This window comes from Apodemus sylvaticus, chromosome X (genome assembly GCF_947179515.1).
Source record: "Apodemus sylvaticus chromosome X, mApoSyl1.1, whole genome shotgun sequence".
Classification (NCBI taxonomy): Eukaryota; Metazoa; Chordata; class Mammalia; order Rodentia; family Muridae; genus Apodemus; species Apodemus sylvaticus.
In genome coordinates this window covers 146283792-146355880 of record NC_067495.1, presented here as the reverse complement: position 1 = coordinate 146355880, position 72089 = coordinate 146283792, and positions in this window count along the sequence as shown.

Here is a 72089-nt window from a genome sequence, read left to right as displayed (position 1 = left end):
AACATGTATCCTTATTACATGATGGGGAGTCTTCTGGTTATATGCCCAGGAGTGGTATAGCAGGATCTTCTGGAAGTGAGGTGCCCAATTTTCAGAGGAACCGCCAGACTGCTTTCCAGAGTGGTTGTACCAATTTGCAACCCCACCAGCAGTGGAGGAGTGTTCCTCTTTCTCCACACCCTCTCCAACACCTGCTATTCTGACTGGTGTAAGATGAAATCTTAGGGTTGTTTTGATTTGCATTTCCCTAATGACTAATGAAGTTGAGCATTTTTTAAGATGCTTCTCCGCCATCCGAAGTTCTTCAGGTGAGAATTCTTTGTTTAACTCTGTACCCCATTTTTAATAGGGTTGTTTGGTTTTCTGGAGTCTAACTTCTTGAGTTCTTTATATATATTGGATATTAGACCTCTATCTGATGTAGGATTGGTGAAGATCTTTTCCCAATTTGTTGGTTGCCGATTTGTCCTCTTGATGGTGTCCTTTGCCTTACAGAAACTTTGTAATTTTATGAGGTCCCATTTGTCAATTCTTGCTCTTAGAGCATACACTATTGGTGTTCTGTTCAGAAACTTTCTCCCTGTACCGATGTCCTCAAGGGTCTTCCCCAGTTTCTTTTCTATTAGCTTCAGAGTGTCTGGCTTTATGTGGAGGTCCTTGATCCATTTGGATTTGAGCTTAGTACAAGGAGACAAGGATGAATCAATTCGCATTCTTCTGCATGCTGACCTCCAGTTGAAACAGCACCATTTGTTGAAAAGGCTATCTTTTTTCCATTGGATGTTTTCAGCCTCTTTGTCGAGGATCAAGTGGCCATAGGTGTGTGGGTTCATTTCTGGATCTTCAATCCTGTTCCATTGATCCTCCTGCCTGTCACTGTACCAATACCATGCAGTTTTTAACACTATTGCTCTGTAGTATTGCTTGAGGTCAGGGATACTGATTCCCCCAGATTTTCTGTTGTTGCTGAGAATAGTTTTAGCTATCCTGGGTTTTTTGTTGTTCCAGATGAATTTGATAATTGCTCTTTCTAACTCTGTGAAGAATTGAGTTGGGATTTTGATGGGTATTGCATTGAATCTGTATAGTGCTTTAGGCAAAATGGCCATTTTAACTATATTGAATCTACCGATCCATGAGCATGGGAGGTTTTCCCATTTTTTGAGGTCTTCTTCCATTTCCTTCTTCAGAGTCTTGAAGTTCTTGTCATACAGATCTTTCACATGTTTGGTAAGAGTCACCCCAAGATACTTTATACTGTTTGTGGCTATTGTGAAGGGGGTCATTTCCCTAATTTCTTTCTCAGCCTGCTTATCCTTTGAGTATAGGAAAGCCACTGATTTGCTGGAGTTGATTTTATAACCGGCCACTTTGCTGAAGTTGTTTATCAGCTGTAGGAGTTCTCTAGTGGAGTTCTTTGGGTCACTTAGGTAGACGATCATGTCGTCTGCAAATAATGATAGTTTGACTTCTTCCTTTCCAATTTGTATCCCTTTGACCACCTTATGTTGTCGAATTGCCCGAGCTAGTACCTCAAGTACAATATTGAAAAGATAAGGAGAAAGGGGGCAGCCTTGTCTGGTCCCTGATTTCAGTGGGATTGCTTCAAGTTTCTCTCCATTTAGTTTGATGCTGGCTACCGGTTTGCTGTATATTGCTTTTACTATGTTTAGGTATGGGCCTTGAATTCCTGTTCTCTCCAAGACTTTAAGCATGAAGGGATGCTGAATTTTGTCAAATGCTTTTTCAGCATCCAATGAAATGACCATGTGGTTTTGTTCTTTGAGTTTGTTTATGTAGTGGATTGTATTGATGGATTTCCGTATATTGAACGAACCCTGCATTCCCGGGATAAAGCCTACTTGATCGTTGTGGATGATCGTTTTGATGTGTTCTTGGATTCGGTTGGCAAGAATTTTATTGAGTATTTTTGCATCGATGTTCATAAGGGAAATTGGTCTGAAGTTCTCTTTCTTTGTTGGATCTTTTTGTGGCTTTGGTATCAGCGTAATTGTGGCTTCGTAGAAGGAATTGGGTAGTGTTCCTTCTGTTGCTATTTTGTGGATTAGTTTGAAGAGTATTGGTGTTAACTCTTCTTTGAAGGTCTGGTAGAATTCAGCACTGAAGCCATCTGGTCCTGTGCTTTTTTTGGTTGGAAGACTTTCTATGACTCCTTCTATTTCTTTAGGCATTATGGGACTGTTTAGATGGTCTAGTTGGTCCTGATTTAATTTTGGTATTTGGTATCTGTCAAGGAAATTGTCCATTTCCTCCAGATTCTCCAGTTGTGTTGAGTACAGGCTCTTGTAGTAGGATCTGATGATTTTTTGGATTTCCTCAGTTTCCGTTGTTATATCTCCCTTTTCATTTCTAAGTTTGTTAATTTGGATACTTTCTCTGTGTCCTTTCGTCAGTCTGGCTAAGGGTTTATCTATCTTGTTGATTTTCTCAAAGAACCAGCTCCTGGTTTTGTTGATTTTTTTGTATGGTTCTCTTTGTTTCTACTTGATTGATTTCGGCCCTGAGTTTGATGATTTCCTGCCTTCTACTCCTCCTGGGCGAAATAGCTTCTTTTTGTTCTAGGGCTTTCAGGTGTGTCATTAAGCTGGTAATGTATGCTCTCTCCATTTTCTTTTTGGAGGCACTCAGGGCTATGAGTTTTCCTCTTAGCACTGCTTTCATTGTGTCCCATAGATTTGGGTATGTTGTGTTTTCATTTTCATTATGTTCTAAAAAGTCTTTAATATCTTTCTTTATTTCTTCCTTGACCAAGGTATCATTGAGTAGAGTATTGTTCAGTTTCCACGTGTATGTGGGTTTTCTGTTGTTTCTGTTGCTATTGAAGACCACTTTTACTCCATAGTGATCAGATAGGAGGCATGGGATTAGTTCGATCTTCTTATATTTGTTTAGGTCTGTCTTGTGACCAATTATATGGTCAATTTTGGAGAAGGTACCATGAGGTGCTGAGAAAAAGGTATATTCTTTTGTTTTAGGATAGAATGTTCTATATATATCTGTTAAATCTAATTGGTCCAAAGCTTCAATTAGTTTCATTGTGTCCCTGTTTAGTTTCTGTTTTCCTGATCGGTCCATTGAGGAAAGTGCAGTGTTGAAGTCACCCACAATTATTGTGTTAGGTGCAATGTGTGCTTTTAGTTTTAATAAAGTTTCTTTTACGAAAGAGGGTGCCCTTGCATTTGGGGCATAGATGTTCAGGATTGACAGTTCTTCTTTTTGTATTTTTCCTTTGACCAGCAAGAAGTGTCCCTCAGGGTCCCTTTTGATGACTTTGGGTTGAAAGTCAATTTTATCTGATATTAAGATGGCTACTCCAGCTTGTTTCCTGAGACCATTTGCTTGTAAAATTGTCTTCCAGCCTTTTACTCTGAGGTAGTGTTTGTCTTTGACCCTGAGGTGTGTTTCCTGTAAGCAGCAAAATGTAGTGTCCTGTTTACGTATCCAGTCAGTTGGTCTGTGTCTTTTTATTGGGGCATTAAGTCCATTGATGTTAAGAGATATTAAGGAATAGTGATTGTTACTTCCTATCATTTTTGACGTTATTTTTTAAATTTGATTGCTTAACTTCTTTTGGGTTTGATGAAAGGTTACTATCTTGCTTTTTGCAGGGTGAAGTTTCCCTCCTTGTATTGGTGTTGTTCTCCTATTATCCTTTTTAGGGCTGGGTTTGTGGATAGATATTGGGTAAACTTGGTTTTGTCATGAAATATCTTAGTTTCTCCATCTATGGTGATTGAGAGTTTTGCTGGATATAGTAGTTTTGGTTGGCATTTGTGTTCTCTTAGAGTCTGCATGAGATCAGCCCAGGATCTTCTAGCCTTCATAGTCTCAGGTGAAAAGTCTGCTGTGATTCTGATAGGTCTTCCTTTATATCTTACTTGGCCTTTTTCTCTTACTGCCTTTAGTATTCTTTCTTTGTTTAGAACACTTGGTGTTTTGATTATTATGTGACGGGAAGGACTGTTATGGTCCAGTCTGTTTGGAGTTCTGTAGGCTTCTTGTATATTCATGGGCATCTCTCTCTTTAGGTTAGGGAAGTTTTCTTCCATAATTTTATTGAAGATATTTGCTGGCCCTTTAAGTTGTAAATCTTCACTCTCATCTATGCCTATAATCCTTAGGTTTGGTCTTCTCATTGTGTCCTGGATTTCCTGGATATTTTGGGTTACAAGCTTTTTGCATTTTGCATTTTCTTTAACTGTTGAGTCCATGGTTTCTATGGAATCTTCAGCATCTGAGATTCTTTCTTCTATCTCTTGTATTCTGTTGTTGATATTTGCATCTCTGTCCCCCGATTTCTTCCCAAGGCTTTCTATCTCCAAAGTTGTCTCACTTTGAGTTTTCTTAGTTGTTTCTACTTCTGATTTTAGATCCTGGATGGTTTTGCTTAGCTCCTTCACTTGCATGTTTGTGTTTTCCTGGAATTCTTTAAGAGATTTTTGTGTTTCCTTTTTCATGACCTCAGCCTGTTGACCAAAGTTCTCCTGTATTTCTTTAAGAGATTTTTGTGTTTCGTCTTTCATGACCTCAGCCTGTTGACCAAAGTTCTCCCCTATTTCTTTAAGTGTTTTTTGCATTTCCTCCTTGTTGGCTTTTGTATTCTCCTGGATTTTTTTCAATGATTTTTGTGTTTCCCTTGCAAGGGCTTCTAACTTTTGATCCATTTTCTCCTGAATTTCTTTAAGTATGTCCTTCATGTGTTCCTGTACCAGCATCATGACCAGTGATTTTAAATCCAAATCTTGTTTTACTGGTGTGATGGGGTATCCAGGACATGTTGGTAGAGGAGAATTGGGTTCAGATGTTGCCATATTGCCTTGATTTCTGTTAGTGATGTTCCTGCGTTTGCCTTTTGCCATCTAGTTCTCACTGGTGTTAGTTGGTCTTGTCAGTGCTGAACTCACCAGTGCAAGCTGGCCCTTCCCAGTTGGCCTCTGGTGCACAGCTTACCTCCTGCACTGCTTATAGACAGGGTGCTGCTGCCCAGGCTGTTCAGATCCCAAAGCAGGCACCCGAAGGCTCCCGCTGGGGCCCGCTGGATTCACTGGAGCACACTGACTTCTCCCAGCTGGCCTCCCGGAAGCCCAGCTAGCCACTTGCAGGACTTGGAGATGTGGTGCTGCCGCCCAGGCTGATCTGGATCAGGAAGCGGAGGGAGTAGAGCTGAGGGCTTCTGCCTGAGGCCTTGCCCCAGATTGTGTCTGTGGAGCAGATGGAGCCTGTGTGCACCCCCAGGGAGTGCGGATGGTGTATGCTGCTGTGACCTCCCCTGTGGTCTGATCACTCCGCTGGGCAGCCGATCCGCCAACCGGGCTGTCGCACACAAGGTTAGCCTGGCCGCCCAGTCCCTGACTCTAGGCAAAAGCCTGGGAGGCCAAGGTCCGAGCAAAGTTCCCCTAGAGCTATGACTGTTAATTGGGTCCGCCAGGTGACTAGGATGGAGGGCGTGCGTGCCCGCGCTCCCTGAAAGTGCTGGGAGAGTCTGCTGTGCTAACAATCCCCTGGGCGGGTTGACTCACAGATGGCCCACCAAGCCGCCCAGTCCTTGGGGTCAGTCCTGTGCCTTTTGGGGCCTGGACCTCCGCTTTGTTAGCCTTAGGCTATGCCTGTTACAGGTCTGCCTGCCAGAGCTCTCTGTCGTGCTGCAGACAAAATGGCGGCGGCGCGCGCGCAGGCCTGGGCAAAAAAACCCCTGGCTGGGTTGGCACCCCGGTGGTCCCCCTACCAGCCCAGGGCCTGGGTGCAGGCCAACGCCCGTCGGGCTCAGACCACCGCGGTGTTGGCCTCGGATTATGTTTGTGTACCTCAGTCTGTCTGATCCCTGGAGTCCGGAACCAAGATGGATGCACCTCTCCTGACTGGTGGGAGGCCGAGTTCTGAAGTGGCCTCCTTGCAGGAAAGGTGCTGCACAACTGCAGCTGCTTGCCACCCGGCTGGTCAGCGAAGGTCAGTGGTCGTGGGCGCAGGGCCTAACTGGTCCCTGTGTCACCCTGGCTCCACTGCTGATGGCCCTTCAGCTGGATCAGCTACTGCTGCGCTGCCGCTGCTGCTGCCGCCGCCGCAGGAAGTCATCAAGATGTAACACTTAATAAGGATGGAAGTAAAATATTTTATGATGGCCCTTTTAATATTTGAAATATTTTACAATATGAATTTTCAATAGAAATTTCCACACACAACTATGATTATAAAAATAATGTGGATTAGTGCTAACTAGAGTTAACAATAATGCCAATAATTGTAATAATATTTATACAATGTCCAGAAGTATTCCTATTTCCTCAACAAATATGGACTAACAAATATAAAGTTACAAGGTTAACAGCACTTCAGTGAAGTGATTTTCTTACCTTCATTTAATATATGATAAAAATTAGAGACAAGAAGTGGTAACTTACTCCAAAATACAAATTGTGAGTGAATAGAAGTTATAATTTGACTTAGCTTGTCTGATTCTCCACTCCAGGAGTTAAACTTACCACCACTACACTGCTCTAAAGGAACATCATTACAATTTATAACAAAAGCTTTATTATATAGAAGCTGACTTCTCTCCATTTTACTGTAACCTGGTAATGAATTTATTAATGCATATCTCCTTTTTATTTCCAAAACTATTATTTATTAAACATACTTTTGATTTAACTATAATTTTCACAGGTTTCTTTTCCTGATTCTAATGTATTTCCTTATATTTATTGCCATATATTTATTATTCACTTTGATGAAATGCAGCATTAAGAAAGCCCAAAGTAACTGCCATATAAACTTTTAGATTCCAAGAAAGCATACCTAAAAATTATTTTCTTTTACCTCTATTCACAGAAGCTTGTTTGACTGAGGATAAATAATTATTTCATTATTTAGATCTTCTAATATTTAATATTATTTATATAAAGTCTTGTATAAATCCACATATTAAATGATGCTTAAGAAGAACGGAGGAGTGGCCCCTGGTTCTAGAAAGACTCAGTGCAGCAGTATATGGCAATACCAGAACAGGGAAGTGGGAAGGGGTGGGTGGGGGAACTGGGGAAGTGAAGAGGGCTTATAAGACTTTTGGGGAGTGGGGAGCCAGAAAAGGGGAAATCATTTGAAATGTAAATAAAGAATATACCGAATTTTTAAAAAGTCTTGTATGAATCTAGTTGTTGTTATATATGTAATTTATGATAGCATTTAATACTTTTTATTAGCAGAGTATGAACTTGGAAACAATGGTGTGTGTGTGTGTGCGCTCGCGCGTGCATCTTTTGCATTTCTTTTCATGTTTGGCAACCTGCTATAACCAAAGTTTCATGTTTCCTTGATCCTAGAATTGTATTCGATCATTTTAAATTATTGTTACCAATGCATTATCTTTCTCATCTCCTCTTCTAGAACTTTTACTGGAGGCAGAGCCACAGTTAATTACCCAACATTCATTCTGGAATCTCTGTCGCTACTTGTATCTATTGCTCATAAGCTTGAAGAGATTCACATTGTGTTTTTTCCCCAGTTTTAGTTCATTGTTTTTATTTTCTAGGAATTTCATAGCACTTTGTTCTACTTATAGTAATCGTCCTTTGCTTTTTTATTAGCAATGCTTTACATTTTTTATTTTCCTTTAAAACATGTTTTCTGTGTTTTTAGTGATGTGGAGAAAGAGTTAAATATGTCTTAATTTTATTTAATTAAGACATTTAAAAGAGCAAAGTGTAGACACATTCATTAGCCTAGCCTCACATATTGAAAGATCCAATAATGTTTGCTTCACCTATGAATTTTGTCCTGCTAAAAGTTTGCCAAAAACCCCACAAAGCTGTCATCTTTTGGATTATAAAACCTTCATAAGCAAGCCATGTGGGCCATGTCTGAGGCTCTTCGTCTAGGATGGTCACCATTTTGCAAAACATGACTATGTGCTTTGCTTGTGTTTTTATCTCAACACACACACACACACACACACACACAGAGAGAGAGAGAGAGAGAGAGAGAGAGAGAGAGAGAGAGAGAGATGAGACTCTCTTATCTCAATCAAATTTTATCAGATTTCACATCCAGATATATTGTCATTTTAAGGGACTTTCTACCATTTTAAAAGGCTTTCTGTAAAACTTTTTCTGGATAATTTTCTTAGAGTCACTTATTACTCTTTTCCTATAGTTTCCCTTCATCTGTCATCTTTCCATCCTTTCTATTCTGGCTTATTAATTCTCCTTATTCATTTATTAAGGACCTGTTATCTTGAGTCAGAACTCCACATATACTTTGGTCTTTCAGTAGAGTCTATCATTTATACTGTATTGTAATCACCAGGGGATTCCTAGGCATATTAAATATAAGAAACACATACAAATAAAGATGTTATTAAGTTGCTATCCATGTATTTTCACACAATTTGAAATTCTGAAAGCAGTTTGGGATGTGTTGTTATGCAGACAGTTTGGGGGACTTATATCCTACACTGTAAGAGCTCCAGAGGCAGCAATATGAAGTGTGTAGATAGTGGGGAAAGTTTATTCTAGGTCTCTCAGACACTCTATTGGAAGGAAGACATAGACTAGAGGCTATACTGCTCCAGATACCATATTAATTTGTATTATTGCTCTCTTTCTTTGTGCCTTAGCCATACTATGCTTGTTAACGAATAATGATATATGAAATTTTAAACAAAGGCACCTTGTGGATTGCAGAGGAATTTCAGTCCATCAACATGCCTATTCTGGCAAGGGATCAAATCCAAAGAATTTCTAGGTCTGTGTGATATGGCTGGAATTCAGACACATCTTTAAAACCAGGAGGCAGAGGCAAGCAGATCTGAGTTTAAGGCCAACCTAGTATAAAAAAAGTTCCAGGGGCTGAGCCCCCACGGTCTGAGGTCACCAACCACCATCTTGGCTCCAGCAGCTCAGCCAGGGAAGCACCTGACCTGCAGGGAGTCCAAGGTTGCCAGCCACCATCTTGGCATAGGCAGCTCAACCAGGCACGCAGAAGGTACCAGCGTGAGGGATTGCCCAGGACACATCTTGCCTGAGTTCCTTCCCCACCAGGGAGCCGGGCAGCTCTACAGCTGCCTGGGCATGCATCCTGCAGGAGAGCATCTGACCTGCAGGATGTCCCGTGGTTACACTGAGCCCCGCTGTCCGAAGTCACCAGCCACCACCTTGGCTCCAGCAACTCACCCAGGGAAGCACCTGACCTGCAGGGACTCCCGCAGTTAGAGAGAGCCCTGGTCCAAGGTCACCAGCCACTATCTTGGCTCCAGAAGCTCAGCCAGGGAAGAGCCTGACCTGCAGGGAGTCCCACAGTTAGACAGAGCCCTGTGGTCTGAGGTCTTCAGCCACCAGCTTGGTGCAAGCAGCTCAACCAGGCCCACAGGAGATTCAAGCATCAGCCAGTGACAACAGGACTAACTAATGCCAGAGATAACCAGATGGCAAAAGGCAAATGCAAGAACGTTTCTAACAGAAATCAAGGCAATATGGCAGCATCTGAACCCAAGTCTCCAACAACAGCAAGTCCTGGATACCCCAACACACCAGAAAAACAAGATTTGGATTTAAAATCACTGGTCATGATGCTGTTAGAGGAACACAAGAAGGACATAAATAAATCTCTTAAGGAAATACAGTGGAACATTAATCATTTAGAAACGCTTATAATGGAAACACAAATCACTTAAAGAAATTCAGGAGACTATGGCTCAACAGATAGAAGCCAATAAAGAGGAAATGCAAAAATCACTGAAAGAAATGAAGGAGAAATTGAGTCAACAGGCAGAAGTCATGAAAGAGGAAACACAAAAATATACTAAAGAAATACAAGAAAATACAAACAAACAAGTGAAGGAACTGAGCAAAACAATCCAGGATCAAAAAAGAGAAGTAGAAACAACTAAGAAATCACAAAGAGAGACAACGTTGGAGACAGAAAACCTTGGGAAGAAATCAGGGGCCATAGACACAAATATCAACAACAGAATACAAGAGATGGAAGAAAGAATCTCAGATGCTGAAGATACCATAGAAACCATTGAATCAACAGTCAAAGAAAATGCAAAAAGCAAAAAGCTTGTAACCCAAAACATCCAGGAAATCCAGGACACAATTAAAAGACCAAACCTATGGATTATAGTTATAGATGAGAGTGAAGATTTACAACTTAAAGGGCCAGCAAATATCTTCAACAAAATAATGGAAGAAAACTTCCCTAACCTAAAGAAAGAGTTGCTCATGAATATACAAGAAGCCTACAGAACTCCAAACAGACTGGACCAAGACAGAAATACCTCCTGTCACATAATAATCAAAACCCCAAATGTACTAAGCAAAGAGTGAATATTAAGAGCAGTAAGAGTAAAAGGGCAAGTAACATATAAAGGAAGACCTATCAGAATTATACCAGACTTCTCACCAGAGACCATGAAAGCTAGAAGGTCCTGGGCAGATCTCATGCAGACTCTAAGAGAACACAAATGCCAGCCAAGATTACTATACCCAGTAAAACTCTCAATCCCCATATATGGAGCAAACAAGATATTTCATGATAAAAACCAAATTTATACAATATCTTTCCTCAAACCGAGCCCAACAAAGGATAGTAGGTGAAAAACACCATTACAACGAGGGAAACTACACACTGGAAAAAACAAGATAGTAAACTTCTTTCATCAAGCCCAAAAGAAGATAACCACTCAAATATAAAAATAACATCAAAAATAGCAGGAAGTAATAATCACTTCTCCTTAATATCTCTTAACATCAATGGACTCAGTTCCCCAATAAAAAGACATAGACTAACAGACTGGAAACATAAACAGGACCCAACATTTTGCTGCTTAGAGGAAGCACACCTCAGGGTCAAAGACAAACACTACCTCAGAGTAAAAGGCTGGAAAACAGTTTTACAAGAAAATGGTCTTAGGAAACAAGACAGAGTAGCCATTCTAATATCAGATAAAATTGACTTTCAACCTAAAGTCATCAAAAGAGACATGGAAGGACACTTCTTGCTGGTCAAAGGAAAAATCCACCAAGAAGAACTCTCCATTCTGAATATCTATGCTCCAAATCCAAGATCACCCTCATAAATGAAACTTTACTAAAGCTCAAAGTACACATTGCACATAGTACAATAATTGTCGGTGTCTTCAATACTCCACTCTCCTCAATGGACAGATCAAGAAAACAGAAACTAAACAGGGACACAGTGAAACTAATTGAAGCTTTGGACCAATTGGATTTAACAGATATATACAGAGAGAAGAAGGTTTATGGGACATATGGGAAGGGGGGATCCAGGAAAGGGGAAATCATTTGGAATGTAAACAAAGAATATAGAAAATAAAAATATTTTTTAAAAAAGAACATTTCATCCTAAAGCAAAAGAATATAACTTTTTCTCAGGACCTCATGTTATCTTCTCCAAAATCGACCATATAATTGGTCACAAGACAGACCTCAACAAATATAAGAAGATCAAAATAATCCCATGCCTCCTATCAGACCACTAAAGAGTGGTCTTCAATAGCAACAAAAACAACATGGGACACAATGAAAGCCCTGAGGAAAACTCATAGCCCTGAGTGCCTCCAAAAAGAAAATGGAGAGAGCATACACTAGCAGCATAAGGCATGCCTGAAAGCCCTGGAGCAAAAAGAAGCTAATTCACCCAGGAGGAATTGGAGACAGGAAATCATCAATCTCATGGCTGAAATCAATCAAGTAGAAACAAAGAGAACCATACAAAGAATCAACAAAACCAGGAGCTGGTTCTTTGAAAAAATCAACAAGATAGATAAACCCTTAGCCAGACTAACCAAAGGGCACAGAGACAGTATCCAAATTAACAAAATTAGAAATGAAAAGGGTGATATGACAACAGAAACTGAGGAAATTAAAAAAAAATCATCAGATCCTATTACAAAAGTCTTTATGCAACAGAACTTGAAAATCTTGAGGAAATGGACAAATTCCTATACAGATACCAAATACCAAAATTAAATCAGTATCAAATAGATCATCTAAACAGTCCCATAACCCCTAAAGAAATAACAGGGGTCATAGAAAGTCTTCCAACCAAAAAAAGCACAGGACCAGATGGTTTTAGTGCAGAACTCTATCAGACCTTCAAAGAAGACCTAACACCAATACTCTTCAAATTATTCCACAAAATAGAAACAGAAGGAACACTACCCAATTCCTTCTATGAAGCCACAATTACTCTGATAACAAAACCACACAAAGATCCAACAAAGTAGGAGAACTACAGGTCAATATCCCTTATGAATATTGATGCAAAAATACTCAATAAAATTCTGGCCAATCAAATCCAAGAACACATCAAAATGATTATTCACAATGATCAATTAGGTGTCATCACAGGGATGCAGGGATGGTTCAATATATGGAAATCTGTCAATGCGATTCACTACATAAACAAACTGAAAGAAAAAAACCACATGGTCATTTCATTAGATGCTGAAAAAGCATTTGACAAAATCCAGCATCCTTTCATGCTAAAAGTCTTGGAAAGAACAGGAATTCAAGGCCCATAACTAAACATAATAAAAGCAATATACAGCAAACTGGTAGCCAACCTCAAACTAAATGAAGAGAAACTTGAAGCAATCCTACTAAAATCAGGGACTAAACAAGACTTCCCCCTCTCTCCATATCATTTTAAATATAGTACTTGAAGTAGCTAGAGCAATTAGACAACATAAGGAAGTCAAAGGGATACAAATTGGAAAGGAAGAAGTCAAACTATCACTCTTTGCAGATATGATAGCATACTTAAGTGACCCATAAAACTCTACCAGAGAACTACTACAGTTGATAAACAACTTCAGCAGCAAAGTGGCAGGTTATAAAATCAACTCAAGCAAATCTGTAGCCTTCCTATATTCAAAGGATAAGCAGGCTCAGAAAGAAATATAAATGACACCTTTCACAATAGCCACAAACAATATAAAGTATTTTGGGGTGACTCTAACCAAAGAAGTGAAAAATCTTTATGAGAAGAACTTCAGGTCTCTGAAGAAGGAAATCGTAGAAGACCTCAGAAAATGGAAAAATCTTCCATGTTCATGGATCGGCAGGATTAATATAGTAATAATGGCCATCTTACCAAAAGCAATCTACAGATTCAATGCAATCCCTATCAAAATCCTAACTCAGTTCTTCATAGAGTTAGCAAGAGCAATTCTCAAATTCATCTGGAATAACAAAAAACCCAGGATAGCTAAAACTATTCTCAACAGTAAAAGAACTTCTGGGGGAATCAGTGTACCAGACCTCAAGCAGTACTACAGAGCAATAGTGTTAAAAACTACATGGTATTCTTACAGTTAGTTGACAGGCAGGTAGATCAATGGAATAGAACTGAAGACACAGAAATGAACCCACACACCTATGGTCACTTGATCTTTGACAAAGGAGTTGAAACCATCCAGAGGAAAAAACATGGCCTTTTCAACAAATGGTGCTGGCTCAACTGGAGGTCAGCTTGCAGAAGAATTCGAATTGATCCATTTTTATCTCCTTCTATTAAGTTCAACTCCAAGTGGATCAAGGACCTCCACATAAAACCTGACACACTGAAACTAATAGAAAAAAAACTGGGGAAGACCCTTGAGGACATGGGCACAGGCAAAAAGTTCCTGAATAGAACACCAATAGCTTATGCTCTAAGATCAAGAATTGACAAATGGGACCTCATAAAATTACAAAGCTTCTGTAAGGCAAAGGACACTCTCCAATGGATAAAACAGCAAGAAACAAACTTGGAAAATTTCTTCACCAACCCTACATCCGACAGAGGGCTAATATCCAATATATATAAAGAACTGAAGAAGTTAGATGCCAGAGAGGCAAATAACCTTATTAAAAAATGGGGTTCAGAGCTAAACAAAGAATTTTCACCTGAAGAAATTCAGATGGCTGAGAAGCACCTTAAAAATTTTTCAACATCATTAGTCATTAGGGAAATGCAAATCAAAACAACCCTGAGATTTCACCTTATACCAGTTAGAATGGCTAAGATTAAAAGTTCAGGAGAGAGTAGGTGTTGGCGAGGATGTGGAGAAAGAGGCACACTCCTCTACTGCTGGTGGGAATGCAAGTTGGTACAAACACTCTGGAAATCAGTCTGGTTGTTCCTCAGAAAACTGGCCATAACACTTCTGGAGGACCTTGCAATACCACTCCTGACCATATACCCAGAGGATTACCTGGCATGCAATAAGGACACATGCTCCACTATTTTCATAGCAGCCTTATTTATAATAGCCAGAAGCTGGAAGAACCCAGATGTCCTTCAATGGAGGAATGGATACAGAAAATGTGGCATATTTACATTATGGAATACTACTCAGCAATTAAAAACAATGAATTCATGAAATTCTTAGGCAAATGGTTGGATCTGGAAAATATCATCCTAAGTGAGGTAACCCAATCACAAAAGAACACACATGGAATACAGTCACTGATAAGTGGATGCTAGCTCAGAAACTCTGAATACCCAAGACACAATTCACATATCAAATCACTCCCAAGAAGAAGGAAGGAGAGGGCCTTGGTCCTGGAAAGGCTTGGTGCAGCAATGTAGGGGATTACCAGGACAGAGAAAGAGGAGGGGGTTGACAGGAGAATGGGCAGAGGGAAGAGGGATTAGGGAACTTATGGGGAGGGGGGAACCAGGAAAGGGAAAATCATTTGGAATGTAAACAAAGAATATAGAAAGTAAAGAAATGTAATAATAATAATAATAATAATAATAAAAACAAGTTCCAGGTAACGAAAAGCTTAAGTCCAGGTACGGCCATACTGCCTTTAATCCCAGCACTCAGGAGACAGAGACTTGGAGGTCTCTGGGTTCCCTTTAGTCAGTTGAGTTCAGTGAGAGGAGTATAGTCACTTCTATTCAGTTCATGGAATTCAGAGGAAGGTTGTAGAAAGAGAGTAATTTGTGATAAGCTGAGATAAACCAGATTGAATCAATCAGTTTGGAGAGGAGTTTAGGCCAGAAGAGCTGATTTGAACCAGCCAGCCTGAGTTCAGATAGAACTAGAAACAGTGAGCTTATTTATTCAGCAGCAAGCAACCAAGATGGCAATTACATCTGGCCAATAAAGCATAGTTTTATAGTAGATACAAGCTGAAAGTCAGCCACATACATGAATTCTTTCTTCAGTAATAGTTGAAAATACTTTTTTTTATTCGATATATTTTTTATTTACATTTCAAATGATTTCCCCCTTTCTAGCCCCCCACTCCCCGAAAGTCCCATAAGCCCCCTTCTCTTCCCCTGTCCTCCCACCCACCACCCCTTCCCACTTCCCTGTTCTGGTTTTGCCGAATACTGCTTCACTGAGTCTTTCCAGAACAAGGGGCCACTCCTCCTTTCTTCTTGTACCTCATTTGATGTGTGGATTATGTTTTGGGTATTCCAGTTTTGTAGGTTAATATCCACTTATTAGTGACTGCATACCATGATTCACCTTTTGAGTCTGGGTTACCTCACTTAGTATGATGTTCTCTAGCTCTATCCATTTGCCTAAGAATTTCATGAATTCATTGTTTCTAATGGCTGAATAGTACTCCATCTACTAGTAAAAACCAGATGATAACCTACTCAGTGCTTGTTTGGTCAATCTTCTAAGTGTTTGCATTTTATAATCTTTCATTTCGCATATAACCTGCTATGATGTTCATTGTAGATGAGGAAACTGAAGCTCAGGGTCATTAAGTTGTTGTATTCCTATAGATGGTGGCATCAGTGCTTGAAATCTTGGATCCAGACAGTTGGATTCAACTAAGTCCTGATGGCACACAACCTCCTTGTTGTGGTCTTACTCTCTATCACCTTTCACATGCCCTGGAGCCTTGGTCTGGAGCACTTTCAGTTGAATCCAGTGTGTCTGGAAACATGGCTTATAAATGCTCACCCTTGTCTCCCATGTCAAAACACTAGTCAGATGTGGACCAATGCAGCCTGGTTCAGTGGAATGTTTACTGCAATAAAGATGTCTTATATGAAATATTGTATGGATTTAGTTATAAATTCTCCTCATAAAAGTCTGTAATGGTTAGAAACAATTTCTGAATTTAATATCATTAGTAAGGAAATAGTCATTTAACCAATGCTATACTGTCATTTAGAAAAGATTTGACTACCTTTATCTATTGATTTATGGACCATACATTCATGTATGCACTACTTTTTAACTCTGTCACACACCTCATAAAGTGAGCAGGGCCAATTCCCAAATGATGAAGCAGTTTGCTCCCTTCCCAGAGGGACTGTCTCTTTCCTGCTGAACAGATGGAGTGTTTTAAACCTCATACCCCATCTCATATGAATTCACTTTTGGCTGGGGTCATATTTTCCAGGTTCTATTCAAAATTTTAGTTGTGTTTTTAAAGAGTGACCTATTATATTAACAAAGGGGTGAAGCTGTTCTTAAAATAAAAACATGACTTTTGGCTCAATTCTGCCATATCTAAGCCAAATACACATGTATCTGGAGAACAAGATTTAATTTTCCTGTATTTTATAGTTATTTTTCATCAATTCATTTCTCTTCTATATGACTTCTAATTTCAAATCTCTCATATTTGAGAATACAATAATATATGTTCTGAAGAGTAACAAATAATCATACAGATAATACATCTGGTCTTACTGAGGGACCAAATGTGTGGGAATATGATGTGTTTGTGTGTGTGTGTGTGTGTGTGTGTGTGTGTGTGTGTTGAATAAGATGGTTTCCTGTAAATAAATTCTGGCCAATATTGAATGGAAAAACAACAAACTTTGTGCTTTAATTATCTGGAAAAGACTGTCACTATGCATCAGTCATATTTATAGATTAGAAACTAGGGAGGAAAAGGTTCACAGACTGAAAAAGGTTAAAATAGAATGTAACCAAAAGAATATGGATAAGGGAGAGATTTTTTTTTCCCCTTTGAGACTTAAATAAACTGAAAAAACCTGCCCTTCACTTAGATGGATTGAATCCAGGTTTTCCTTTAAAAAAAAAAAAAAGACATTGGAGACCTTCACCTCAAATAGCAAAGGTCTCTTATATTGAGCCTTGTGTAGGTGGGATCAGGTTTCCCTACTTGCAAACAAGATTGAATTGGAAACCAGCCTGAACTCCTATCCCCATTCCACTTCCCACCCCCACCTGGAACTGAACCCAAGCAATAATGTCAAAGTTTCAAATCTTAAGTACAACTAAGATATCATAGCCTTCCCCCAGTCAGAGAAAATGAAGTGCTCCCAATCATTTTTTAAAAATAGAGCCAGTTAAAATCTTCTTGAACTTGAATTTTCAACACTCTAAGTAGATAGAGTATTGTGTCAGTTTTGAGTTCACTGGGCACATGGTTTTTATCTGTATTGATCTGAATAGAAAGAATTCAGATTTGGAAATGAGGGAGCTTTATTTAATAGGGTTGGGGAAGGGAAGTCCTACTTTCAGTATGTGTGTGTGTGTGTGTGTGTGTGTGTGTGTGTGTGTGTGTGTGTGTGTGTGTTAGTACAGACAGTGTGTACAGATCAGGGTCAATGTGATACTCATTAAATCACCTACAGTCGAGTTAAAATTGACAACAAAATAACTTGCCACTTAGCCTTTAATTTTAGCAGAAGCTAATTATACAGTTGAGGGGTACTCTCTCTTACGTGTTTACTATGCAAGCACTTTGTTTTAATGCCTTCCCAAGCAACACAAAATGTTCATTTATCTAGCACTCAAATGCCACTGCAAAAACCACTTTGGTACGAAATTTCCTGAGGGACACTCCCTACAACAAACATCATGGTGATTACCTCATGTTTTGAGCATCTGGAAAGCACATGAAAAGTTTCCAAAACGAAATAAGCCTTGGGACTTGGATACAATAAGTGACTTGCTAAGTGAGTTTAACTGTTCAATCTAAGTGACTACAGTGTTGGTACAATTGTGTGCCACGTTAGACTTTTCTTTTTCCTACCCACTGCTCTTGGTGAACTCCATGTAGCTATATGTGTTCTCAAGAAATCTGTTATCTCTGATTTGTATTAATCTGCTTTCAAAAGCTTGAATTTCTTTCATGAAGGCTGAAAGTCTTAACAAGCAGAGCACAAAGCCAGTGGAAATAGAAACATACAGAACAGAAGGATTGAGGCTGAAAATGAGCAAAAATTGAATCCCACTTTAAAGCGGAATTTGAAATATGAAGTGTCATTTGCTTGTGGATGTTGGTGGGAGATTAATCTTTTCCAAGTTTCAAATTAAAAGGGTTTCTAGCAGGAAAGAATAGTTCAAGGAAAACAAACTCAAACTGCCATAAATGTGAGGCAAAATTATTCTGAGTAGTAATGAGAGACATTTGGAAGTAATAGTGTTGTATGCTTCCCGAGCCCTTGCTGGATTCTACAACAGCAACCCTTTCTTCTTTTTCTAAGAGAAAACCTTTTGAACTTTCCTAACTCTATTCATTTGTGTTGATGCAGTTTTTCAAGGCTAAAAAGGCTGTCTGGATGTAACTGACACTCCTTTCTAGGCATAGATTATGTTTCCTAAGCAGATTACTGTTTTCCTGATTCCTCTCCACTGTTCTTCCTCACTGATGAGTCATTACATTGTGGGTTACCACTTTAGGTCATCTAAGAAGATCTCTATACATTACCATGACGGGAATCTGTCACGTTCGAATGGCCCTTATTTTGAAGCTTGTGATCTGTTGTTGGGATAGTCAGCACCCTTTGACCTTTATGGTGTAACTCCTTTTTAGACTGCATATGTCCCTTTAGACTCTTGATTAGACAGAGTGATTAAATTTCCCGGATATGTTCACTTACATTTAATGTTTTTGGACATTAATTTTAACGCTCACTTTCCTTGAAAAGGTGTTAAGTGACCTAAACAGATAGAAAAGAGCCCAGGGACATAAAGCAGTCCGTGTGTGTGTGTGTGTGTGTGTGTGTGTGTGTGTGTGTGTGTGTGTGAGGGGGTGTCGCTGCTACATTTTCCATCTATTTTCACTTGAGGAGCTCCTGACTTTTCTTGGTTTCTGGAAAGGTTGTGAGTGAGTGGCAACATAATGTGAAAGGGAAAGTGACGACCAAATGGGCGAGCATCATCACAGTGCAGACCTCGGAAATTATTGGGAGAAACATTTCATTTCTGAAAATAAATCTGGTTTGCTACTAAAATAACAAAAGCAATTCCCCCCAAAGCAAAGCAATTCCATACATGATTATTTCTTTTCATGGCCAATGCCAAAGAAAGCAATAGACCATTTTTAATCTCCAAAATTGGCATGGTTTCTGTGACTTGCTTTTCAGAGACAAGGATTTCACATTCAGCTCATGACTGGTACCTGAAAATCACATCTCAAGATGAAAATGTCAATTGACCCTCAATAACCAGTGCTAGGAAAAAAATAAATTTTAATCTGTGATAGCTCTGCTTCCTGAAATCATTATGGTGCCCTCAATATATATTAAAATGCATGTTAAAATAAAGATCACCAAGAAAATATTTTAATTCCTATTTAGCAAGAGCATAATCAATCATGTAAGAACCAATAATGAGCTTGATGTGATCTAACTAATGAAATTTTTACTAAGTTGACAAATACTAGGAAAGGACACTCAGCTAATTACTATGAACTTGTTTCACATCATAAACTTCTTTCAGAAGAAAAACAGGTAATAAGGCATTCCCTTTTCCAATTTATAATAGGTTTTACAGTTATCTAAACATAGCTTAAGTTTTCTAAATATATGATAATAGTATATGAAGAGTAGATCATGGGCCTGTTTGGTACTCATTTGGGGAGTAGGATCTAATGACACCAACATGGAAAAGGCAGGATAATTACAGAAGGTAGTATATAAAACACGTATGATAACTAAAAATAATGTCTAAAGGATAAATGTGATCTCTTTCTCTGTGACACACACACACACACACACACAGACAGAGAGAGAGAGAGAGAGAGAGAAGAGAGAGAAGAGAGAGAGGAGAGAGGGGGAGTCAACTAATTATATGGTAGCGTTAACATTAGAATTTGGTGTGAATTCAATTGTCATGAAGCCAAAATGAAGGAAAAGAGAGTTAACAGAATTACCAACTTTGAGCAAAGGCATGAAGGAAAGGAGGTTGATGGTATATGGAACAGATGGAGATGAATAGTGTAACCTATTCATCAAAGGACTTGTGTAATGTAAGACTGGAAGGGTAATTTGAAGGCTAGTCATAGAATAACCTTGAAAGGTCTAGCTAAAGCAAAAGTCAGTTGTAACTTTCCCAGTCATTTTCCTCCTCCAAATTATGGTCACATTCAGTCATCTAAAATAAGAGTATAAAATTGGCAAGACATAAGGTAGCCTTTTAGAGTAATATGGTTTTAATTTAGTAGTTATTATTAATAAGAAGAAATGTACCCTAAAACAAGTTTCTACTCTGCTATATATTTTACTTTAGCAGAGATTTAAATTAGTATCAGTTTATGACTGCTCTGTAAAAAAATGTTGACAAAACAAACTGCTAACTAAAGTTTTTTCACAGTTGTGTAGTCAAACAAATATTCATTCAGCATGCCCTCATTTCATGTGGCATGCACACTCATTTGCCAGGTCTTGGGATTAAAAATAGCTAAAGTTGTGGAGAATAACAAAAATAAATAAAGACATGCCCTTTGATCTCAAGGAGATCACCTAATATGTGGGCAGGAAGTGGAACATTCATTCCTACATGGAAGTCAGTGTGTATGCTGGGGGAGGGATTTCCAGGTCATCATAAGTGTGGCAGCAAGGTAGAAAAGAATGACATATGTTTGAGTAGGGTGAAGATTCTCATATGGAGGAAAACATGATCTGGATCTTATCCCTGTGAGAATAGTGCTTAGACATGAGTAAAAACATTGATGAAGAGAGAGCTTAAAGATGCCATAGCCAGAAGGCACCAAATGAATGTTCAGCTCTGAGCCAAGACCTGTGTAGTTTGGAGAGGTCATAGATGATACTTATGGGATCTTTGAGGTTGGATGAGAGTAAAGGTAAGGCAGAATTGGGTGAAATGAAACCCAGAATTATAAAAAGCAAAGAACATAGTTTTACTTTTATCTGGAAGCATGATTCATCCTTCCATGCATTATCAGGTATCCAAGAAGGGCTTGGAACACAGTCTTATAGAAGACATAGTTACTGATGCCAATTTCATAGTGGGTTGAATCAATCACCGACTTCTACTTAGTGTTAAGTATTCTGTAGACCACCTCCTTCACATACACATGGCCACAGAGTAATGATTAACAGGAGACCCGAATAACGGTCAGATATGCTGTGAAGAGGGGGTCGTGAACTTGGTGCTTTTTCTCTTTTCTAGTTTACTCATCGCATACCTCAGCTGTGTTCTGTTTCCCCAACCCTGCTCCCTCAGCCACCACAGGGGAACTGATGCCAATCTCTGCTCAGTGTTTGGTTGCAGTTCTAACTAATTGCAAGTGGCAGAGCTGAGATTGAGCCTTGATTGCTCAGAAACACATCAGTTATTTGATGAAGGAGGTAGAATTAAGTGTTGGGCATCTGTGGCCTGGTCTGCAAAGAAATTTGTAAAAACAGGCCTTGTAGCTGTTGGTGAGAGTGGCCACAAAGATTTTTTTTTCTTGCTGCAAATGCTCTTGACCTAGATGAAAAGTTGGACAGCAATTAAAAATATTTACATTCCTAGCCAAGTGGATTTTCTGAGGTTTGGCCTGAGGCCTGTTGATATAGAGGGGTAATCTCCAAGATTTAAATAATACCAACACGTATAGAAGGGTCATTGTGCTATTTTTCCCAGGTGTCACCTTGAAATCACACTGATCAAATGACAACTTCTAGAATTAAAACATTTTCTTGCTGATTTATTAAGGATAATTGTTACATAAAATAACAAATCAGTTGTTATAGGCTTCTAGTACAGCATCAATTTCTGAACTGAAACAGGTATTCATTATCACTCAAACAATTTCCCATGATCCACTTAAACAGTGAAGAAGCAGGTTGTCCACATCTCCTGTTTGTAGGAGATGAGAAATGGGCAGTCCTTGACTTTGCAATTCTTACTCACAGAGCACCTGTGAACGTTACATAGTTATGCACAGGATTTATTGATCAAAACAGCATTTTGAGGCAAGCATTTTTCGATTTACAGTGAAGAAATATGAAAAAGCTTCAAAGAAGCAACTGTTTTGTAATCATATTCCCATTATATCAAGTTCATGTATTAAATTACTATTTTAGTTTAATAATTTAAAAAGCTTAAAATATCTTTGTCTACTCATGTCATGATATTTAATTTGCATTCTTGCTATGTTGTGGCTAGAGAAATGGACTACATAACCATCTAAAATGCATGGATTGCCATCGCCTTCATTGTTTTGTCTTGCCTCCGAAACTGATTGAGTTTCTTGTCCTCCTTAACTGGCTTATTTGTAAGACTAATACTGTCCTGAGGAGAAAGGAGAATAGTGAAAAGGGGCCATGAGGAAGAACTTTGGAAACCAGGTAATTTTGGAGCTCTTGCTCTGGCTAAAGGGATTTTATGGAGAGGAGAAGGTGTCACCTTGAAAAATTATCGGTCTTTATAGTCTTCTGTACATATTCCCTGCTATCCTATCCTGTTTTTGCCCAGCCCCCATATTTATTATCTATTACCACTTGTAAACAATAATTTAGTCTCTTAGTAAATATCCAGACACACACACAAAATAAAACTATGACAAACAAGCAGAGAACTTGGTGGAAAGAAAGAGCCAAAAAGACCACACAGAATTCAACCTGGAACCTCTATTCTTTTAATCACTCTGCTTTAGCTAATTTAGTTAAATTAGCCTACACATCCCAACGTACCCCAACACATATTTGTCTTTTGCATCAAACTCCAAATAAATGAATCTGATCCTTGGGAATGAAGTGGTCAGAACTATGGACAGAGAAGGTTCAGAGAAGGTTAAATGGCTTATTCTTTGCTGGAAGCAGCTTTTCAAAAGGAAAAGTGTTGGTGATGTTTGCATCTATGACTCCTGATCTCTTTCCTAGGTTTTCTAGCTCCAGGGTTGTCTCCCTTTGTGATTTCTTTACTGTTTCTAGTTCCATTTTTAGATCCTGGATGGTTTTGTTCAATTGTTTCACCTGTTTGGTTGTGTTTTCCAGTAATACTTTAAGGGATTTTTGTGTTTCCTCTTTAAGGACTTCTGTTTACTTGTGTTATCTTGTATTTCTTTAAGTGAGTTATTTATGTCCTTCTTAAAGACCTCTATCATCATTATGAGAAGTGATTTTAAATCCAAATCTTGTGTTTCCAGTGTGATAGTGTATCCAGGAGAACTGGGTTCTGATGATGCCAAGTAACCTTGGTTTCTGTTGCTTATGTTCTTATGCTTGCTTCTCACCATCTGGTTATCTCTAGTTCTACCTGCCCTCACTGTCTCTGTCTGGAGCCTGTCCTTTCTTTGCTCCTAGTTGTGTTAAAACTTTTCAGAGACAAGTTGTCTTTGTGATCCTGTGATTCTGGGATCCTGTGATCCTGAGATCCTGGGTTTGTCAGAGATTATGGAATTCAAGCTCCCTTTGGGATCCTAAAATCCTGGTGTGACCAAGCTCCTGAGATCCTGTTGTGTCAGAGCTCCTGGGAGTTAAGCTTTCTCTGGGTGTTGCAGTGGTGGGTAGAGGGCCAGAGCTCTGGATCTGCTCAGGGCACAGGTGCAAGCTGTAAGACACCCATGCCTCCAGCTGGGAGTTGGGGGGATTTGTGTTTCCCTGATTCTGGTGGGGGTCCCAGTAACTCTAGGTGTTGTGAAAGATGGTGAGTCCTCTGCTCTGATCTTAAGTATGTCAGAGCTCCAGTGTTCCTGGGTGTGTATGATCTCCTGGGAGCTGAGCTTCCTCTGTGATCCTATGAACCTTCTATCCTGGGCCTTTCAGAGCACCTGGGAGTCAGGTTCCCTCTGGATGTTGTAGGACTGGGTGCAGAGCCAGTGCCCCAGGTCTGCTCCTGGTACAGATTCAAAATGGAGGGAACCCATGACAGTGGCTGGGCAGGGGTTCCTTTGTCCCTGGATCCCAGGGGACCCAGTTACTCTGGGTGTTGGAGCAGATGTTATGGCCTCTCCTGTGATCCTGCATGTCTCAGAGCACCTGGGAGTTGGGCTCCCTGTGGGTGTTGTAAGAGTGGGTACAGAACCAGCACCCCAGTTCTACTCCAAAAGGGAATTTTATAAGGGAATTGAGCCTGAGCAGTATGGATAAAATGATGCCTCCAACATAAGTCATCCTAGATAACTGTTTTGTTGGGAGAGGGGCCCTTCCATGTTTTCTTTTTTTTTTTTTAAATATTTCTATTTTCTATATTCTTTGTTTACATTCCAAATGATTTCCCCTTTCCTGGATCCCCCCCTCCCCATATGTACCATAAACCTTCTTCTCTCCATCCATTCTCCAATCACCTCCCTCCTTTTTATCTCTGTCCTTATATTCCCCTCCAATACTAGATCAATCCTTTCCAGGATCAGGACCTTCTCCATACTTCTTCATGGGAGTCATTTGTTATGCAATTTGTGCCTTGGGTATTCAGGGCTTCTGAGCTAATTAATATCCACTTATCAGAGATTGCAATCCATGCATATTCTTTTGTGACTGGGTTACCTCACATAGGATGATATTTTCCAGATAAAACCATTTGCCTAAAAATGTTGAGAATTCATTGTTTCTAATTGCTGAGTAGTATTCCATTGTGTAAATATACCATATTTTCTGTATCCATTCCTCCTTTGAGGGGCATCTGGGTTCTTTCCAGCTTCTGGCTATTATAAATAAGGCTGCTATGAACATAATGGAGCATGTGTCTTTATTGCATGCCGGGGAATCCTTTGGGTATATGCCCAGGAGAGGTATAGCAGGGTCCTCCGGAAGTGTCATGTCCAGTTTTCTGAGGAACTGCCAGACTGATTTCCAAAGTGGTTGAACCATTTTACAGCCCCACCAGCAGTGGAGGAGTGTTCCTCTTTCTCCACATCCTCTCCAACACCTGCAATCACCTGAGTTTTTTATCTTAGCCATTCTGACTGGTGTAAGGGGAAATCTCGGGGTTGTTTTGATTTGCATTTCCCTAATGCCTAGTGATATTGAGCACTTCTTAAGGTGCCTCTCCGCCATCCAAGTTTCTCCAGGTGAAAATTCTTTGTTTAGAACTGTACCCCATTTTTAATAGGGTTATTTGGTTCCCTGGGGTCTAACTTCTTGTGTTCTTTGTATATATTGGATATTAGCCTTCTATCAGATGTAGGGTTGGTGAATATCCTTTCCCAATTTGATGGTTGCTGTTTTGTCCTTTTAACAGTGTCCTTTGCCTTACAGAAACTTTGTAATTTTATGAGGTCCCATTTGTCAATTCTTGATCTTAGAGCATAAGCTATTGGTGATCTGTTCAGGAAATTTTCCCCTGTGCCCATGTCCTCTAGGGTCTTCCCCCGTTTCTTTTCTATTAGTTTCAGTGTGTCTGGTTTTACATGGAGGTCCTTGATCCACTTGGAGTGAAGTTTAGTACGTGGAGATAAGAATGGATCAATTCGCATTCTTCTGCATGCTGACCTCCAATTGAACCAGCAACATTTGTTGTAAAGGCTATCTTTTTTCCATTGGATGTTTTTGGCTACTTTGTCGAAGATCAAGTGACCATAGGTGTGTGGATTCATTTCTGGATCTTCAATTCTATTCCATTGGTCCACTTGTCTGTCACTGTGCCAATGCCATGCAGTTTTTAACACTATTGCTCTGTAGTATTGCTTGAAGTCAGGGATACTGATTCCCCCAGAATTTCTTTTGTTGTTGAGAATAGTTTTAGCTATCCTGGGTTTTTTGTTATTCCAGATGAATTTGAGAATTGCTTTTTCTAACTCTGTGAAGAACTGAGTTGGAATTTTGATGGGGATTGCATTGAATCTGTGGATAGATTTTGGCAAGATGGCCATTTTAACTATACTAATCCTGCAGATCCATGAGCATGGCAGATTTTTCCATTTTCTGAGGTCTTCTTCGATTTCCTTCTTCAGAGACCTGAAGTTCTTGTCATATAGATCTTTCACTTGTTTGGTTAGAGTCACACCAAGATACTTTATATTGTTTGTGGCTATTGTGAAGGGTGTCATTTCCCTAACTTCTTTCTCAGCCTGCTTATCCTTTGAGTATAGGAAGGCAACTGATTTTCTTGAGTTGATTTTATAACCAGCCACTTTGCTGAAGTTGTTTATCAGCTGTAGGAGTTCTCTGGTGGAGGTTTTCGGGTCACTTAAGTAGACTATCATGTCATCTGCAAATAGTGATAATTTGACTTCTTCCTTTCCAATTTGTATCCCCTTGACCTCCTTATGTTATCTAATTGCTCTAGCTAGAACTTCAAGTACTATATTGAAAAGATATGGAGAGAGAGGACAGCCTTTTCTAGTCCCTGATTTTAGTGGGATTGCTTCAAGTTTCTCTCAGTTTAATTTGATGTTAGCTACCGGTTTGCTGTACATTGGTTTAATGATGTTTAGGTATGGGCCTTGAATTCCTGTTCTTTCCAAGACTTTTAGAATGAAAGGATGATGAATTTTGTCAAATGATTTTTCTGAATCTAATGAGATGATCAAATGGTTTTTTCTTTGAGTTTGTTTATGTAGTGTATAGCATTGATGGATTTTCTTATATTGAACCATCCCTGCATCCCTGAGATGAAACCTACTTGATCATGGTGGATGATGGTTTTGATGTGTTCTTGGATTCGTTTGGCAAAAATTTTATTAAGTATTTTTGCATCACTATTCATTAAAGAGATTGGCCTGAAGTTCTCTTTCTTTGTTGGATCTTTGTGTGGTTTTGGAATCAGCATAATTGTGGCTTCATAGAACGAGTTGGGTAGAATTTTATGGAATAGTTTGAAGAGTATTGGTGTTAGGTCTTCTATGAATGTCTGATAGAATTCTTCACTGAAGCCATCTGGTCCCGTGCTTTTTTTGGTTGGGAGACTTTCTATGACCCTTTTTATTTCTTCAGGTGTTATGGGCCTGTTTAGTTGACCTATTTGATCCTGATTTAGTTTTGGTGTCGGATATCTGTCTAGGAAACTGTCCATTTCCTCCAGATTCTCCAGTTGTGTTGAGTATAGGCTTTTGCAGTAGGATCTAATGATTTTTTGAATTTCCTCAGTTTCTGTTGTAATATCTCCCTTTTCATTTCTTAGTTTGTTAATCTGGATACTGTCTCTGTGCCCTTTGGTTAGACTGGCTAAGGGTTTATCTATCTTGTTGATTTTCTCAAAGAACCAGCTCCTGGTTTTGTTGATTCTTTGTATGGTTCTCTTTGTTTCCACTTGATTGATTTCGGCCCTGAGTTTGATGGTTTCCTGCCTTCTACTCCTCCTGGGTGAAATAGCTTCTTTTTGTTCCCGGGCTTTCAGGTGTGTCCTTAAGCTGTTAGTGTATGCTCTCTTCATTTTCTTTTTGGAGGCACTCAGGGCTATGAGTTTTCCTCTTAGCACTATTTTCATTGTGTCTCATAGATTTGGGTATGTTGTGTCTTCATTTTCATTAAGTTCTAAAAAGTCTTTAATATCTTTCTTTATTTCTTCCTTGACCTAGGTATCATTGAGTAGAATATTTTTCAGTTTCCACGTGTATGTGGGTTTTCTGTTGTTTTTGTTTTTGTTTTTTGCTATTGAAGACCACTTTTACTCCATAGTGATCTGATAGGAGGCATGGGATTAGTTCGATCTTCTTATATTTGTTGAGGTCTGTCTTGTGACCAATTATATGGTCGATTTTGGAGAAGGTACCATGAGGTGCTGAGAAAAAGGTATATTCTTCTGCTTTAGGATAGAATGTTCTATATATATCTGTTAAATCTAATTGGTCCAAAGCTTCAATTAGTTTCACTGTGTCCCTGTTCAGTTTCTGTTTTTCTGATTGGTCCATTGAGGAAAGTGCAGTGTTGAAGTCACCTACAATTATTGTGTTAGGTACAATGTGTGCTTTGAGCTTTAATAAAGTTTCTTTTATGAATGAGGGTGCCCGTGCATTTGGAGCATAGATGTTCAGGATTGAGAGTTCTTCTTGTTGTATTTTTCCTCTGACCAGAAAGAAGTGTCCCTCAGAGTCTCTTTTGATGACTTTGGGTTGAAAGTCAATTTTATCTGATATTAGAATGGCTACTCCAGCTTAGACCATTTGCTTGTAAAATTGTCTTCCAGCCTTTTATTCTAAGGTAGTGTTTGTCTTTGACCGTTAGGTGTGTTTCCTGTATGCAGCAAAATGTAGGGTTCTGTTTACGTATCCAGTCAGTTAGTCTATGTCTTTTTATTGGGGCATTGAGTCCATTGATGTTAAGGGATATTTAGGAATAGTGATTGTTACTTCCTGTCATTTTTGATGTTATTTTTTAAGTTTGGTTAACTTCTTTTGGGTTTGATAAGAGAAGGTTACGATCTTGCTTTTTCCAGGGTGAAGTTTCCCTCCTTGTGTTGGTGTTTTCCTCCTATTATCCTTTGTAGGGCTGGGTTTGTGGATAGATATTGGGTAAACTTGGTTTTGTCATGGACTATCTTAGTTTCTCCATCTGTGGTGATTGAGAGTTTTGCTGGGTATAGGAGTTTTGGCTGGCATTTGTGTTCTCTTAGAGTCTGCATGAGATCTGCCCAGGACCTTCTAGCCTTCATAGTCTCAGGTGAAAAGTCTGCTGTGATTCTGATAGGTCTTCCTTTATATGTTACTTGGCCTTTTTCTCTTACTGCCTTTAATATTCTTTCTTTGTTTAGTACATTTGGTGTTTTGATTATTATGTGACGGGAGGTATTTCTGTTCTGGTTCAGTCTGTTTGGAGTTCTGTAGGCTTCTTGTATATTCATGGGCATCTCTCTCTTTAGGTTAGGGAAGTTTTCTTCCATTATTTTGTTGAAGATATTTGCTGGCCCTTTAAGTTGTAAATCTTCACTCTCATCTATATCTATAATCCTTAGGTTTGGTCTTCTCATTGTGTCCTGGATTTCCTGGATCTTTTGGGTTACACGCGTTTTGCATTTTGCATTTTCTTTAACTGTTGAGTTGAGAAACCATGGTTTCTATGGTATCTTCAGCATCTGAGATTCTTTCTTCTATCTCTTGTATTCTGCTGTTGATATTTGCATCTATGTCCCCTGATTTCTTCCCAAGGTTTTCTATCTCCAAAGTTGTCTCCCTTTGAGTTTTCTTAGTTGTTTCTACTTCTGATTTTAGATCCTGGATGGTTTCGCTTAGCTCCTTCACTTGCTTGTTTGTGCTTCCTTCACTTGCTTGTTTGTGCTTTCCTGTAATTCTTTAAGATCTTTTTGTGTTTCCTCTTTCATGACCTCAGCCTGTTGACCAATGTTCTCCTGTATTTCTTTAAGTGATTTTTGCATTTCCTCCTTCTTGGGTTTTGTATTCTCCTGAATTTCTTTCAATGATTTTTGTGTTTCCCTTGTAACGGCTTCTAACTTTTGATCCATTGTCTCTTGAATTTCTTTAAGTATGTTCTTCATGTGTTCCTGTACCAGCATCATGACCAGTGATTTTAAATCCAAATCTTGTTTTATTTGTGTGATGGTGTATTCAGGACATGCTGTTAAGGGAGAATTGGGTTCAGATGCTGCCATATTGCCTTGATTTTTGTTAGTTACGTTCCTGCGTTTGCCTTTTGCCATCTAGTTCTCACTGGTGTTAGTTGGTCTTGTCAATGCTGGACTCACCAGTGCAAGCTGCCTCTTCCCAGGTGGCTTCTGGTGCACAGCTGACCTCCTGCACTGCCTTGAGACAGGGTGCTATGGCCCAGGCTGTTCAGATCCCGAAGCAGACACCTGAAGGCTCCCTCAGGGGCCTGCTGGACTCACCAGAGCACACTGACTCCTCCTAGCTGGCCTCCTGGATGCCCCTCTTGCCTCTTGCAGGACCTGGACATGTGGAGTTGCAGCCCAGGCTGTTCTGGATCCTGAAGCGGAGATCTGAAGGCTCCTGCCAGAGGCCTCAGGACTGGAACCTAAGTTCAGTGCCGCTGGAGCAAACTGTGTGCTCCCAGTCTGCTTCCGGGTGCACACCAGGTCTCCTGCACTTCCTGGAGACCGAGTGCTGTGGCCCAGGCTGTTCAGATCCAGAAGCAGACACCTGAAGGCTCCAGCTGCTGGGACCTGCTGGACTCACCAGAGCACACTGACTCCTCCCAGCCGGCCTCCGGATGCCCCTCTTGCCTCTTGTAGGACCTGGAGATGTGGCTTTTCACCCCAGGCTGTTCTAGATCCCGAAGCAGCTTTCTGAGGGCTCCCGCCAGAGGCCTCAGGACTGGAACCTAAGCTCGGTGCCGCTGGAGCAAGCTGTGTGCTCCCAGTCTGCTTCCATGATTTCTTTGCCCTTATGAACTAGCTGCCTTCCACAGTCCCTATCTTTCACCACCTTACATAGGACATTAATATTTCAACAGAAATTCTGAGGAACTGTAAATACCAAGATAATAGCACACGGGAAACTATATGATTTCTGAGAAAAATATCTGATGCATTTTCTGTGATGGAATTATATAGCAAGGCAGGCTATATAATGGCAAACAGGAAAGATGCTGACAAAAATTAACTTGGGGTGAGTCAGAAGATGGAACAGTCACCCCTGGCTATGAGAAACAGAGAAGACTTCACAGGGGAATTGACCTCTGTGAACTGTGTCTGGTTAGATTAGGGAAGATTGGGATGCATATGCATAGGGTAGGAGCACAATGGACCAGATAGTGGAAACAGTTGAAATAAATAACTGTGGCACAGACTTCTGTTAGGTACATGGGAAATAGCAAGTGTCTAAGCTGTAGGAGGGGCTGAACAACAGCCAAGTGGAAATATTGTATGCTAGAGTGTCTGAACCCTCAGGAGGGGTGGCATCAAATGTTTGAATAAGGCAGTGGGACTCTTGGACAAGCAATGGGAATTCTTTTAAGCTTTCATGATGGAAATGAGAAGTAGAGACCATATATCCATAGCAGAAGTTCAGGCTAGGAGCTTTGCTATAGTCTGATGGGTGGAAGAGCATGGAGGAGGGCCTATATACTATGTCAACAAAAGATAATGAGGTGCTGAGGACCGGAAAGCACAGAGACATGTAGATTAAAAGTTACATAAGACAGACACAACGCAGAGTACCGTGGCTCATGACTGTAACTTCAACATTGTGTGAGCACGAGTCAAAAGGATCATGCATGTTCAAAGCCAGCGAGGATTTTGTAGTAAGATCTTGACCAGTGTGAAATATAGAATGAAACTGTGTCTCAATTGCAGCAGCTCATCCCAAACAAAGACAGAGAAATGATAGAACATAGTGGTGATTAAGAAAAGGCAAAGAACGAACGTGAGGAAACAGTTATGATTTCAGGCATGTGGCCAGCAGAAAGGATAGGGTGGTGTGCTGGAGTGGAACAAGGCACAAATGTAATACACAAGAGTCTTGTGGCTGCACAAGTTCACTTCTACTACTTAAAGGGAAGTAACAGGCTATTAACACTTGGGTGGAATAAAGCCACTAATGTGGGCTAGCATTTCCATTTTCAGATTGCCAGTTGTTCTACCACTGATGATATTCTAGATAAAATGCACCTAAACTCAGTGTTCCCTAAGTTTTAATATACACTGTAAACACAATTCTGCATCTTTCAATGAACATAAAGCACTTTCTCAGCTCTGGCCTTGTCTTGGCTCCATTGTTAATATGATAGGTCCAGTAAAATGCTGTCAGAGCAGTATGATTTTTACATGAAAGATATTATCAGAAATGATTGGGGAAAATGTGTGAAGGAAAGAAGTATTTCCTTTGTCTTCATGTAACCCTTTAAAACCTATGAAAGTAGCAAGATAACTGTATTCTTCAATGAGCCTTTGATAAGGCATTAGGAAGCTGACATGATATCTCTTGATGGGACATTACTACCTGCTTTGGATGCTGAAGACTTTCATCCACTGCAGAGTATATTAATGAGGCAGGAAAGGCTTATCAGAGAAATGAAACCATCATCTAAACATGCTTTTTTGCTTTGTTAATCATCCCTTCTTTCTTTTTTCTCCTTTACACTTCAAAAGTTGGTCTGAGTTCAGTGGAGCCTGCTGGGATTTCAGGAATAAGAAACATACACTATTGCTCCCCACTGGGCTTTACTGAAGGTTTTTTTCCTACCTCATTTCCTACAGTCATTTTGATGCTTGCTACTGGGTTGCTTTTCCAGGTGCTTTTCTCTCCTTTTTCCTGGGCTCCAAAGGGTAAATGAGGAGTCTGTGGCCACATTTAGCAGTTGAAATACAAACAATGGCTTCTCAAAGGGGGTGCCCACAGAACAGAGGTTTGGAAGGTAGATCTGCTGGCATTTCTGGGAGCAAGGAGAGTTGAGATGTGCCTGGCAAGTTGCTTCATTCAACAGAGCTTTGCCAGCATTCAGGAGACTTTCAACTGCAAGCCTCTGTATTTATTTTATATGAAAGGGGCAAGAAAAGAAATCAGGATCATTCTTCAGATGCAAGTCACTAGGAGGCCCTGCCTGTCTTCTGCACAGAAGTCTGTGTTAATCCGTGAAAAATTGATTTATGTCACTGCCAGTTATGTGCTCATGTGGAGACGAGAGCAGGCCCCATGGAGATGAAGGGCTGCTCTTCATGTGCTGTTCCTCTGTGAACTTAGTACAGAATTGCCCGCATCTCCTCAGCTCCCTTCTGGGAAAGCCAGAGTCTGGGTGTGTTCAGGAAGAGTATTTGCTTAATGATGCACTTAATGAAAGTCTTTGATCAATGATAATTTGTGAGCTTCGAGTAGAGAAGGCCTGAAAAGCACAATCATTTAGTTAGTAACTATTTTCTTGGGCAAGAGGGTGTGTAAATCATGCTTCAGGTCTAGCAATCTAAAATAATATGACAGAAAGATCTGGATGGCTAAATGCTAGATAGACCAAAGCTGTGGACAAAGCTGAGTGTGCAAACCAAAGTGATAGCTGACAAAGTGGAGATGAAAAGTGGGATAGAGGAGCAATTTGAGACATGAACCTAAGGAGAAATTTAGGCAGCAAGTACACTTATCAGAATCAACGTGTTTGGAAACAAAGAGAAAAAGAAACAATATGGAGATCAAAACAAAAATTAAATTGTCTATAAAAAAGACAGGGAAGTGGGAAATGTTTTAGTAATAGGAGGGGAACTGCTGTGGCAAGGAGAAGCACTGGAGTCAAGGAGAACCAGAGGAGTGATCCCTAGCAGTAACCCCAGCAAGGCTTCTCTATGGCAGGGGTGCAAAAGGGAGCTGTGATCCCAGCTCAAGACCTGCTTGCCACTTTTACTAGACAGAGAATCCTCTATTTCAAAGGACCACGTGGTAAACAAACAATGTGGCATCTTCCCATCAGCTACACAAGTATGTTATGTTCTCTGCCCTCCCTCACCTAGGAGACTGCCTTCCCTTTGCATTCTGCAGTTTGCATTCTGTCCTTGGCAGTAGAAAACAATCACTCCCCCTATCTGTCCTCCTTTTGAAATCCAGAATCACAGTGTGAAACCTGTGTTTTGGAATGTCATACACTGATTCCAATATAGCTCTGCTTTGAGGAATGTGGCAACCCTACATGGCAATCTCTGACCTACCATATCTTCAAAAGGATAGAAGAAGCAATTAATATGAAACTATATTGTCAGATTACAAAAGCTACAAGGTAATGAATTTCATTGTGATATTTTGTTAGTACACACACATACACAAACATACATATATCAGCTCCCTTATTCTTAGTTCAGGCTTCACTGCTTTCTTAGTCTTCACTAATTCATCTGGCTAGTCCTCTTCTCCTAAACAACCTCCTTTTTCTATTCATGTGACATACTCCATTATCCTCTCTTATCCCATTTATCTTTCATTAGACTTCTCCCTCCCCTCCCAGAGTCCCCTTTATAATTTCAGGTCCTACAAAAAATGCACATGTATACACACATCCAGACTCCACATGAGGAATAAAACATGAACAATGAGTTCCTGGCAAGTATGGGCTATATATGGAGCCCTATCATTAAACAACTAAAAGAAAGGGAAGAAAGAAAGAAAAGAAAAGAAAGAAAGAAAAGAAAGGAAGGAAGGAAGGAAGGAAGGAAGGAAGGAAGGAAGGAAGAAAGAAAGAAAGAAAGAAAGAAAGAAAGAAAGAAAGAAAGAAAGAAAGAAAGAAAGAAAGAAAGAAAGAAAGAAAGAAAGAAAGAAAGAAAGAAAGAAAGAAAGAAAGGAAAGAGAAAAAAAGAAAAGAAGGAAACTAAGGAAACTAAGTCAGTTTCTACCAAGAGCCTTTGCTTGCTCCATCCTCAGCCTGGGAATCTAGATTCCCAAAGAGCTCCAGCTAGCCCCACTGTGTGCATCTGTAAAGAAATAGGAGTGATAGAATGAATCTATGTGCATGTGCATATATATTAATTTTTGTTAATACATATATAGTATATACATATATATTCCTAAATACAACCTGCTCCATCGGTATAAGGTTATTTGTATGTATGTTTTCATAGCTGACAATTTGGTATTGGATAACCAACTGATGTCCTCCTCCCTAGAGATGACTATCCTACTGTCAGTACTCCTTCATTGCTATACTTCTATGTCTAGGGTTGATTGCCACTGCATTAGCCCTTCTAATCCACTTTAGCGTGTCTATCATTTTGTACTTGTCTAGTACATGTTTACACAGTCATGTTGGTGAGACTATATATAGTCACTTGTACTTAAGAGGTACAAAACATGCTAAAGTGGATTGGGGGTCAAATCCAGCATATATGACTACACACACACACACACACACACACACACACACATATTCTGACATTCCTAGGAGACACAATCATATAGTGTGTTAGTCAGGGTTCTCTAGAACAGTGGTTCTCAACTTTCCTTACACTGTGACCCCTTCCTTAATATAGTTCCTCATGTAGTGATAACTCCTAACCATAAAACTATTTTTGTTGCTACTTCATAACCACAATTTTTCTTCTGTTATGAATCATGTTGTAAATATCTGATAAGCAGTATATCTGATATGTGACCCATGTGAAAGGGTTGTTTGTCCCCCAAAGGAGTCAGGTTGAGATGCTCCAGAGGAACAAAATGCTTAGGAATATATATATGTATATATATAGTAATTTATTAGAGTGGTTTACAGGCTGTGATCTAGATAGTCCAACAAAGTCTCTCTCCCAACAGAACGACTGGAAATCCACCAGGTGTTCAGCCCATATGAGTGAATGTCTTAGCCGGTTGTCATTGTAAGCCAGAAATCAAAAGAAGTAGGTGCTGCTAATGCCAGTTAAGCAAGAGGGAGGGCAAGCAAAGATAAAATGCTTTCTTTTTCCATGTCATTATATAGGCTTCTAGTGGTAAGCATGACCCAGATTAAAGGTGGATCTTCCTACCGCCACAGATTCAGGTTGTAGGTGACCTTCCCACTTCAGATTATTCATTAAAAATTTTTGCCACAAGTATATCCAGCCACTTGGGTTTTAGCCAAATTGACAATCAAAAAAATTTCATAACAGCACCTAAAAAAATCCATCAGATTATTTTTCAAAATACTCTTTTCTCTGATATGGAATAGCTGTTAACTATTAATGTGGCAGATTGAAACATTGCAAGTATGCAATAAGCAACAATCATTTCAGGTTAATTGGCATAATCACTATCTCAGGCATCTATCATTTCTTTGAAATAAGAACTTTCAAAAACTATACAATTAATTAGTGTTAATACCACGTTCACTATGGAATATAGGACATTAGAAGCTATTACTACTATCAGCATTGTTCTTAGAGCTGCCAGTAATGCTAGTCAGGTACAAATAATTAAATATGGAGAACCTGTGGATCAGAGAGAAAGAGAGGGAAAGTGTTGTATATGGCTGTAATTTAAAGAATGAGTTATATTTTGTAACTATTGGGATTGAAGTCTAAAGTATTGTTTGTTATTCATTTCATTCTCTTTTTCTCCTCCTCTCTTTATCTAGGCAGTCTCAAATATCTTAAACTGACCTTGTCTTACTTAGGGTTTTATTTCTGTGAAGAGATACCATGACCAAAAGGCAAGTTTGGGAGAAAAGGGTTTATTAAGCTTACACTTCCAGATTCATTATCGTAGGGAGTCAGGACAGGAATTCAAGCAGAGCTGAAACCTGGAGGAAAAAGCTGAAGTAAAGTCTATGGAGGGATGCTGCATACTTGCTTGCTTCCCCTGGCTTCCTCAGCCTACATTCTTATAGAACCCAAGACCGCCAGCCCAGGGATGGCACCACCCACAATGGGCCTGGGTCCTCCTCTATTGATCACTATGAGAAAATTCCTTACAGCTGGATCACATGGAGGCATTTCTTCAACTGAGGCTCATTTCCTTCTGATGACTCTAGCTTGTGTCAAGTTGACACACAAAACCATCCAATGCAGGCCTTGAAATTACTTTGAAGCTAAGAATGACCTTGAATTCTTGGTCATTCTGCTTCCACCTTCCAAGTGCTGAGACACTATATTTATGCCAGTATGTCTCACTTTCACTTACTTCAACTAGGACTAGGCTGAATTATGTGTGGGCTTGGTCTGGAAATTAAAGGTTAAACACAAGAACAGAATTTTAATGAAAATGTAAATTATAAAAATATCATTGTGGATGGGTGAAATGGCTCAACAAGTAAAGGCATTTGCTACCAAGCCTGGGCCTGGGTTTCATCCTGGGATCCCATAGGGTAGAAGGAAAGAACTCATTTCCCAAAGTTGTTCTCTAGCCCTTACACTTGTTTCAGGGAGTGTATGTGCCACATATACATGTAAGTAAACACATTCACAAGCATAATAAATAAGTAAATAAATGTAATTTTAAAACTAACAAAACTGTGAAAAGCAACGCCAAAAAATCATTAGAAAATGTTTTTTTGTTTAGCATGCTGCTTCTTGCATGAGTAAACCTCCCTTTACGAAACTATATAAAGAAGGTGGTGATGATCTTTGTTTTTTACAGTTCTCATGAAGTTCAAATGCATAGTAATGCCATTGTAAACAGGGAATGAAAATATACAGAGAAGCCCTGTTTGTTGGTATGATAAGAAGCCCAGAGAACAGATATATAATCCCCAAAGAAGAAATGAAATTATCCAAATTCTTCCCCCACACTGTGAGTTCTCCTCAAGCAAAATTCTAGTGCACATAGATTTATCTCTGTATACTTTGAAAGAAATAAATCTCCATGTGTGGGTATATGTGTGCCAGTCCTGATAGGGATAATTAAAGAAGGAGGCAGAGGAAAGGAAGAAGAGTTAAATGAGTATTGAAGCAGAAGTAGAGACTAGGTTATTGAAAAGGACCTAGAGAATATATGGGAAGATAGTAAGATGACTGTTAAAAAATCACAGTGCATACTTAAAAGTCCCATTTCCTTAACATCTTGCTTATACTACACCTAATACAATTAAAACGTCAGTCCATTCAGTTTGAAATAAAAGCAGCAAAGACAGAAAGCCTTTGTAAAATCTGAATAGACAGAGGAAGAGTCTAGTAAGATTGCCTGTAAATAATTTGGAATACATATGAATGAGTTATTTTCCCCATTTCTTTCAGACCTATTTAACTACACACACACACACACACACATACCTGTCAATACATGTGGCATTTACTTTTTAAGTGACAAATAATTTGAATCTATCACAATTTTTTATTTATATTTTGTTGTATGGGGCACATGTGAAGATCTGAGGACAACTTGTAGAAGTCACTTGCTTCCTTCTATCACATTTCTCCCAAACTTTGAACTTTGGTTGTCTGATTGATGGCAGATGTCTTTATCTGTTTACACATTGTGTGGACTAATAATTTGATTCTTCACAAACAAATGATTGCATATTCAAAAGCAAGAAACATTGGTTTGAAAATGCCAGGGACAAGAGTTAATCTATGCTTTGAGGTGGATGTCTGAAATTTTGGGAAAGGCCTAGATGATTGAAGTTAATCAGATGATTTTAGATAAGGTGACAGTTCTTTTACATTGGTCTGTTTGTGTATGTGAACACTTGTTTGCATACATGCTGCATAACATACATTGAAGGTCAGAGGACAAGTTGAGGGAGTTTGTTTTCTCCCTCTGTCATATGAGTGTCCAAGACTGAACTCAGTTACAAGGCTTGCCAGCAGGTGCTTTTTCTCCAGAGCTATTTAAGCTCAGGAAAGTTACTGAACTTGCAAATATGCAAACATTGAAAATTAAATTTCTTTTCCGTTTTAAAATCATATTTTACAAAGCAAACAAAATGAAGAAAATATAAAAACCTTTCTTTGGCCTGCTTGGAGGGTAAGATCAAGGGAACTGTTCTGATTATATGTAAATTTTAGTATCTGTCTTAACTACTTTACTCTTGAGAAAGTAGAAGGAATTGCTGAACATTTTCTGCATTTACTGTTGTCTCACAAGATTACCTTGGAAGTAAAGCCTATCAGCTGCTGACTTCAGCATATACATAAACAATTTTGATGACTAATTTTATATGTTGACTTCTTTGAATCAGAGAATCCCTAGAGACCTTGCAAAATATTATTTCCTGTGTATTTTGAATTTGGAGAGTGTTTCAGGAATAAAGAAATATTTGAATCAGTAAACTGAATAATGAAAACAGACCTTTTCTGTACGAGTTAGTACTATCAAATCTATAGAACAGAGTGGTGGAAGAAGGATGAATTTGTTCTTCACGAGCTGGGATGTCCATTATCACTTTTCCATAGATAGCAGATCTCAGATATTTTGATTCAGACCTGGACTTTCATGTTTGGAATACACCTACTTCATAAATTGCCTTAAAACTGCACTTTGATAACATGTTATATCATTTATTGGCTCCTGTAATTTTACAGTCCAATACCTCATACATTCTTACATCTTTGCATATCTTGCAGTTTCATTATCTGAGAAACTCTAATATACATATAATGAAAATTTGTGGTGGATAAAACATTGTTCATTTAATCAAAGGTATCAATATTTGAGTCTTATAAATGTCTCAAAAAGAGTGAATTGAGAGTGAGATGTGTCTAAATTTGTGGGACTTGATTTATAGCCAATAATTCAATGCCAGTGTATGATTTAAGATTGACATAGTATATATTAAAAGTTAGAGCTTAGTGGCAAATGAGGGGTAGATTTTTGAATTAATTCTTGACAAGTATCACATGAAAAGCCCACTTGCGAGGCCTCTCTGCTTCCGGATCCAGATCAGCCTGAGCAGCAGCACCACATCTCCAGGTACTGGGGGAGGCAAGTGGGGCTTCCGGGCAGCCAGCGGGAGAAGTCTGTGTGCTCCAGTGAATCCAGCGGGCCCCAGCGGGAGCCTTCGGGTGCCTGCTTTGGGATCTGAACAGCCTGGGACACAGCGCTCGGTCTCCAGGAAGTGCAGGAGACCTGGTGTACACCCAGAGGCGGTCTGGAAGCTCACAGCACAGCTCATTCCTATGACGCGGAGCTTAGGCTTTAGTCCTGAGGCCTCTGGCTGTAGCCCTCAGACCTCTCCTCTTCCGGATCCAGATCAGCTTGAGCAGCAGCACCTCATCTCCAGGTCCTGGGGGAGGCAAGTGGGGCTTCCGGGCAGCCAGCGGGAGAAGTAGGTGTGCTCCAGTGAATCCAGTGGGCCCCAGCAGGAGCCTTCAGGTGCCTGCTTTGGGATCTGAACAGCCTGGAACACAGCACTCAGTCTCCAGGAAGTGCGGGAGACCTGGTGTGCACCCAGAGGCAGTCTGGGAGCTCACAGCACAGCTCATTCCTGTGGCTCAGAGCTTGGGCTTCAGTCCTGAGGCCTCTGGCAGTGGCCCTCAGGCCTCTCCGCTTCCGGATCCAGAACAGCCTGAGCTGCAGCACCACATCTCCAGGTCCTGGGGGAGGCAAGTGGGGCTTCCTGGCAGCCAGCTGGGAGAGGTCTGTGTGCTCTGGTGAATCCAGTGGGCCCCAGCAGGAGCCTTCAGGTGTCTGCTTCTGGGTCTGAATAGCCTGGACAACAACACCCTGTCTCCAGGCAGTGCAGGAGGTAAGCTGTGCACCAGAGGCCACCTGGGAAGGGGCAGCTTGCACTGGTGAGTCCAGCATTGACAACACCAACTAACACCAGTGAGAACTAGATGGCAAAAGGCAGACTCAGGAACGTCACTAACAGAAATCAAGACAACATGGCAACATCTGAACCCAATTCTCCTTTACCAGCATGTCCTGGATACCCCATCACACCAGTAAAACAAGATTTGGATTTAAAATCACTGGTCATGATGCTGGTACAGGAACACATGAAGGACATACTTAAAGAAATTCAGGAGAAAATGGATCAAAAGTTAGAAGCCCTTGCAAGGGAAACACAAAAATCATTGAAAGAAATCCAGGAGAATACAAAAGCCAATAATGAGGAAACACAAAAAACACTTAAAGAAATACAGGAGAACTTTGGTCAACAGGCTGAGGTCATGAAAGAGGAAACACAAAAATCTCTTAAAGAATTACAGGAAAGCACAAACAAGCAAGTGTAGGAGCTAAGCAAAACCATCCAGGATCTAAAATCAGAAGTAGAAACAACTAAGAAAACTCAAAGGGAGACAACTTTGGAGATAGAAAACCTTGGGAAGAAATCAGTGGACAAAGATGCAAATATCAACAGCAGAATACAAGAGATAGAAAAAAGAATCTCAGACGCTGAAGAGACCATAAAAACCATGGACTCAACAGTTAACGAAAATGCAAAATGCAAAAAGCTTGTAACCCAAAATATCCAGGAACACCAGAACACAATGAGAAGACCAAACCTAAGGATTATAGGCATAGATGAGAGTGAAGATTTACAACTTAAAGGGCCAGCAAATATCTTCAATAAAATTATGGAAGAAAACTTCCCTAACCTAAAGAGAGAGATGCCCATGAATATACAAGAAGCCTACAGAACTCCAAACAGACTGGACCAGAACAGAAATACTTCCCGTCACATAATAATCAAAACACCAAATGTACTAAACAAGGAAGGAATATTAAAGGCAGTAAGAGAAAAAGGCCAAGTAACATATAAAGGAAGATCTATCAGAATCACAGCAGACTTTTCACCCAAGACTATGAAGGCTAGAAGATCCTGGGCTGATCTCATGTAGACTCTAAGAGAACACAAATGCCAGCCAAAACTACTATATCCAGCAAAACTCTCAATCACCATAGATGGAGAAACTAAGATATTCCATGACAAAACCAAGTTTACCCAATACCTATCCACAAACCCAGCCCTACAAAGGATAATAGGAGGAAAACACCAATACAAGGAGGGAAACTTCACCCTGGAAAAAGCAAGATAGTAACCTTTCATCAAACCCAAAAGAAGTTAACCAATCAAATTTAAAAAATAATGTCAAAAATGACAGGAAGTAACAATCACTATTCCTTAATATCTTTTAACATCAATGGACTCAATGCCCCAATAAAAAGACATAGACTAACTGACTGGATATGTAAACAGGAAGCTACATTTTGCTGCTTACGGAAACACACCTAAGGGTCAAAGACAAGCACTACCTTAGAATAAAAGGCTGGAAGACAATTTTATAAGCAAATGATCTCAGGAAACAAGCTGGAGTAGCCATTTTAATATCAGATAAAATTGACTTTCAATTCAAACTCATCAAAAGAGACTCTGAGGGACACTTCTTGCTGACCAAATGAAAAATACAACAAGAAGAACTCTCAATCCTGAACATCTATGCTCCAAATGCAAGGGCACCCTCATTCATAAAAGAAACTTTATTAAAGCTCAAAGCACATATTGCACCTAAAACAATAATTGTGGGTGACTTCAACACTGCACTTTCCTCAATGGACCGATCAGGAAAACAGAAACTAAACAGGGACACAATGAAACTAATTGAAGCTTTGGACCAATTAGATTTAAAAGACATATATAGAACATTCTATCCTAAAGCAAAAGAATATACCTTTTTCTCAGCACCTCATGGTACCTTCTCCAAAATCGACCATATAATTGGTCACAAGACAGACCTCAACAAATATAAGAAGATCGAACTAATCCCATGCCTCCAATCAGATCACTATGGAGTAAAAGTGGTCTTCAATAGCAACAAAAACAACAGAAAACCGACATACACGTGGAAATTGAACAATATTCTACTCAATGATACCTTGGTCAAGGAAGAAATAAAGAAAGAAATTAAAGACTTTTTAGAACACAATGAAAATGAAGACACAGCATACCCAAATCTATGGGACACAATGAAAGCAGTGCTAAGAGGAAAACTCATAGCCCTGAGTGCCTCCAAAAAGAAAATGGAGAGAGCATACATTACCAGCTTAATGACACACCTGAAAGCCCTGGAACAAAAAGAAGCTATTTCACCCAGGAGGAGTAGAAGGCAGGAAATCATCAAACTCAGGGCCGAAATCAATCAAGTAGAAACAAAGAGAACCATACAAGAATCAACAAAACCAGGAGCTGGTTCTTTGAGAAAATCAACAAGATAGATAAACCCTTAGCCAGACTGACCAAAGGGCACAGAGAAAGTATCCAAATTAACAAAATTAGAACTGAACAGGGAGATATAACAACAGAAACTGAGGAAATCCAAAAAATCATCAGATCCTACTACAAGAGCCTGTACTCAACACAACTGGAGAATCTGGAGGAAATGGACAATTTACTTGACAGATACCAAATACCAAAATTAAATCAGGACCAAATAGATCATCTAAACAGTCCCATAATGCCTAAAGAAATTGAAGGAGTCATAGAAAGTCTTCCAACCAAAAAAAGCATAGGACCAGATGGTTTCAGTGCAGAATTCTATCAGACCTTCAAAGAAGAGTTAACACCAATACTCTTCAAATTATTCCACAAAATAGAAACAGAAGGAACACTACCCAATTCCTTCTATGAAGCCACAATTACGCTGATACCAAAACCACACAAAGATCCAACAAAGAAAGAGAACTTCAGACCAATTTCCCTTATGAACATCGATGCAAAAATACTCAATAAAATTCTTGCCCACCGAATCCAAGAACACATCAAAATGATCATCCACCATGATCAAGTAGGCTTTATCCCAGGGATGAAGGGTTGGTTCAATATACGGAAATCCATCAATGCAATCCACTACATAAACAAGCACAAAGAAAAAAACCACATGGTCATTTCATTGGATGCTGAAAAAGCATTTGACAAAATTCAGAAAGTCTTGGAAAGAAGAGGAATTCAAGGCCCATACCTAAACATAGTAAAAGCAATATACAGCAAACAGGTAGCCAGCATCAAACAAAATGGAGAGAAACTTGAAGCAATCCCACTAAAATCAGGGACTAGACAGGGCTGCCCCCTTTCTCCTTATCTTTTCAATATTGTACTTGAGGTACTAGCTCGGGCAATTCGACAACATAAGGAGATCAAAGGGATACAAATTGGAAAGGAAGAAATCAAACTATCATTATTTGCAGATGACATGATAGTCTACCTAAGTGACCCAAAAAACTCCACTAGAGAACTCCTACAGCTGATAAACAACTTCACCAAAGTGGCAGGTTATAAAATCAACTCAAGCAAATCAGTGGCCTTCCTATACTCAAAGGATAAGCAAGCTGAGAAAGAAATTAGGGAAATGACCCCCTTCACAATAGCCACAAACAGTATAAAGTATCTTGGGGTAACTCTTACCAAACATGTGAAAGATCCGTATGACAAGAACTTTAAGACTCTGAAGAAGGAAATGGAAGAAGACCTCAAAAAATGGGAAAACCTCCCATGCTCATGGATCGGTAGAATCAATATAGTTAAAATGGCCATTTTGCCAAAAGCAATGTACAGATTCGATGCAATACCCATCAAAAATCCCAACTCAATTCTTCACAGAGTTAGAAAGAGCAATTATCAAATTCATCTGGAATAACAAAAAACCCAGGATAGCTAAAGCTATTCTCAGCAACAAAAGAAAGTCTGGGGGAATCAGTATCCCTGACCTCAAGCAATACTACAGAGCAATAGTGTTAAAAACTGCAGGGTATTGGTACAGTGACAGGCAGGAGGATCAATGGAACAGGATTGAAGATCCAGAAATGAACCCACACACCTATGGCCGCTTGATCCTCGACAAAGAGGCTGAAAACATCCAATGGAAAAAAGATAGCCTTTTCAACAAATGGTACTGGTTCAACTGGAGGTCAGCATGCAGAAGAATGCGAATTGATCCATCCTTGTCTCCTTGTACTAAGCTCAAATCCAAATGGATCAAGGACCTCCACATAAAGCCAGACATTCTGAAGCTAATAGAAAAGAAACTGGGGAAGACCCTTGAGGACATCGGTACAGGGAGTAAGTTTCTGAACAGAACACCAATAGCATGTGCTCTAAGAGCAAGAATTGACAAATGGGACCTTATAAAATTACAAAGGTTCTGTAAGGCAACGGACACCATCAAGAGGACAAATCGGAAACCAACAAATTGGGAAAAGATCTTCACCAATCCTACATCAGATAGAGGGCTAATATCCAATATATATAAAGAACTCAAGAAGTTAGACTCCAGAAAACCAAACAACCCTATTAAAAAATGGGGTACAGTGTTAAACAACGAATTCTCACCTGAAGAACTTCGGATGGTGGAGAAGCATCTTAAAAAATGCTCAACTTCATTAGTCATTAGGGAAATGCAAATCAAAACAACCCTAAGATTTCATCTTACACCAGTCAGAATGGCTAAGATTAAAAATTCAGGAGACAGCAGGTGTTGGAGAGGGTGTGGAGAAAGATGAACACTCCTCCACTGCTGGTGGGGTTGCAAATTGGTACAACCACTCTGGAAATCAGTCTGGCGGTTCCTCTGAAAACTGGGCACCTCACTTCCAGAAGATCCTGCTATACCACTCCTGGGCATATACCCAGAGGATTCCCCACCATGTAATAAGGATACATGCTCTACTATGTTCATAGCAGCCCTATTTATAATTGCCAGATGCTGGAAAGAACCCAGGTATCCCTCAACAGAAGAGTGGATGCAAAAAATGTGGTATATCTACGCAATGGAGTACTATTCAGCCATTAGAAACAATGAATTCATGAAATTCTTAGGCAAATGGATGGAGCTAGAGAACATCATACTAAGTGAGGTAACCCAGACTCAAAATGTGAATCATGGTATACACTCACTAATAAGTGGATATTAACCTAGAAACCTGGAATACCCAAAACATAATCTACACATCAAATGAGGTACAAGAAGAAAGGTACAAGAAGAAAGGAAGAGTGGCCCCTTGTTCTGGAAAGACTCAGTGCAGCAGTATTCGGCAAAACCAGAACGGGGAAGTGGGAAGGGGTAGGTGGGAGGACAGGGGGAGAGAAGGGGGCTTACGGGACTTTCTGGGAGTGGGGGGGCTAGGAATGGGGAAATAATTTGAAATGTAAATAAAAAATATATTGAATAAAAAAAAAAGAAAAGCCCACTTGCACCCACTCTCATGGGTCCCTTGCTCTAATGAGGGGTACTCAAAAGTTCTTTTATTAAAATGTATGGATTTTCAGTATGTCTCTAAGATGATGAAAATTATATATAATTCCCTTTTGTGGATAATAATTTCCTATAATAGCAAAATTATATTCCTAGTGCAAGTAAAACTAAAAATTAAAAATGCTACCATGGCTAGTTTTAATTCTGTAGTTGCAAGTGTGATGGTATGGTACTCTAGCATAAAATAAGAGTACACTCTACCCCTCTCTCCTAAGTAATACAGACATACCATTTATAACCTACATAGAAAATTGAAAAGCAAATAGTAGAAAATTGATGAGAAAAACTGGAAATGAAAATATCACAAGTTGGTGGTAAGTCTGCCATTTTTACCTCTGACAGCAGTCAGTCTACATCCCTGAGCACAGAACTGAAGCTGGACTTCAGAAACCTACTTTTTATTTAGAAAGCAGCAACCTAAATGAGAAAGAAAAAAGCATGGAGAGAAAGTGTAGAAATTTACCATTTCAGTTGTTTTGCTTCGTCCTTTTCTTACCACCTTAGGAAGAAAATGTCACAGAGGTGTGGTGGTGCCAATGACAATGATGGTAGCAGAGCTGTAGGCATCTAAACTGCTGAGAAAAATAACTCTCACTTATTCTAAACGGGCTCCATAGTCACAGAATCTAATAAATTGAAAAAAAATATGATTCAGGTGAAATTAGAGAAAACGCTGATTGTTAAATGCATGCAAGATTTGAAAGTAAGAATTATAGCACTGCCTTGTTTAATTTTAAATGGAGTGAGAGAAAGAGACAGAGAGCCTACTAAGGCTTTTACGGTCTTCTGAAGTGCAAATCTATTAGTTCTCGAGAGACTGAAAAATTACATAAGTATGTTAATCACTAAAGAAAAAGAGCTAAAGTATGTAATCAAAACTGTGATTGATAAATTAACATGCATTCCTAATGTTTAAATGACCCTAGAGGGGAAAGAAGAGTAAAAACAAATGAAAAACAGTACAAAACACCTAGCACCAAAAAACAAAAACAAGATAAAACAAAATAAATGATACACAAGAAACCAGATCTGTCTACAGTTCAGTTGCATTAAATGCAAATAATTTGAACACTAATTAAAATATAAACCTTGTCAGAATAAGCTTAAACATCCACAGGACCCAATTATAGGCTGTACATAGCAAACTCCCTTGAAATTTAATGACATAACTCATGGAAAGTAAAAGCATGAAAAAAATCTGTCATCCATCATTAACCAAATGAAAGTTCAAGTTGATAAATGAACATCATATATATTTGAATCTCAAATAAAGAAAAATATCAAGGATAAAGTGGGCTATTACAAAGTGGTAGAAAGGTTAATTTTCAAGGAGAAATACACATAAGGCATATTCACTAATAATAGAGATTTGTAATACAAGAATCAAACCAGGACAGAACTGAAGAGTTGACAAACTTGTGTAAGTGGGGGATTAAACTCTCTCCTCTCCCAGGAGGAGAATTCCTGGTAGAATTGGAAGACAAAAGTAATTGTTCAAGATAATCAAGGTAGACAAGAACTGAAAAATGTCAGCAAGCAGAAGATATTGACTAGCTATCCTGCCTGAAAGGCACAATGGCTACACTTTATAGGTGCACACAGAATATTGGTCACAATAGATGAAATTCTGGATTGTAAAACAAACCTTACCAAATTTAAAGGAATAGAATCATGCGAAATATGTTCTCTAAGCACAGTGTGACTGTGCTACAAAACAATGAGTGGGAAATGAGTTAAAAAAAATCCAAAAGCTTGGAAATTGGATAGTATACTATTAAATTATTAATGAAGGATAATGTACTGAAAAATCTAATTTGAATGGAAATGTAACTGAAGGACTATAGCTCTGTGGTAAATAAATTGTTTAGTCTGCACAAACACAGAGGTTAGGTCTCCAAATCTACCACCAAAGTCAAAGTCAAATCTTGTTAAATGGAAGTGAAGTACTGATTACAGGAAAATCTGAAGCATTGTATTTTTACATGAGAAAACAAGAGGTATCTCATGGAAATAATATAAAATCTCACCTCATCAAGTTTGGAAAATTAAGATAAACCTACATCAACAATAAGCAATATTGAAGACAAGGGGGGAATGGGGGAGGGAAGAGAGCCTATGTGACTTTTGGGGAGTGGGAAGCCAGAAAAGGGGAAAGCATTTGAAATGTAAATAAGAAATATATCGAATAAAATAAAAGAACAGAAATCAATGACATTCAAGACAAAAGAGAAAAATCAGTGAAAAAAACAGCTCAATCAAATCAATAAACCTCTAAAAAGAAAAAGAAAAGGAAGACTTTTTTGGAAAGGAAACATCTAAAAACTTTTCTTCCTTCCTTCCTTCCTTCCTTCCTTCCTTCCTTCCTTCCTTCCTTCCTTCCTTCCTTTCTTTCTTTCTCCTTCTTTCTTTCTTCTTCCTCTATCTCCCTCCCTCCCTCTCTCCCTCCCTACATCCCTCCACTCTCCCTTTTTCACACACACACAACACACACATGCAAAGATAGAGATAGATATATAGCTTGAATATTAGGTGTTCTCCAAAGTCTGTAATTATTTGAGCAATAGAATGCTCTTGACCAACAGGGTAGCATTACTGGAAAATGGTAGAGACTTCATGAGCTCAGAAGAGTGTTGTTATTGATAGGATTATGAAACTTCACTCTCTCTTTCTCTCTGTGTGTGACAGGCTTGAAGTGTGCCTGGTTCCTATATGAACTTCTGACATGATATGTGATTATTTTCTATCACCATCATAATTTAATCAATGGCAGTGCCATGCCTGTGAACTGCTAAAACTGTGAGATAAATCAATGTTTTATCTTTATAAATTAGTTGTCTCATGTATTTCATTCTAGTGCCATGAAGCTGATTATACATACATTCATATAGAATATTTACCTCCAAGAAAATTAAATTGATATAGCAACATTTGCACTTATTATAAAAATTGACAATAAATATAAAAGTTCTAAACAAAACACCATGCTCATGGATTAAGGGTGTGAATTTTTTCTAAACTGAGTTTTTAATGTAACAGAATTCTAATAAAATGGTAGAAATAATTTTTTAAAAAGCAGATTTTTTGGTAAATAGACTAAAATCTGTAAAGAAAGCAGTCATGCTATACAGAAATTTCCAGAAAGAATAACTTCAGCATTCTAGTCTTATCTTATTCAAATAACAAGCAAATTGACAGTGTACAAAGATATAGGAGTAATCTTTGGCAGGACGGAACATACAAGAAGAATGGTCTTTCATACAATTATGGCCAATTAAATTTTTTTAAGTGAGTTAATTGAGGTGTTATTTATATGAATGAAATTCACCCATCTTGCATACATTTTAGTAAATTTGATCACTTGTAAACTTTAGAAAATTTTTATTACCTTAATAAAATATCTCAGTCCTAAGCAACCAATTTACTTTTCTTTAGATTTTTCTTTTTCTGATCATTTATTATAAATAGAATACTTCAATAGATTTGGGGGTTTACTGATTTTATTTTACATCTTATACTTAAAACAATATGCTTAACTAATTTTAGTGAATACTCACTTTATGAAAGACATAATAAACTATGTTCCCAGTAATCCAAAAGAGACATACATATTATGGCTCAGTTGGGAAAACAAGCTAATCACAAAATGATATAAATAAATTCATAATTTCAACTGAATATTCTAATGATCTGGGAATAGGCCTGGAAGTCAAGGCAAAGCTTCCTTGAGGAAGTCACATATGATTAAAAGTGAAAACTAGTAAACCCAACTCAGTGATGACCAGAATATTTCATACAGATAGAACAGGCTGTTCTCATTTAGTCACAGGAGACATATTGTTATAAGTTACTAAGAAAATGTTCAAAGAAGAAAGAAGGATGCTGAGACACCAGCCTAGGACAAAAGATATGTTCAGGTTATATTAGATCTATTGTGAAACCAATAAGAAACCACTGAATTACCTTAAACAGGTTGTGGAGGGAAGGTGAGTGACATCACACATTTGATTAGGAACACATTTTCTTACTGCAGTGCAAGTATTGAATTGAGAGAGAGTCACCATGAACAACAGGAAATCAGTTAAGGGGATTTTCTGAACTTTATGAGTTCCTTTGGGATCTATACTGGCATGCAAAATGGGTCTCAGAGAATGGTCAGCTGTCACATACTAACCTTTAGGGTGCATTTTCAAAGTTATTTAGCATGGTTGTTTGAGGGAAATAATAGTGTTATTTCCAGGATAAGAAAAAAAATCGCAAACCCTTTTACACATTATTGATGGGTGTGAATGCAAAATTGGTACATTAACTCTGGGATACAGATTTTGCAATGTTTTATGAAGTTAAATCCTTACTGACACTGAGTAGAGGGGAACAGATTTTTCCCTGGGTAATTAGGCAAATGTTAAACACAATTAAACCATGTTAAATTCACCAGTAGTGTTAAAAGCCAGTTCTTTATGTTTATTTTGTGTTCATTTTCATGTAAATAAGCAAAGAGGTTGGAGATAGAGCAGTCAAACTCACTAGCAGCTGTTGAACTTTCCTTTCCTGCCTCTATTGCTTTAAGCACAGTGCTTATTAGCTTATCAGTCAAGTGGGCCACCGTTAAGCACCACTATCCCCTAACACTCCAGCAACCCTGACACAACTATAGAGTGATTCACAGTAGATTGTCCGCGTTCCTGAGTGCATAGCTTCATCTGGGATTGCTTCAAATAATAACAGACTTATTTGTTATTATAAACCTCAAATAATTCTGTCACAAGGCAGTCATTTCTTCTGAGGGCAGAGAGCAAACACGTTTCCCTTTTCCCCAACTAGTCTAGCAGAAAGACAGGCCATTCTGGGTGCTGAGAGGTAAGATAATACTGACTCCAATTTCAATGTTTGTGATTGTTTCTAAGGGATGAGGTTGTAATTGGCTCAAGCAAATCACTTGATTGCTCCAAAACAGTGCAGTGGGCTGTGATTGGTTCAAATGAATGGCTGTTATTGATCAAAACATATGATTATATTTATTCCAAACAAATGGCTGTTACAGGTCAATGCAAGTGGCGTCTTATACAGAGACAAGTATCTCAGACTCTGGCTGAGAAGTTGTGATGGATAGTGTTAATTGTCAATTTGACAGGACCTGGAATTACTTATAAGACATGACACCAGGGGTACCTGTAAGAGGTTATATTTGCAACCCCATAGGTAGGACAATAATATCATCCAACCAGACCCCCCAGATCTCCCAGGGACTAAACCACCAACCAAAAAGTACACATGGAGGGACCCATGGTTCTAGCTGCATATGTAGCAGAGGATAGCCTTGTCAGGCATCATTGGGAGGAGAAGCCCTTGGTCCTGTGAGGGCTTTATAGATGCCCCAGTGTAGGGGAATCGAGGTCAGGGAAGAGGGAGTGGGGTGGGTGGAGGAACACCCTCATAAAAGTAGGGCGAGGGAGGATGGGATAGGAGGTTTCCAAGAGAGGGGGAAACCAGGTAAGGGCTTGAGATGTAAATAAATTTAAATAAATAAATAAATAAATAAATAAATAAGAGTTACACCAAGAAAAAAATCAAAAAGAGAGTATATTGATTAGGTTAATTGAAACAGGAAGAAACAAAGGAAAAGTGGGCAGCACCATTTCCTGGGGTTGAGTTCTAGACTGTATAGAAAGGGAGTGTTAACTTAAATTGCTCTCTTCCTACCTATAGGTGCAGTATTAGCAGCTGGTCCAGTTTCCTGCTGCCTTGACTTCTTCCCAGCCATGATAGACTAGACCTTCAAACTGTGAGCTTAAATAAATCCTCCTTTCCTTAAGTTGCTTTTGTTGAAGTATTTCACCTCAGTGACAGGAAAAGAAACCTAATACAGAGGTGTCCCACTGGGGCCTGATAACTGAGGCCTATGAAAGGACTGCAGTGCTCTAGAGTACTATTGACTGACACTTCTGGCTGCCCACTGCAGCCACTTCCTGCTGCTAAGCACTGATAGAAGTGACAGAGAAGAGCACTTGAGCGTCCCCTTGCCTGCTCACAATTTTATTCAGGTAGGTAATGGGTGACGTTACTATATATTATTTAGTAACCTTTGTTTTTAGAGAATGGAAAACAACCTTTTGTACAAAAACCTGCACATGGTGATTGCCTGAGTACATTTATAATCACCAAAGATCAGAAACAAAAAACAAAGATCATTTAATGAGCTATTAATTAAGCAAATTATAGTATAATTATACAGTATAATACTACACAGTTATAAAACATGAATCTGATTATGAAAGAGGTTTGGGTGAATTCTAAAGTCATGATGAATGAAATAAGCAAATACCAAAATATTATCTATAGTATGATCATTTACAAAAACAATATTGCTGCAGGGATGGTAACCAAATAGTGGTAGTCATGGAACTGGGTAAACTGGAGGATGGGGGTGGCAGGGAGTGATATAATTAAAAACTGAAAGAAGGGAGAGTTTTTAATGAGGTGGTATATCTTTCAGTATCCTGATTTTAGTACTGGTTCCACAGATTTCCATGTTAAATTTCTTATATTATTTTAAAAATGAAGTAAGACATCAAGAATGTGACTAAGCTAAAATAGAGATCCTGAAACTCAATTGCCAAAAGGGTGATAATGATAGTTTATATGCTAGTTATTGCCAGAAAATTATCTTGTTAATTATTTTTATTTTGTTACTGATTTTAAGTCTTACACTGTAAAAATAACAGTCATTAACCTCCTTGGGATGTTTTTAATAAAGTTGGAGAAGATTTTGATTTAAAAAAAAAACATCTAGAGGAATCGACTGAGAGAGGTTGTATGATGGTCAGTGTCACAGAAACCAGATCATGTGTCTCTCAGAACGGGAACTGATATGGAGCTCAAACTGCCACTTCCCAGTATCTTTAAACACATTCATATGTCTTTTTCTCAGGGTAACCAGTCCTCCCTATTAGTCTCCTCCTGAAACACAGAGTTATACCCTGCTGGCTTATTCACAGTCCTGACAGAAAGCATCCTGCTTAATAGCAGGTAGACACAGTTGCCTGACTTTGGCTGCTTCCCCATCAGAGGACGAGATTCCAGAGCAAATTAATAATAGCAACAATAATATTGAATAATATGCATTGCTACTCTTTAAGTCCAATTACATGTTGCAATAAAATGGGCCTAAAATATGACTTTCTTTCCTGGTGAAAGTCTTAATTAAAATGATGCATTTTAACATACTTTTGCTACATGATATAAATTATTTCTTGGTACCTCAATTTTTGTACTCTTCCCTTTAATAATCTTCCATGCAGTGTTAAAGGAGAAAATTGGTGATTAATAAAGGGGTGAACAAGTGGCTACACTACTTCTAAAACATCAGTATTATAATGATTTCTTAATTATTATTATAGTCTGTAAGGGATTAAATACATGCTGATACATTTCTTTCTACTTCTGGTGCCCACTAGCTACTGGAATTCCATTTCAGTTCCAATAATTAATGGGAAATTGGGTATCTCTATACATATTCTTCCTCCTCTTTTAGTCTCTTAAGTAACCATCCTGTCACATTTGTGATGCAAATGCTGCAGCAGTCCATGGAATTTCAGCAATATGGGAGACTGCCTCTCAGAAAGCCCTGAAGAACTTTTAGGAAATTAACATTTTACTCCCCAAAGCAGAATTTTCTCTCTGCCTTTGAAAGAAGCAGATGAAAGCTGCGTAATTGCTCTGTTTTCATCAAGGTGAAGGAACCAATGAAACATTCAATGTATCAGACAATGGAGGGGAGAATAAGCTTGTCTTTTCGCAGTGGCTGCTGTCTGTGAAAGGGTGCTAAATGGACAATTAGACACAGAGTACCTGCCATCTCTGTAATAACCACCCACTTTGTGGGATAAGTGCCCTGCCTGTCCAGATAAGGCTTGTGTTTGATTAAGGGAATCATTCAGTGTAAATGCTGGCCCTTGTAGCCAATCAAAGCCAGAGTCAGTCTATCCATTATAGACCTGTCAATCATGTCTGTTTGCTTATTAAAGTTCCTTTAGTGAAACCAGTGGCTTCCCTTTGGTATGCTAAGTAGCCCCAAACCTTGCTAACATCTTAGAGTGAAGTCACAGGCCTTTGAATGACTCTGGAAGAGTCTACAGGCCTTCCCCAATTTACCATTGCATTTTGTTCCAAAAGTTTGTTTGTAAGTCAGTTGTTTAGAAGTAGAGAAGCATTTTTTCCCATGGAAACAATGTTACAAATGGTGGGAAGTTTCCCAGACCAGTCCACAAAAGCCTATTTAACTGAGAAGATGGCTGGACTATGAAGCCTATAGCACTGGGGAGCCAGCCACCATCAAGATGACTGTTTCTATGGGAAAATGCTCACTGAAACTAATTGTGGATGCCAATAGCAGTTTCCCAGCCCTGTCTAGTCTCTGGCAGCTGGAGTCAGGGCAACCTATATCCCTCTTTCCTTCAGACTAGTAAGATGGAAAGATGGAAAATCCTGTGGGAATCAAAGAGCCAGGGTATGGAAAGGGTGGGAGTTGGGCAAGAGATTTCTGAAGAGGATAGGATTGACAGACTAAGAAATATCAGTGGGTGGCTAGTTAAACTGGACTTTCTGATAAAGAATGGGTGTTTTAAAATATATCCAATAGAATTAGAATATAACCTTTGAAAGTATTTCTGTCTTGCAAATGTCTATTTTAACTATATCCTGATACCACTATTTGAATGTGAAATAGTGAATGCATTTCAACATTTGATCCCTGATTAGTAGCATTGCTGGGAAGAGGTTAGAAAAGTATCACTGAGAACAGGGGGTCATAAGTGTTATATACAGCCTTGTCTTAGTTTCCTTTTCTGCAGCTATAATAAAATACTATGAGAAAACCAACTTGAGGAAGAAAGGATTCATTATGGCTCACAGGCCAAAGGTTCTATCATGATGGCGAAGACAAGGTAGTAGGAGCTTGAAGCAGCTAATCACATTATGTCCAGAGTCAGGAAGCAGAAAACAGATGGATGCATGCTGCTGCTCAGCTTCCTTCATTAATAATGAATGCGCAAACTTGACTGATCAATAGACAAAGTCTGTCTTTGGTTGGCTATATAGGCTACTTATATGGTTCAAGATCCCAACCAGTGAATGATGCCACTCATACTCGACAGATCTTCCTACCTCAATTAAAACACTCAAGATAATCACTCACAGGCAAGCCTAGGAGTCTAGTCCTTGGTTGATTCTAGATTCTTATGAAATTGATAATTCTGACTGTCAGAGGACCCCACTTCTAACTCAACCTCTTTTTCTCTGCCTCCTAGTCCACAGAGATACCATGAGTCCCAGCCACAGGTTTCCCCCAACCATGATTTCTATTATGCTTTCCTTGCCTCAGTTGGCTGCCCTCTCAAGCTATAAGCCAAGGCAAATTCTCTCTTAAGATTTTTCTCCGACATTTTGTCACAGTAATAGGAAAGTAACTAATACCCCCAAATGATGGTTAGGGTAATTTAAAGCAACCATAGGCCTCTTGGAAAAAGTTGAGGCTAGAGTCATTAGACCTTCTGAGATTCAGCCACTCCATTCCCACACAGTCAGAACTAATAACTTTGGTTATTAATATTAAGTAAACCATATTCCAAATTATTATTCCCAGATTCCAAAGGAAGGGCATATTAAATGTGTCAAATAATATACAATTATTTTTTTGAAATCACCACACATATTCAGAGGGAGAAATCTCAGGTCTGCTGTAGACAAAATTGGTCATTACTGAACTTAGGCTACTATCGATAAAATTTGTAGAGAACACCTGAAAAACAAGTACTAGGTCAATGGTAGACTGAAGGAGCATCACATACTATTGTATGAGGTGTGTTTGTATATGTGCGTGTAGGATGACCTATATACATCAATGACACATAGATGATACTTAATTGGCAAATGACAAGACAACATAAAACTCAGAGTGAGGTGTCATTTAGGTAGGGTCCCTAGGCTGAAGTATAATTGAGTCACATGTAGAAAAGGCTATCTATCTTGGGAAGATTTTGTTTTGTTTTATTTTCAGCATTGAGTGACTGTGTTGCCTAAAATCCTAGTGTCCTATTGTATTTCTCTTAGTTCAAATAAATCTGTTTGATGTACAAATTTACATTCAATGGTATGAGTTGATGATTTTTGATTGTCAGAAATTGTTTTTATTTCACATAGTTTATAGAGGATGCTTTATTTGTGAGTAATTCTTTGATCATCTGGAAAGCATCATCTGGCTATTCTGTTGCTTGCATTGCTGTCAAAGAGAGGCTGTTTCAGAATTTATCTGTTGTTCCTTTGTGGGTAAGCTGCACAGTTTTCTCTGACTTTATTTGTTGTTTGTTTGTTGGTTGGTTTGTGTTTTCCTTTGTTGTTGTTTTCTGTCTTTACTGTATAGTGTAATGGGTTTGTATCATCCTTTTCTCTTTCTTTATGCCATGATTTTTCATCTTAGCATTTCTTACTCCTGTCTTCCTCTGTCTCTTTGAGATTTCCTCTCTCTCTCTCTCTCTCTCTCTCTCTCTCTCTCTCTCTCTCTCTCTCTCTCTCTCACACACACACACACAGACACACAGAAACATGCCTGTGTGCGTGCCCATGTGTACAAACACACACACACACACACACACACACACACACACACACACACAGAAAGAATGGGGATTCTCTTTGAGATTTCAGTAAAAAGAAATTTATACATTATTTTTCTTTTTTCTTTTATTGGATATTTTCTTTATTTAAATTTCAAATATTATCCCCTGTCCCGGTTCTGCCACTCTCCCAAACCCCTATAAATGCCCCCTCCCCCTGCTTCTATGAGGGTGCTCCCTACCCATCCACTCCTGCCTTCCCACCCTCGAATTCCCCTACACTGGGGCAATGAGCCTTCACAGAACCAAGGGCTTCTCCTTCCATTGATGCCTGAAAAGGCCATCTTCTGCAACATATGTACCTAGAGCCATCAGTCCTCTTTGGTTAGTGGTTTAGTCCCTGGGGGCTCTGGGAGGTCTGGTTCATTCATATTGTTCTTCCTATGGGGTTGCAAACCACTTCAGCTCCTTCAGTCCTTTCTCTAACTCATCCATAGGGACCCTATGATCAGTCCAGTGTTTGGCTGTGAGCATCTGCCTCTGTATTTGTCAGGCTTTGGCAGAGCCTCTCAGGAGACAACTATATCAGGCTCCTGTCAGTTTGCATTTCTTGGCATCCACAATAGTGTCTGGGTTTGGTGACTGTTTATAGGATGGATCCCCAGGTGGGACAGTCTCTGGATGCCCTTTCCTTCAGTCTCTGCTCCACACTTTGTCTACATATTTTCTCCCGTGAGAATGCTTTTCTTCTTTCTAAGAAGGACCATAATATCCACACTTCAGTCTTGCTTCTTGGGCTTCATGTGGTCTGTGGATTGTGTCTTGAGTATTCTGAACTTTTGGGCTAATATCCACTTATCAGTGAGTGCATACCATGTGTGTTCTTTTGTGATTCCGTTACTTCACTCAGGGTGATATTTTCTAGTTCCATCCATTTGCTTAAGAATTTCATGAATTCATTGTTTTTAATAGATGAGTAGAACTCCACTGTGTAAATGTACCACATTTTCTGTATTCATTCCTCTGTTGAAGGGCATATGCATTTTTCCAGCTTCTGGCTATTATAAATAAGACTGCTATGAACATAATGGAGCATGTGTCTTTGTTATATTTTGGAGAATCTTTTGGGTATATGCCCAGGAGTGGTATAGCTGGGTCCTCAGGGCTATGTCCAATTTTCAGAGTGTAGCTGCCAGCAGCCACATGTAAACCGGGTTACCTGTTGAGAGAATTTTGAGGTTACAGGGACAGAGGAGACGACAAGAGATTTGAGTCAAGGCGGGAATTCTGGTCAAGACTGGTTTTAATAATTTTAAGACAGGTTAAATAGTCTTTTGGGGGATCGACCAACCCCCCACAAGTCAGTGGCTTCAAAGGTGGTCCTGTGAATTCTCTGGCTCCAGGTCTCAGCGGGTCGTCTGCCGGCGACTCAGGTAAACACCGGCTTGGGGGCGGTGTCAATAGCCAAGGTGCGGAGCCTATTGTTCACAGAACAAAGGCCAGAGGTAGCCATCGGAAGAGTTGGGCAGCTTAGTCAGCCAGCTTAGTTGGGGGGGGGGGGGGGAGACACAGAGGAACTGACAGAATGATTTCTAGAATGGTTGTGCCACCTTGCATTCCCCCCCAACAATGGAGGAGTGTTCCTCTTTCTCCACATCCTCACCGGTATTGGCTGTCACCTGAGTTTTTGAACTTTGCCATTCTGATTACTATGAGGTGAAATCTCAGGGTTGTTTTGATTTACATTTCCCTGATGACTAAGGATGCTGAATATTTCTTTAGATGCTTCTCAGCCGTTCAATATTCCTCAGTTGAAAAATCTTTGCTTACCTCTCTATCCCATTTTAAACAGTTATTTGATTCTCTGGAGTGTAACTTCTTGAGTTCTTTGCATATATTGGATATTAGCCCTCTGTCAGGGATTTGGATTGGTAAAGATCTTTTTTTTACAATCTGTTGGGTGCCCTTTTGTCCTATTGACAATGTCCTTTGCCTTACAGAAGCTTTGCAATTTTATGAGATTCCATTTGTGGATTCTTGATCTTAGAGCATAAGTCATTGGTGTTCTGTTCAGGAACGTTTCCCTTGTTCCCATGTGTTTGAGGATCTTTGGCACTTTCTCCTCTATTAGTTTCAGTATATCTGGTTTTATGTGGATGTCCTTGATTCACTTGGACTTGAGCTTTGTACAAGCGGATAAGAATTGCTCGATTTGCATTCCTCTATGTGCTGACTTTCAGTTGAACCATCACCATTTGTTGAAAATGCTGTCTTTTCCCCACTGGTTTGTTTTAGCTCCTTTGTCAAAAATCAAGTAACCATAGCTGTGTGGGTTCTTTTCTTGGTCTTCAGTTCTATTTCATTGATCACCCTGCCTGTCACTGTACAAATACCATGCAGTTGTTTTTTTTTTATGATTTATTTTTTTATTCGATATATTTTTTATTTACATTTCAAATGATTTCCCCTTTTCTGGCTTCCCACTCCCCGAAAGTCCCATTAGCCCTCTTCCCTCCCCCTATTCCCCTATCCACCCCTTCCCACTTCCCTGTTCTGGTATTGCCCTATACTGCTACACTGAGTCTTTCCAGAACCAGGGGCCACTCCTACGTTCTTCTTGTACCTCATTTGATGTGTGGATTATGTTTTTGGTATTCCAGTTTTCTAGGTTAATATCCACTTATTAGTGAGTGCATACCGTGACTTTTGAGACTGGGTTACCTCACTTAGTATGATGTTCACTGTGCAGTTTTTAATCACCATTGCTCTATAGTACAGCTTGAGTTCAGGGATGATGATTCCCCCAGAAATTTTTTTTCTACATTCTTTGTTTACATTCTAAATGATTTCCTGTTTCCCAGTTCCCCCCTCCCCATAAGTCCCAAAAGCCCTCTTCCCTCCACTCATTCTCTATCAACCCCCTCCCACTTCTCTGTCCTAGTAATCCCCTACATTGCTGCATCAAGCCTTTCCAGGACCAGGGCCCTCTCCTTCCTTCTTCTTGGGAATCATTGTGTCTTGGGTATTCAGAGCTTCTGTGCTAATATCCACTTATCAGTGACTGCATTCCATGTGTGTTCTTTTGTGACTGGGTTACCTCACTTAGGATGATATTTTCCAGTTCCAACCATTTGCCTAAGAATTTCATGAATTCGTTGTTTTTAATTGCTGAGTAGTATTCTATTGTGTAAATATACCACATTTACTGTATCCATTTCTCCATTGAGGGACATTTGGATTCTTCCAGCTTCTGGCTATTATAAATAAGGCTGCTATGAACATAGTGGAGTATGCGTCCTTATTGTGTGCCGGGGAATCCTCTGGGTATATGCTCAGGAGTGGTATAACAGTGTCCTCTGGAAATGTCATGCCTAGTTTTCTGAGGAACCACCAAACTGATTTCCAGAGTGGTTGTACCAGCTTGCAATCCCACCAGCAGTGGAGGAGTGTTCCTCTTTCTCCACATCCTCGCCAATAACTACTGTCTCCTGAGTTTTTAATCTTAGCCATTCTGACTGGTATGAGGTGAAATCTCAGGGTTGTTTTGATTTGCACTTTCCTAATGACTTATGTTGAACATTACTTAAGGTGCTTCTCAGTTCAGAAAATGGAAAAATTTTCCATGTTCATGGATTGACAGGATTACTATAGTAAAAAATGGCCATCTTTCCAAAAGCAATCTTACAGATTCATCACAATCCCCGTCAAAATCCCAACTCAGTTCTTTATAGAGTCAGAAAGAGCAATTCTCAAAATTCATCTGGAATAACAAAAAACCCAGGATAGCTAAAACTATTCTCAACAGTAAAAGGACTTCTCAGGGAATCAGTATCCTGGACCTCAAGCAGTACTATAGAACTTTTTTTATTGTTGAAAATGCTTTGCACTATCTTGGGTTTTATGCTATTCCAAATGAATTTGCAGATTTCTCTTTCTAACTCTATGACAAATTGACTTGGAATTTTGATGGGATTTGCATTGAATTTATAGATTACTTTTGGCAAAATGGTCATTTTTAGTGTATTAATCCTGCCAATCCATGAGTATGGGAGATCTTTCCATCTTTTGAGATCTTCTTTAATTTCTTCGAGACTTGAAGATCTTGTTATATAGATCTTTCACTTGTTTGGGTAGAGTCACACCAAGATATTTTATATTATTTGTGACTATTGTGAAGGGTGTCTTTTCACTAATTTCTTTCTCAGCTTGTTTATCCTTTGAGTAGAAGAAGGCTGGTGATTTGTTTGATTTAATTTTATATCCAGCCACTTTGCTGAAGTTTTTTTTAATCAGGTTCTCAGGTGGAATTTTTGGGGTCACTTAAGTATACTATCATATCATCTGCAAATGGTGATATTTTGACTTCTTCCTTTCCAATTTTTATCCCTTTGACTTCCTTTTGTTGGGTTATTGTTCTAGTTAGAAAGTCAAGTGCTATGTTGAACAGGTAGGGAGAGAGTGGGCAACCTTGTCTAGTCCCTGATTTTAGGGGAATTGCTTCAAGTTTCTCTCCCTTTAGTTTGGCTACTGGTTTGCTGTATATTGCTTTTACTATGTTTAGGTGTGGGCCTTGAATTCCTGATCTTTCCAAGACTTTCAACATGAAGGAATGTTGAATGTTGTCAAATGTTTTCTCAGCATCCAATGAAATAATCATGTATTTTTTTCTTTGAGTTTGTTTATGTAGTGGATTACATTGATGGATTCCTGTATGTTGAACCATCGCTGCATCCTACCCAATCAAATTGAATGATTTATCACTTTGATGTGTTCTTAGATTCGGTTGGCAAGTATTATATTGAGTATATTTGTATCAATGTTCATAAGGAAAATTGTTTGGTCATTGCTAGGTTTAGTTATAAGCATAATTGTGGCTTCATATAATGAATTGGGTAGTGTTTCTTCTTTTCATATTTTGTGGAAAAGTTTGAAGAGTATTGGTATTAGGCCTCTTTGAAGGTCTGATAGAACTTTGCACTAAACCCATCTGGTCCTGGGCTTATTTTTCATTGGGAGACTATTAATGATTGCTTCTATTTCTTTGGGGATTATGGGACTGTTTAGGTGGTCTATCTGATCCTGATTTAACTTTGGCACCTGGTATGTATCTAAAAAATTGTCATTTCATCCAGATTTTCCAATTTGGGTTGAGTATAGGTTTTTATGGTAGGACCTGATGACTTTTTGAATTTCTACAGTTTCTGTTTCTATATCTCCCTTTTCATTTCTGATTTTGTTAATTTGGATACTTTCTCTGTGCCCTCTGGTTAGTCTGGCTAGAGGTTTATCTATCTTGTTGATTTTCTCAAAGAACCAGCTCCTGGTTTTGTTGATTCTTTGTATAGTTCTTTTTGTTTCTACTTGGTTGATTTCAGACTTGAGTTTATTTCCTGCAGTCTACTCCTCTTGGATGTATTTGCTCTTCTTTGTTCTAGAGCTTTCAGGTGTGCTGTCAATCTGGCCATGCATGCTCTCTCCAGTTTCTTTGTGGAGGCACTCAAATTCTGCAGATCATTTATTTAGTAACTAGTAGAATACGGACATCATTATAAAAAAATTGGATTGATTGTCAGTACATATTAAGCAAAAATATAAACCAAAATTAGGCCCTGGAAATTTGAGGCTGTAATTAACATTTAAAAGGTTTTTATATTCTCCCTATGATGACCTTGATAAGTTCAAATTTTCCATTCATTGATAAGGGGAGGGCTTGGAAGCCTATAATTCTCAGGCCCTCCAACCACTATTTTAAAATCAATTATGCTAGTTATTTTCATTATTACTATGAAAAAATAACTGTGAAAAATTTTAAGAAGGTAGAGGTTTATTTGATCTTATAGTTCAGAGAATGCAGTTCATCATGAAGGGAAAGATAGGGTGGATGGTACAGTTCCATATATGGCAATCAGATCTCATGAAACATTCTTGTTCCTATCTTAGCAAAAGAGGAAGTAGAGATCTTAGACCATAACCAGAACTGGATGATATCTTCAAGGCTTCCTTAGCCTCAGCCATCTAAGATCCATGTCCTAATGGTTCTACAGTTTCCTAAAGCAATGCCAACATTTATGGACCAAGTCTTTAAACACATCTTTAAACACATAAGTCTGCACGGGACATTTTATATTTATATCATGACTCTAGCCTGTGAATTACCATCAAATAAGCAATGAGATGTTTTGAAGGTTAAAGACAAAATTTTGTAGGGAGATTTTAGTCCTTATTCTCTACATATTTAGTATTCCATTTTACTTCTCTGAACAGAGAAAATTCCATAATCATAATTCCCTATTATATCCTTCTCCTACTTAGGGTTTTACTGCTGTAAACAGGCACTGTACTGGCTGGTTTTGTGTGTCAACTTGACACAGGTTGGAGTTATCACAGAGAAAGGAGCTTCAGTTGGGGAAGTGCCCCCCATGTAATCCATCTGTGGGGAATTTTCTCAATTAGTGATCAAGGGGGGAGGGCCCCTTGTGGGTGGTACCATCTCTGGGCTGGTATTCTTGGGTTGTATAAGAGAGCAGGCTGAGCAAGCCAGGGGAAACAAAACAGTAAAGAACATCCCTCCATGACTTCTGCATCAGCTCCTGCTTCCTGACCTGCTTGAGTTCCAGTCCTGACTTCCTTTTGTGATGAACAGCAGCATGGAAGTGTAAGCTGAATAAACCCTTTCCTCCCCAACTTTCTTCTTGGTCATGATGTTTGTGCAGGAATAGAAACCCTGACTAAAACAGACACCATGACCAAGGCACATCTTATAAATGGTAACATTTAATTGGGACTGACTTACAGGTTCAGAGGTTCAGTCCATTGTTATCAAGGTGGGAGCATGGCAGCATTCAGCCAGGCATGGTACAGGAGGAGCTGAGGGTTCTACATCCTCATCTGAAGGAAGCCAGAAACAGACTGGATATCCTCACGCAGCTAGAAGAAAGATCTCCAAGCTCACCCCCCACAGTGACACATTTTCTCCAACAAGGCCACACCTTCTAATAGTGCCACTCCCTGGTACCAGCATATGCAAATCATCAAAATCCTGCATTATAAAACTTTTCATTTCTAGGTATATTTGCTAGAATTCCAGTCAAATATAGGTCATATTTCAGAGGGTTTAAGTAGGTATCCAGATAGATCACTCAATAATAATTTTATAGATTTTTCTAAATGGTTTCCCATCCTATAGCCATACTTAAAGGACCTTAGTCAGATGTTCATGACTCCCAGTCTTCTTAGGAAGTGACTAAATGGAGGTAGATAATAGATAATATCCAACACATGATTTTCCAGTATTTCTACTCCTCAAAGGGCTTGGATAGTTTCCCCTACTCATAAAGCCATCCTTGAGTCATAAATGCTGCTGGTGATCCTGACAAAATTGGAGGAGACTATCAGTCTTTTATTAAGTCTGATTTGTCTTTCCATATTACATATTAATCATGTCCCACCTTGTAAATTCTAGAGAGAGCCATAAAAGAAGAGACATACTAATAATAATGAGTCAAATATCTATTGGCACCCTTCTATATGTAAAGGAGCATTAAGGACACAGCCATTGGAGAACTAGCCCTACTCTGTGCCCCTATATTTTAGGAAGAGAGATAAATAGCATTTTACTAAAATGTAAGAGATAGGGTCAAGTAGCTATAAGGCTAGTAAAGCAATTACTTTATTGGTAGTTTACTAATATAGGATTGTATAGCAGAAGTTCACCATGAGTGAGAGCAAGGGTAAGTAGGAAAGTGATAGCATGTGTTTTATGTGCTTCATGAAATAGGTTGGGCATAAGAGAAATTCACTAGGGCTTGATCTCAGAATTGGTAAGTGTGAGGTGGTAGAAAAGAGGAGGAAAGGAAATGGGCAAAGGGAAAAGTTAAGCTCTGATCATTCTTCAAACATGGCTTCATCTGTGTTCAAAGGAAGACAAACAACCCTTGTGAGGTATGCTGCATTGTAGCCAGGAGATGGCCATTTTTACACTTGTATTACTTGTTGTTGAGAAAAAGTTTTTAGGGGATAGTGATGATTATGAGTGGGGGCACTTCTTTCCAGGAAAAGGCAATTTTCAGTTAGTTAACCATTGAAAGCTATGAGCCTAGTAACTTCTCTAGAAACTAGAGGAATAAATCCTTCAGTCAAGAAAGCTTTGATTAGGGCATCCTAAGCACACAGACTCAATTTGTTCATATAATAGCAGGAAGGGTTTCAGGGCTCTTGGGGTTACAATTTCTGAGGATTATGTCGAAGAGGGGAGCTAACAGGGCAAGCTGCATTCCCTACTGCTGCAGTTTTTCTTCAGGCCTCAACTGACATTGCCCTCTCTTTCAGGTATATTCCTTTCTAGAGTCTTCTTGCCCTCAGCTGATGCCTCTGCTGGTTTCGATGACTTCACTAACAGATGGCAAGCCTGAGATCATGATCTCTGAAGTGTCTAAAATCCTAGGCACCATTATATTTACAGATCACCCTAACTCTGTTAAATTGAAAATAATGATTGGACAACCATCTGGGTCATCAAAGTTGCACACAAATTCTTCCCTATCTTTACTGGGTGATATTTTCCTTTGTGTTTCTTTATGATTGGAACCAATCCCATGCTATTAGCACACAGTCACTCTTCTTGACTGTTCTTTCCATTGAACAAGAAGCATGATGTGTCTAGGCTGAATTTTCATTTTATACTTCAATAAAAGAAATCCTTCTGTACCTCTAGTAAAAGTTTTTTTTCTCTTTTGATCTTGTTTTTACCCAAACAAGGTAAGGTCTGATTATGTCCCCTAGGCTAGGTTTAGCTTCCCAGACCCTTATCTCAGCTTCCTGAGTGATGAGATTACAGATACTTGACACCATGCCTGGCTATATTTCCCCTTTGAGCATCCTGACCTCTATACTAATGGATACAAAAAACATAAAATCTTCCAGATATCACTATCTTTGTAAAATATGAAATAGGTTCTTCCAGAAGGGGCACTTCTATCTTTATCCTTTGACTTTATATCCATTGTATTATGTTTTTCAGGCACATAACAAACACTACATACAGGTCTTAATTTATGGTGTACACAACATGCTGGAAAAAAGCTAAAGGAATCATCTTTGAGCTGTGTCTTCCACTGTACATTTAAGTACCTATACTTTAACTGTTAACTGGGCACCTTTCAGCTACTCTTGATGTGTTAGGACAAATGGACTCTATAGCATGATATCCTCTTCAGCAACTCATCTACTACAAAGTAACAGTTTGGCACAATATTATGTACAGTCTCATGTCAGTGAATCAAACATTCTTGTGCTATCTAAAAGCATTTCTGGAATATATATTACACTTATGAAAATTAATCACTTATTTAAGGATTCACTATAAGTAGAAAAATTCCAAAGTTGTCTTGCTATTCAGTCATTGGCTATTTGCACAGGGTATCCTGAAGACTGCTGGTCTCTTTTTTGCAAGTTACACATTCTAGTATAGCAGCAGCTCAGCCTTGGTGAGTGGGAACCTGCTGCTTATGTCCTGGACTACTTGCTGCCTGACCCTACCTGCCTTTGGGGTTCTGGATAAGGTGGCACAGAATTAAGAGCACAGACTTTGAGATCAGGTACAAGCTCTGGACACTGCTGCAAGCTCCTTTAATATCCCCCACCTGTGTCCCCATTGGTCCAAAGAAAGCATCTCTTCTAAACATCAGTTCCCAATTAGCTGCCATCGTCTGTGTCAGCAATCCTTGGTCTCTCAGGCAGTCCTCAATGAGGTTCCCCTGCATGAGATGCCTTTCTGGCTGTGTAGCCCCTGGTGTTTTCATAGAGGTATAACCAGTCAAATGTGTTTTAGTTCTCTACCAGTCCTTATATTACTTTAAACCTCAGAATATTTTCTTTTCTGCATAAAACATATGGCCAAAGGCACCACTGGACTAATTTACTTTCACAGTTGTCTTTTAAGGGTGCCCCTGAATGAGCTAAATTACGGCCATGGTTAATTTTTAACTTGCATCCAGATATGAGTCAACTCATCTGTGAAATAGTCCTGATTTCTCCTTTTATATCAGCTTGTTTTATAATGAATCTGGTTAGGTAGCTAGCCTGATGGTCTAAAACAATACAGCCCCACCTTCATGATCCCTTAATGACTACCATCAAACACTTCTTTTCTTCCAAAAGCTGAAGAGCATTCAAGGTTCTGCTTTATATTTAAGAGGCTGAGTAAGTACCCAATATGCATGCTATCATTCTGTGTTTTCAACCCTATACTTGTTTATAGTGATTCTACTATTTGAGCTTGCCATAAACCCAAGAGAGATAAAAGTGAAATGTGAAAACCTATGAAAACCAAAAGAATTATGACCCAATATATGCTTGCTTTTATATTACCTATCTGAATGACTAGCATTTCTACCTTGATCAATGTGGATTCTTTTGTTTTTATATAGTTATGAGATAAGTGTTTTCAGTGTTCTTTCTCAGATGCTATTTCTGTGTTTTACATGAGTGCCCATATAATAATATCATTTACTCAACTTTATGGTTTGCTTCTCCTGATTCTTTCTGATGCAGTATTTAGAAAGATGAGTTATCTGATTGCTGACCTAGCTAGTTGGTTTATTATAAATCCAGCAGCTGGTTGTGATTAAGTCCCATTCCTTCCTCAGGACCCAGTCAGGTACTATTGGGTCATAATCTCTCTATTGGACCCTTACCTAGAAAGGGAGGTGCATAAAGGCTGATCCTGAGGTTGTACGTGTCACTTTTAGAGAAGTTCCTTTGCACCATCTTTCAGAATGGAAGGAACATTTGTGGCAAAGACAAGTATATCCACAGATGCAGAAGGCTTAGTCAAAGACTGACCATTCCAGATTTGAAGGTATAAAACACTAGGAATTCACCACCTATGATAAGGTATTCCATTCTGTTTCATTTAGACCCCTGGCTGTTGCCTCATAGATATAGGATTGGGAGTTTAAACTTCATTGGAGCTCTCTCTGTTGATTAGATGATTAATTTCTGGACCTGGGCAGCTTTCTCTTCTTCCCAAATGCAGGGAGCAAATGCATAAGTGAGTTTTTATTTATGACAGAGGCTGTCTAGTCTTCACACTTGTCTTCTGATGGCTGATTACTTATTGTCTTTTGTTACATTACTGCAAAGCATTGGCCATTGGTTATAAAGTTCCCTATTTCTATTCTTGCTAGTGAATTTTTCCCAATGTTTCATATCCCAGTTTCACATGTAAAAATGTTAACAATGAATTGTCCGTTTTATAGATTCCTGTGCTACCTCTCCAGTGCAGAGAGTCTTAGTGCCAGTTACAAGGCAGATGGTCCAGCTTCAGGATGTCATGCTAATGATTGCTTTTTCAGCAATCGTTACCACTACTGCAAAGATAAGCAGTTCGAGTTAGTTTGGGCTCTGTGATGGAAGAGTATACAAAAATGTTATTAATGAATTCTAGGATCAACATCTCTGAAAAAAAGAGGAAGCTGGATTTGTCAGAGACTTTTGTCTGCTATTTGTTCTCCTCCAAGGCTTTGGTCTGCCCTTGGGAGTTGCCAGGGCTGAGAAATCCTTGACAGTTCCCCATGTTGCAGTGAGGTGACTGTGTCCTTAAACTTTATCCATAATGAGCTATTGGATATAGGCTATCATTGGAAATATACAGTTTTTCTAGTCAAGGCCAAGTGCTAACAGGTTTCCCAGAAGCTAGAGAAATGAGCTTATCAGTTTCTGAAGGCAAATTTAAATAGAAGAGCAAAGCATTCACATGGAAGGTGCCATTGCATAAGATTACCTAAAAAGTTGGTGAAGTCTTTTAAAGGAGTCCTGGATATCAAGATGGAAGCAGTACTGTGCATGTTTTCTGGAAGACTGTCTTAATTATGAACTCAGAGCTCTGAGTAAGAGGAAGTATAATGTGTATAAAGAACTGAAAGGTCAATTGTTGACACATTGTGTAAAGAGAAAAGGAGTATACTATGATTAACCATGGAACAGGGGCTTGTCAGGGAGTAACAAAAGCTTGGCTTTCTTCCCAATATATTGGGTGGATATTAGAGTTCTTTCATCCGGTATGAAGTATATGGTTTGACTGACCGACTTGTTTGTTTGTTTATTTATTTATTTATTTATTTATTCATTTATTTATTGAGACTCTGTAGCTTTGAATATCCCTATGTAGACCAGGCTGGCCTTGAAATCACAGATATCCTCCTGCCCCTGCCTTCCTCCCAACTGTGCTAGACTTTTTTTTTTTTTTATCAAGGTATTAATAAATATAGTGTTAGGAATAGACCAGTTATCACTAATTTTTTCTGTGCCTTAGAATTACCTGAGGAATCATTAAAACGTATTGTTGTCTGGTTCCCACTTTTAGGCTTTCTTGTTTAGTCTGAAGTTGTGTGGAGGTCACCACAACTATGGAAGTCAACACTACTTTGGAAACTGTATTTGGAAAATGTCACAGCATTAAGAAGGTTGAGAAGCCCTGTGACTAGGCAGTGAGAGAGCTAAGTAGGAATAGTATGGACATTTGGACATTTGCAATGCCCCCCAGTAATACACCTTTACAAACAAGGCCAAATTTCCTAATTATTCCTAAACAGTTCCTGCAACTCGGGATCAAACATTCAATTATATGAGACTATGGGGGCCATTCTCACTCAAACCACCATAGTGAATATATCTCTTGTTCTATAAGGGCCAGAGTTCAGATCCCTCAAAACCCACATAAAAGTGGCCATAAGTCATGTAAGTTTGATAGCTAGGATCACTTGTCCTAATCTGTGATTGGTAGGCCAGTAGGAAAGTATTAACCAGTCTTTTTTTTTTATGGGGGGGGGGACTTTTTTTTTCAAGACCGGGTTTCTCTGTATAGCCCTGGCTGTCCTGGAACTCAATCTGTAGACCAGGCTGGCCTCGAACTCAGAAATCTGCCTGCCTCTGCCTCCCAGAGTGCTAAGATTATAGGCGTGTACCACCACCACTTGGCTTTAACCAGTCTTTTGAGTATTTACATATGACCTTTACCTATATTATCATTTTAGAAATATTTTCCTCATTTTTCATATTTACTTTCCCTACTCTTTTAAAATGAAATTTACTTTTAAATTTAGAACATTTGAATCACATGTCTTCATGGTGTGTTATGTAGTGCTTCATAAGGTTGGAAGCTTCATTGTGACTAAGACTAAATGTGCCTACCTCTTCAAACTTGTATTATTTGTCATAAGGATCTTTAAAACCTTTTTCTAACTGTTGAAAGACATAAAGCAACATTGTTATCAAGAGTTACCCTACTGTGCCACAATGTATAAGAGCTTGTCTATTGCTATATGCAACAGAGTCCCCATTGATTAACTTCAAACCCACCCTACTGACCTCACTTTCTTTGGACTGACCACTAATATTCTCCCTTTAACTACTCAATGCCCTATGCCTCTATTTATAAGATTTTTCTGCATCAATGCATGTGGGTTACAATTAACCAGATATTTATTCAAAATTGTTTTGGATTTACCTTTGAAGGCACATTTTGATGAGTTTAACATTGAAATCAAAGGAATCTGAGTAAATTGTCCTCCATAATATAGATGGGCCTAGCTAATCAACTGAAAGCGTGGATGGAGGACAAAACAGACAGGCATCCTCTAAGAATTAACCAAAATAATACCTTTGGTCTTTATCTGCCAGCCAGTTACAGTTCTGCAGCAGCCTATATTCATACTAAAAAATGAATTCCCCTGATCTATTATAGGCTGTCAATAAACAGTGAAACATTTTAACTTCTAGCATGAACCTGTTTTGTAACAGTATAGGAACATGCATACTTTCTGTTATTTCTGTTTCTTTGGAGAATGCTTTTATGATACTCTTTATTTGTTGTAGGTTGCTACACCTTAGCCAAAGTTAGAATAAGAAAAGTTCTTCCCTGGTAAAACAGATTATTGTTCCCTTGGGGGCCTTATTGTTTCATTTAAAATGTTTCCTGTAGACTAGGATCACATATATTAAAATAGTAAACTCATCATCTTTTTGCTGTATGCTCTGAGATGAACTAATTTTGACTATGGGTTAAAAGTCACAAGGACCTCACACACAGTGTCCATGAAGAATGAGTGAGTTAGGATCTTTAAAATGATGCATAGTCCATAGGAGGTTCTGTGAACTATTTAGAATGTTTACAGTTAGGCAGTAAACTGTGAATGCTGGGGCAGAGGCAGTGAAATGAACAGAGCCAGCACACATCCTCAGCCGGGCAGTACTAGTACTTAAAAACCCTTTGCTACCTCTGGACAAGAAATAATTAAGTGCATAAATTAATAAAAATACCAAATAAAAGCTCCCTAGATAATGCTAATGTATAATAAAATTTAGGCAAATATGCAGTAGATCAGAGAGGCCAAGAGCAAAAGCTGGAAGACCAATTAAAGAGACTCTTATAGGATTTTAGGTAAGAGATGGTGTCAGCACAGGTAAGCAGAGTGTTACCAGTGGTGGTTAGAATCAGTCATTCTTGGCTACATTCCTGACCTCTTCCCTCTCTGCTGACACCAATGCCTCTTTTAGTGCAACTCCTGAATTCACCAAATTTGTTTATGTTTGTACTTGTTCTATCATCTATTTGGACTCCTGGCTAAAAAACCACCTTTGCAGTGGCATTTCCTTTCAGAGTAGTTTACCCTTGGCCCCACTTGTTTGATCCCTAGACCTCTTACCCTTATGTTGGTACAATAATGTTGTAGTCTCATAAATGCCTGATATTTCATGTTCTTCTGCTTCTCATCATGAATTCAAGTGGAAATGTCAGGAGTAGTATGGTTTTTGTTTTGTTTTGTTTCTTTTTTTTCTCCATTGTGTTCACCTTCTCTCCTCTGTGTCAGGATTAAATGTGTACCCATTATCTGGAAAGCTTCTGGCATCCCTGCTTGCTGATGTAATGAGATTTCTCACCATCACTGCAATGTTCTTCATTTATGTGTTCCAGTGCCATGCAAAACAGAATGATGAGATGATGAATGAATGAGTGTGTCATGACTGGGGTTAATTGATGTTCCTGGTCTGCCTCTGTTCATGCTCCCATCTTTCATCCCAGCCACTTAGAGCCCTAATTCTCTTCCTTTTGGCCTTGGGGACCTGTATGTTATCTAAAGTATATTGATATAGATTAGAGTGTTTCAGGGCCATATCCATAACTAAATGTTAACACCCAACCTGATTAAATTCTGATTCACGCAGTAATTCTAGGATACAATTTCTTCTAACCAGTGTCTATGTGCTGGGATTCCTGGCTTAGGTCTGTTCTGTGGCATCTAATTTTTATACTGTCTGTTTTTATGTTTCACCTCCTGAAAATACCATGGAACTATGTGTGACTTCTTGTGTTTATAAACTTAAGTGATGCAACCATTTCTCCTCATCTTATGAGTAAAAAAGAAATTGGGCATTTTCTGAGGTTCTTTTGTGTTTGTGTTTGTGTGTGTGTGTGTGTGTGTGTGTGTGTCCCAGACACTGATAAGTGGTGATATGTGCTATTCATGTAGTTTCCAAAAGAATCTATGCCATTTACAAATGAAGAAAATGAAATTTCGGGAGATGGAATAATTTGTTGCAGGTTTCATAACTAAGAAAACTAAGAAGTTGTACCATCTTTAGACTTTGAAAAATGCATACTTAGCAAATATGTTTAAAATGCTTTACAAATAAGAGCAGATGATATGTAACGCTGGGGCCAGCCAGTAACTAATCCCAGACTCCATTCATATGAAAAAATATCTGAAGAGGCACTAAGATCATGTCACAGTGGCATTAAGGAGGTCTTTATTTTGTACATACAGATAAATCATATTTGCAGGAGCTATACATTTTGC